The 72,089-nt window shown below is 39.6% G+C and overlaps 2 protein-coding genes across 3 annotated transcripts; one reads left to right on the plus strand and one right to left on the minus strand.

Annotated features, from left to right (window-relative positions):
- Positions 1-485: 485 nt before the first annotated feature.
- On the plus strand, positions 486-3,848 carry tspan13a (tetraspanin 13a). The gene is made up of 6 exons (XM_058413449.1): positions 486-664; positions 1,237-1,404; positions 1,584-1,664; positions 1,771-1,884; positions 2,525-2,635; positions 2,801-3,848. The coding sequence occupies exons 1-6, from the start codon at positions 602-604 to the stop codon at positions 2,873-2,875; spliced, it is 612 nt and encodes a 203-aa protein (XP_058269432.1). The 5' UTR covers positions 486-601; the 3' UTR covers positions 2,876-3,848.
- A 302-nt stretch (positions 3,849-4,150) lies between these two features.
- On the minus strand, positions 4,151-16,370 carry bag6 (BCL2 associated athanogene 6). Of its 2 annotated transcripts, none has more exons than XM_058413447.1 (25): positions 16,163-16,370; positions 15,602-15,718; positions 14,232-14,349; positions 13,180-13,409; positions 12,909-12,980; positions 12,704-12,826; positions 12,392-12,576; positions 12,132-12,261; positions 11,622-11,825; positions 11,169-11,289; positions 10,886-10,945; positions 10,261-10,751; positions 10,049-10,133; positions 9,548-9,939; positions 8,951-9,227; positions 8,443-8,612; positions 8,265-8,318; positions 8,057-8,159; positions 7,381-7,505; positions 7,154-7,288; positions 6,818-6,865; positions 6,546-6,710; positions 6,349-6,456; positions 6,102-6,248; positions 4,151-5,794 (listed from the first exon to the last, which is right to left on the minus strand). In XM_058413447.1, exons 2-25 carry the CDS (start codon positions 15,683-15,685, stop codon positions 5,699-5,701), a joined length of 3,723 nt encoding a protein of 1,240 aa, XP_058269430.1. In that variant the 5' UTR covers positions 15,686-15,718; positions 16,163-16,370; the 3' UTR covers positions 4,151-5,698. The 2 variants fall into 2 exon arrangements, with proteins under 2 accessions (XP_058269430.1, XP_058269429.1); XM_058413446.1 differs by having other exon boundaries at positions 11,070-11,289.
- Between the last annotated feature and the right edge of the window lie 55,719 nt (positions 16,371-72,089).

Genomic DNA, 72,089 nt, shown 5'->3' on the forward strand with positions numbered 1-72,089 from the left:
TAGATAGATAGATAGATAGATAGATAGATAGATAGATTTCTAATGAATTACACATTAAGACTGCAGAATCGTTTTAGTGCATTTTCTAATTAAAAACCTCATCAATTTTTTGCTGGCTTTAGTTCAATCCAACTTACAAATCATCTTAAACTTATATGGTTATCCCATTTTGTGTGATACAATCTGGCAACCCTGGTAGAAACCCTTTAAATTCAGTAATACAGTGTAGTTAGCTAGTTATTAAGCCGTGTCATTAGTAAGCTGGTTAGATAATTGACTCCACACTAAATAATAAGAAATGAATAAGAAGTAGGGATTTTTTATTTTCTAAATCTAACACATGAACACTGTAGCCTTTAGTTTTATTAATAAAGTCACTTCTATTGACAATGATTGACAGCCAGCCCCGCCCACACGCGCTACACCTTTTTGGACTAGGTTCATTTTCACAAAGTTGAGGAAGTGATTAATCACCAGGCTTAGTCTGCGCATGCGCGTCATTAGGAACGCGCAGTAACTTACCTTTCACTCTTCACCTTTCTCTTCTTACTTTGGAGAAACCGCACGAGCTCCACGGGAATAGCAGAAATAAAGCTTTAAAATGGCGTGTGGCGGATTTGTTTGCTCGAAATTCACTCTTTGCGCGTTGAACATTCTTTATGTGGTGAGTATTAAGTGCGCAAATGGCAGGCTTTTCTGGAAAAGATGTGTTGCTTGTGTATCAGGTGCGATTTTGTATTAAATCGGTCGTGTAGTAGGTGCGTGATAATGGACTTCATACGTGTCTGCGATCGATGATCTTTAGACCATCTACTGTAATGTTTTTATGATTATTGTTATTTATGATAGCCTATGCCTTCATGCCTATTTAATGTACTCATTTTAAAGATTCAAATAAGTAATAATAAAATGTTATTGCTTAATTAAGTTATTTTATGCCATACTCCAGTTCTTACAGCCATCTTTCCATTTTTGGATATTATTAAATATATTATATATATATATATATATATTATATATATATTATATATATATATTTAATAATATATTATAATATTATTAAATTATATATTAAAAAATAAAACAAATCATCTGCTTATTTGTGCTGTATTTTTTGTGCATTATAATAATAATAGTCTCACCAGATGCATTTCAATGTATTGACGTTAATCTGACATTATTATTATTAATAATAATAATAATAATAATAATAAGTGTCTTTGTTACCCTATACAGGTGGTGAGTTTGATGTTAATAGCAGGGGCAGCCTGGGGAAAATGGGTCGACCTGGTGTCCAGCTTCCGTGTGGTCGCTGCCATCATCGCAGTGGGTGTCTTTCTCTTCCTCGTAGCAATGATGGGTCTGTGTGGAGCCATGAAGCATCACCAAGTCCTCTTGTTCTTTGTATCCTTCAAAATCTGCTCATTTACTCAACCTGACTGTCTCCATCTTCTATCACACATCCTTGGTTTCTAATTTCTGCTTACTGAATATTAAAAGAAATGGTATCCATTTCTGCTAACTAAATATCGTCCGGTTTATTTGTTCAGTTTTTACGTGTGAATATTCTTAACTTTATTCAGTACATGTTCATTCTTCTCCTGCTGTTCATTGTGCAGTTCTCAGTGTCATGTGCGAGCCTGGCTATCAATAATGAACAACAGGTAAACAGACAGCTGCATTACTTCTTCTGTATATGTTTCTCCAGATGCTTTGGTGTTCGACTGGTTTAGTTCCACATCCTTGGTATTACGGTCTCTTTTTCTGCAGAAATCACTCCTGGAGATCGGCTGGAATAAGTCTGAGACGTTGCGGAGCAAACTGCAGACATCACTGGACTGTTGTAATTTTGCTGAAGTTAACTACAACACATCATGTGAAGCTGTAAGTTTAGCTTGGTGAGGATGTAGTCGCTTAGTGGTTAAGGTGTTAGACTAAGGTAAGGCAAGTCCAACCTAAACATAAGGCTGCGAGTTTGAATACTAGTCCACCAAGCTGACACCTCTGGGCTCCTGAGCAGGGCCTTTAACCCTCAGTTGTATAAATTGTGATAAAGTGTAAGTCACTCATGCCAGAAAACTTTTAAAAGAAAATGAGGAAACTGCTACCAAAACATGCATCAAGTATCCTTTTACATCCTGTAATTATTGACATTGTTGGATATTGGGGCCTAAAATGTTATTTTAAATGGAATATGTTTTAGTGGCATATACCTACACAGACACACATTGTATCAAATGATCATCAGTGACAATGTAGAGTGACGTGGATTAATCTGGCGTGAACTGCTGATTATTTCCCAAAAAGAGACGTTTAGAAGTACTACCATAGACGTACCGTAGTATAAGTACCATAGACGTTAACAGTTTTATTTCTTAACAAATGCTAAATTTGACCCGTTTACACTTCTGTTCAATGTTGTGACACAAGATAACTCCTGGCATCGCTTACATTACAGCAGACGTTCGCTCGCTAGCTTTTTCACACTACTGATTTATTATTATTTGTCTCCCTTTACCTACAGCAATGTCACAGTGCTCACAATTGTGAGTCATGTTCAGTAAAAATTCTGGCGTATGCTGATGATGTGCTGCACTTCGTGGGAGGAACGGGTTTGTTCTTTAGTTTCACAGAGGTGAGTCACGGCATTTCTCAGTTATTCTGTGTCAATGGCCTTTCCAGTACCGGGTTTTACTTTACTTCCTTACTAATGAATTGAGATATTAAGAGAGTAGGACTGTATAGCACCTGGTGGAAATCTAAATGCGTTTAATTTTATGTTTTATGTTTTCCATTTCAGATTCTGGGTGTTTGGCTAACATACAGATACAGGAATCTAAAAGACCCTCGTTTAAATCCTCGTGCTTTCCTTTAACCCTCTGTGTTGCAAAATCGCATCAAACCACTTCCGGCCTGAATAAGTTGCCGTATGTATCCTGCCAATAATGCCAGTTGATGTGTATATACCTGTAAATAAATTTAGGCAACAAGGGTTCTTCTTTTCAGTTCATACACCACGGTTAACATAATCACAGAGCACTGAATAATATCTTAAAATAGTCATATCAATATGGAATCTGGTTTCGATTATTTGGCTAGAAACATTTACAAAAGTAAGGACACATTTGGGGAAACGTGTGTTAGTACAAATTAAGCAAATAATGTTAGACACACTGTACAAAGCTGATGAGACACTAGGCGTAAGAAAGGAGGTGTTAAACTGGACCGACTTGATAAACCAGTGAAACACTAACTGATAATAAACACTAGTAATAAGGTGTAGTAATAAAAGACCCGACTTGTCTTTACGAAGCCTAAAGCATTTTATCTTTTGTGATAAATGAAAGATGAAACTGCTCATTAGCTTTACTGAATGTTCACTGGGCTGAATTAGCACAGGTATTCGACCTCAGCCCAAAGACACACCGTCAGTGGCCCACGTGGTTGCACTCTGAACAGGACGTGAGCAGGAACTGCTACGTCATTTATTTAGACATGGCTGAGAACTTACTCAACCAAGATAAAGACAGAAGATTGCTGAACCTGTCAGTGCTCTGAATGAAGTAATGTTTATTATCATCATGAAGGAGGAAATGTTTTGTTGTAGGCAGAGCTAAAGGAATGTCTGATAGGCTGTGGGGGAATAAAACTCACATGATTAATTATAGTCGTGACGCACGAATGTCGTCACCACCGCTGTTTAATATACGTGAACTTTCTGTAGCAGGTTGCTTTTAAAATGTGTGTAATAGTCATTATGGGAAGACTTCGTTGTTTACCTGTACAGTATTATACTGAATATAGTGGACATAGAAACCAAAGAATAAACCAAATTTATTCTTCAGTTACATTGTGTTTATCTGTCACTTCTGAATTATACTCATTTTGAACAATGACTCTTCTGACTAATTATTTGTTATCTCACTAATTTGTCTTATCTAACTTCAGCTCTATAATATATCAGAGACTTAAAATGATTTTTCTTCACACTTTTACCTCTTTTTATTTGTATTTTTACCAGCAGCAATGCTCAAACCATTATAGTAAAACTATACTGTATACAATTTAACATTTATTAGACATACACTCTATGGCCAAAACTATGTGGACACCTGACTATCACTCATATTTTAACACATTGTACAGGAAGTCCTTGTATGCTGTAGCCACAATTGAGGTTGAACTCGAGAAGCCTGTACAAAGCTAACCTGACCTAAACCCTACTGATCACCTTTTGGAATGATCTGACCGTGTTTCTGTGGCTGAATGATCATAAAAACCTTATAGGCATGCTCCAAAGTCTACTGAAAAGGGAACATATGGGTGTGATAGCCAGGTGCCCACTTAATTTTGGCCATATTGTGTGTGTGTGTGTGTGTCAGGCTTCAGATTGGCAAACGAATAGCAAATTTATGCTTACTTTGCAAAGCCATTTAATTTTTGTCATTTCACATAATGTCAAAATTCAATAGCTTTTTCTTTTCTGAATGACACAGCAGGCAAGCTGAAATTGTAACGAGAGAGAGAGAGAATTGGGGAGGTGTGTGTGTGTGTGTGTGTTGGGGTACAATTCCAGTGTTACAGATTCTACATTTGAACTGATCTTGTCTTCATATCAGCGAGAATATACATCTTCTGTCTGAATGTTGGTCTAAAAGATATAGAACTGTTTTTCATGGTGATGAGTTTCTGTTAAAGGCTCAATACATTTAACAAACTCTAAGACTGTTAAAGACTTGCGCTAGAAAATTATACATATATTAGAAAAACTCAGTAACACAGTAATTACAGATTCAGTAGATTTGGTATAAACAGTTTACTAAGGTAAAGCATGTGCGATGGCTGGGACATGTTTGAATCAGCCCTTTACAGACTACAGCGATCAGATGGATGCATGTTTAAGTATCTGAAACAGAGAATATTAAGAATAAAGAATGAACTCTTCGTCTGAATTTATCCTCTCAGCCTTATCGAGGACATTAAATACAAAATAAAATAAGTTAAAGATATAATGGGGTTTTAATACATCTCATTAATTAATGGACATACTGCTTCTATATAGAATTAATAAATTTAGACGTTACTAGTGACTTTAATAGTTTTTTTATTCCTTGTGCGCTCAACTTCAGGGTTACCGTTTATATGAAATGACGTTTGTAGCAATATCGCTTTTTTTAATACTTCATGAGATTAAACAAGGTATGCTTAAATACCAGTAAAAGTTATGCTCAGTATTATTAAATTATAGTTTAGAAACATACACTGATCATGATCTTGGCACAAGAAGAAGGTGAGGACTAATGTGCGGAAAATGTCGAAATATTTTTAATTAGCTTCGTGCCATTGCAGGATCTACGAAATGCACCTGTCGTGACACTGCCTTGCCTCAGGAGTCACAGCTGGCATATACACTGTGACATGGTTTACATTATCTTTGTCATTCTCCTTGTTTTTGTCCAACTTCCAGCTGTGCATGATTTTCACGAAGAGGAGCAAAACACTCATAGACCCGGTCTTGGATAATCCATGATGCAGTCTTGTCTAAATAATTTAATACTAGAGTCGTAGGCAATAAGACGGTGTAAAATCTTCGGAGAATTGTAGATCTTGTTTAAACTGAAATAATTAAAAAAGAAATATGAAAGAGCATACACATGCAGCGGAGGAAGGAGGGCCATGGTACAGACATGTATGCTGGTTATGAGTCTGGTGAGAACATCGTATGAGTGTTGGGAAATCTTCTAGAGCTGAAATTGGGGTCTTCTCTTACTCGTTGTTTGATGTCATTTTTCATCTGAGAATGTAAAGAGTAAACAGATGCTAAAAATTAATGGGTCTGTGACAAGCATGGAAATACTTGGTGGAGTCATTATGAATCAACATTTATTCCAGCGCATGAAATTTTAATAAAAGGCAAACCCATCTGATTTTAGCAAGACGTTTTTTATTTTGCTAAAAAGAAAAAAGGTCTGATTTTTGCATTTGCTAAACAATAAAAAAACACTCATGCATGGGTTTACTGTTTAAACTAAAGATGCAACAAAGCTCTACAGACAGTGCTAATCTACCATGACTAGTAGATCCACTACGATGTACTGTACCTGTTGTAGGTATGCCTCCTGAAGTTCTGGTCTCTCAAGGTCTTCCTGTAAGGCACTGGGTGATGTGACAGGTGTGACACCAACTGATCTTGCTGCTTGGCTCACTGCCTCAGAAAGTGTGAGTCTGGGGCCATCACTCTGTGCTGTCTGTTGTACACATACAAACATGCATTATTTTTAGGCACTTTAAAACATCGGCGAAGTTTTATAGTACGATTATGAAATTAGAGGGGGGGAGATGTGTAACCTTTCTGCGCTTTGCAGGCATCCCTTGCAGATATGCATCAGATAGAGGAGGTTGGGCCTTCATTTTCCGCTGGCTGTTTATATCCTGTCTGATAATGGGCACCCACTCCTGCAAGAGAATGAGAAGAAGCATTTGTTAATGCTTTTTACCACACAAACAGTATAGAGAATGCATAAAGAGCAGAATGGAGAGCTTACAGGAGGTAAGGCAGCTGCCCAAGCCTCAGCTTCTTCTCCAGGTTCCTCTCCACCTGCTGCTTCCCCTGTCTCTCCAGCTGAACCTCCAACTGCCCCGTCCTCCTGTGAGCTTACCATTGCCTCCTCTGCTGTGGTAGCTGGAGTGGGAGACAGTGTTTCATCCATCTGAAGATGGGACAGAGGTTAGAGTTCATAATTATAGAGCGTACATTGATCATATTGTACAATTCTGAAATGCCAACAAGTTCACTATTGGTATAAAATATGTGTACCTCCATCGGATGACTCTCTGACTCATGTGCCTCTCTTGCCTCTTCACCCTTGATATGAAATTTCACAAAAATCAAACAGTGCTTAATCAATGGTGCATAGTTTTTTTTTTTCCTTATGAAATTTTATATTACTACAGTCATATGGTCAAATATTGCGCTATAAATTCTAATAATGTTGTAAAACTGCAATGTATTATATTTAAACGACTTTAATTTTATTTGGTAACCTATAAAGGGTATCCCATTTACACAGAGGTCCTGATGCTTCAGGATATCAAGATTGCGATCATGTACAAATACAAATGTTTGTGTGTATTGACGTTATAAGACACTCACTTGAGTGTGGACAACATAATGCAGGATTTGATCCTCCGTGACCGGGATATGTTCCAAAATGACCTGCAGTCTCATCGTCATCATACTGGTCAACCAGCTCACTATACTAGGGTTCACCTCTGCAGACATGGTCCTCTGGAGAAATAAAGAGATGGGTGGATTTTAGTACATATCGATTTGCAAATTAAACTGAAAGGAATATAATGATCGTGACTTTGAGTACTGACGATGCGGTTATTGATGACTGCTGTAAGGGCGCCTTGCTCTCCTCTCAGGCAGTAAAGATTGAGGGCCAGACACTCGAACAGTGCACGGTTACACAGCTGCAGCAAGCGTGGTCCAAACGTGTGATCTAAAAACAGGATAAACATAACCAACACATCAGCAAATATATTTTAGATTATACATCCCATCAAAAGATCATGTTTCTTATCTGGAACATTCAAGGTTAAGGCTAAGATTTTATACGGGTGTTTATACTTTATACTCGAGTTCGAATCCAGGTCTGCCAGAGATCCTTTTTCGGCCCTCAAGCAAGTCCATAACCCTCAACTGCTCTGTTTTCTGCTTGGATTATATTCTGCCCTAAAAATCACTTTGGATAAAAGCATCTGCTGAATCAAAAAGTCTATACACACACTACACTAAATATTTTGGTTTAAGCCTAGGTTGAGCAACGTCAATGTGGATGTCGGCTCTGTGGACAAGCAGAACGAGCATTTCTCATCATCTTGTGTAGATAATTTATTCAGAGTTTTTACTTGTATCTAACAGACCTCACTACAGTCTAGACAGAGTAGAGATATGCCAATTTATCTCAGCCGACTTTAATGTGAATTGGCTTTGTTTAAAATTCCAGACATAAACTGTATAAATAATGTAGATAAGTGTTTCTGGACATGCCTGTGCATTGCAGAATGTGTGTAGCAATGTCTATAAGCTGCTGTCTAAGAAATGATCGGTTTGTCTGGGTGATGTCCACTCCATCCCGTACTGTAACGGATGACTGAGAGACACAGAGTGACAGATATAAGAATAAAAGACATACACAATATTATTATATACTATTGTCATTTTCCAAAGAACACTTCAAGTGGTTTGAATCACTTACAAAACTCTCTGTGATGTATTCATCTAGTTCCCCGATTAGATTATCAGCAGCTGCCTTTGGTTTAAAAAAGGAAAATAAAAATTAAAAAATGAGATGGAAGAAGCATACTGACAAAGATCACCATCATATATTGATTTGAAATGAATGGTGCTTAGATGAAATACACAGTGCTACATACTGCTATGTTGGCTTCAGAGGGTTCTCTTCCCTGCAGATAGTGTTCTGAGAAGAATTGGGCTAGCTGGGGCTGGATACGGCTCAGTGGCTGAGACTGACCGTGGAGCAGCAGCACCATGTCCACCATAGAGAAGTTCTGGCACACAAGGGTCAACAGGTCGCCAAAGAAACCTACATATACACACATGCAGACAGTTTAGTTTATATAAAAGAAATACTCAAGTCTTGTATTGATGTACGCTGATTCCAAATGGATAAGAGAAACTCTCAGGGAATTTGCACACCTGAATACACACCTAATTGAGATTATACCAATTATTGAATAAAATATGATATTAAAAGTCAATATTTCAGATGTCATTACACAGACATTGTGCAGGATTATTAGGAAACACCTTGGTATTAGTATTAGTAAAAACCTTGATATAACAGAATATACATGAAAAAATACTTATAATAGGCACTTGAAACAGTGTGAGAAGCAAACAGTTAGCTGGACAAACTCTCACCCATGGCTTCTCCTGTACTCGGGGTGAAAATGTTGCTGGTCTGGGAGAGTCTCTGAATGAACTGAGCAATGCTCTCAGTGTTGCTGTGTGGGGCACCTAAGGAGCCCATCATAGTGGAAAGGACCCCCTGCACTATCCCAGTGAACAGCTCTGTGTTCATGACTTCTTCAGATGCAGCACCTCCTGCAGCCTCTGACTGTGGTTCAGCAGTTGGAGGAGTAGGAGTGGGGCCTGATGGTTGAGCTGTAGGGGGCTGAACATGGCTCTGTTGTGAAGCCTGACAAAGAGGTACACATAAATTGCCATACAGAAGCATAAATGCACGTTTTAATATTTGGTCCATGATAACAGATCACATAACAGAATAGGTTTTGCAATGGAAGCTCAATAGCCAGGGTGCTGTGCTTGTGACTAAAACAGTTTGGGTCCCAATACTTAAAATAAATACATTATAAATGGTATGGTGTATGTGTCCCCTTTAGGTTAAGAGTTCCCAGTTATGGAAATCACAGTATGATGTGGTTAATCAAAAATCATCAGGGAACACCCACTCACACCTATTTTTAGGCAAATATGTTTACCGAACTGCTTTCTGACCTGTATGAAGTCAGTGACTCCTTGAATAAAGGCAGGTATTCCTGGCATTGTCACAGTAACAGAAGGATTTGCTCCTGGAGCCTGGCCAGCAGCAGCGACCCCTCCTAGGACAGAGCCTAGAAGCTGGTCCAAGTTGCCCACAAGGGGAGGCCCTTGTGCAGGTGTGGGGGAAGGTCCAGGCTGGGGAGCACTGCTTGCAGTGGTGCTTGTGGAGTGTGTGGGTCCTGAGGCACTGGTGGTAGGTACTGATGTTGGGGTAAAGGATGAGGATGAGGATGAGGAAGATGATGAGGAGGAAGAAGAGGTGGAAAATGTGAATGTGTGTGAGGATGATGATGAGGAGGAGGAGGAGGAAGAGGAGGAAGAGGAAGAGGAGGTAGTGGCCTCAGTGGCTGTTAAAAAAAAAAAAAAAAAAAAAAAAAAGAAGTAGTATTATTTCATACTGCAAATGGTGCCGGTATTCAGTTTATTCTGAAAGATGCGTGCATAGTGTAAACATACGCATCTGGCCTGAAACCCCTGTCAAGAGCTGTCCCATCATTCCACTAATCATTTGATTAATAGCAGCTGGATTCATTGGTGTAGCCTGCAAGAGAGAAAGAAATGTACATAGAAAGAATTTAACTGAGGCATACAAACTATGTACTCCTCTTTGGTGGTAACTACATGTTTGTAACTGTTTGCTATGATTCACTGAATGTTAAGGTGCTAACCTGGCCTTGATGCTGGCCCATCATAGGAGGAACAGCAGTTCGCACATTGATGGTTGTTCCTCTGGTGGTAAAGGAAGGATTTGCCATGCGGTTAGGAAAGGAAGGCATGGTGAATACAAACCTAGCTTGATGTGGGTGAGGGGGAAAGGGAGGGGGAGTAGGGCCTGTACCCGCTGGGGTAGGGCCTGAACTGGCAGGGGCAGGACCTGTACTGGCAGGAGTGGGGCCTGTACTACTAGGGGTGGGGCCTGTACCGGTAGGGGTGGGTCCTGTACTGGCAGGGGCAGGGCCTGTACTGGCAGGGGCAGGGCCTGTACCGGCAGGTGTGGAGCCTGTACCAGCAGGGGCAGAGCCTGTACTGCCAGTGTTTGGGGTATGTTGACCAGCAGCAGCAGCAGCATTTGCCATGGCCATAGCTTGTTGAGTAACTTGATTTACAATCGCTTGCATAAATTCTGGAGGTAAGCCAGGTATCTGTATAGGAGTGGAACCTAAGATAGAAATACATAGAAACATAACGATCATAAGAAAAACATTATAAGCTGTTTTATTTGAAAACAACCCTTATTATGACTGCAGGCTAAATTAAAAACACGCAGCTATGAGAAAAGTGTTCATATCCTACCAGGCTGTCCAGTACCAGCAGCATTCTGCTGTCCAGTGGGCTGGGCATTGCTTCCATTATCTGAAACACAAAATTAGATATATATTTTAAAGTTGCACATGTGTGTGTTTTTGTGGTTAATGCATGTGCAGGCATGCACAAATGTGCATATACACCTACATGCCCACTCACACGAAAGACCCACCATCAATGTTAATCTGCATCATCACCACTGGCTCCATAGTTTGATGGCTTATTCGTATGACTCTGGGCCCTGGCTGTCCAGTCTGTTGATTGGCCATACCTGGCTGTGGGGTGGGCGTTTGTCCCTGGCCTGGTTGTTCTGATTGTTCAGCAGGTTGAGGCTGACTTTCAGCTGCTGGTCTGCCATTAGTTGACATAGTCACTGTGGTCCCCAAATTAACCTATAAGAATAAATCAAATAACAAATTATGCTCACACTACATATCAAGGTTTCTCCAGGTATAAAAACACATTTTCTTTTTATATCTGAATGAACATTTTTACTACTGACTATCTCAAAGATACACATATGAGATCTGCACATGTAAGCGTAAATTAAATAAATGAATATACAGTACTATTATGCTATGGTAGTGACATAGAAGCAACTCAAAAACAGATTTCAAACTGCAGCACTTAGTGTTTAATTCATTTAACTCTCTCAGTGGCTATTAGAATTCTGGAAAGGCTTTGGCTCTTGTTTAGAAAATAATGTGCAAACACCAAGTCTTACCTGTATGGGCATGTGATGCATGCCACCTGGTGGCAGAACAGAGGAAGTGTAGTGAGACATGGGCCGGATCACATGCAGGTGACGAGGAGGCGCACTCGACAGATTACAGCGTAGATCACTCAGGGCAACCAGAGCATTCCCTAAGAGCCGAAGAGCTTCTCCCACCAGATTTAGAACATGCTGGTCCTCCTCTCTCTCCTGTGTCTGTATCGTGTCAAACCATTTCTCTCATTTAATTGATGAAATAAGCAAGACTATTATACAAGAAGTGAAAAATATTCTTTTAGCACTTATGCAGTAATACTGAAAACTAATAGTAATATGATAACTGATAATGATTTAATTATAATGATAATTGTTTTATATTTTTAGGATGACGTTTAATACTGCTGTAAGCTCAACCACCATTTTCTGCATATATAATAAAACAAATTCACTGAATAATGCAATCTAATGATCAAAAAAGTATTGTAATTGTATACTGGATGGTCACAATAGTCACTTGCATACATTATTGTTATAATCAGCAGTGGTGGCTGCCTCCAGGATGGAGTGAGCTCTTTGGATGAATGGTTGAAGCCTCTCTTCTACTCTTCTTAGCTCTCCTAACATCTCGACCAGTTCCGCAGGGCTCGGGTGGCTGATGGGAACGTGAAGACACAATTTAAACAACATAAATGAGTTGGTATTATTTCTCGCACCTCACATCTACAAAATATTGTGATAAATTATATGACAATACAATTGACAGTTTCAGCGTCTATCCTTACTTGGGGCCTGAAGGAGGAGGAGGAGGAGGTGCATTGTCAGTCTGAGTGGAGGTAGAGGATGATGGAGGTGAGCTGTGTGGAGGAGGGGACGTGTCCATGGGCTGCACGGGAGGAGATGGTGTAGAGGTGGATGAAGAAGGTGGAGGAGCAGAATTCTGAGCTGAAGAACCATCCATGGGCTCTCCCTACAATCACAGTCAAAGTCCAGATATAGAGTGAGTAAAGGAGTTAACAGTCTTTTAATATCTAGTCCATAATACAAAAAAGGAAAATATTCCTTCTCTAAATGCGATGTGAAATGTTCCTCAGTACCTCCAGTCTCTGAATCAGGGCAATGGTGTCTCGCAGCAAATTTTCAGCCAGGAGTAGCCGCAGCCTGGGTTCACTTTGCAGTGTCTGATCCATATCAACATTCACATTCACTGAGCCATTGTTCTAGCAGTGAAAGATACACATATTATGTGTAATACTTTGAAAGGAGACTTAAAGGTTTTAAATGACTAAATGACACTCGTACCCCATTACTGCTGCTGACTCGCGTATTCCGAACGCCCTCCCCGAGGCCCGCCATTATCTGCTGGATAGACATCTGAGGAAATACAGATGCAAATGAAATTAAAATTCCAATTGTAATTACATTTCAGCCGCTAAAACGTCTACAGTTAAACTGGCTATTTTTCTCAGATTATATAAAGATGGTAATTCTAGTGTGTATAACATATTGCGTATTATATACAAAGACACTGACATCTTTACGTTTGACTAATAAAAAAAGCCTATGTCCATGCCTGAATCTGCTGAGGGTCCATCACATTCACTGGGAGATTAACGGTACCAAGCATCACATAGCTATTAGCATTGCGATCATGTGTGGCTCCGTGAGGCATGGCCTGAGGAGTTGTGGTGTTTCCGGTCTGTGAGGCTCCTGAAGTCCCAGGTACTCCTCCTGAGCCTGATCCTGCCTGAGTCGTCTGGGGTGGGGCTCGCTCCACCAGGTGAATGACTTTACCATTTACATCTGCGAACAGGAAAAGGAAACATTGAACAGAAGGAACAGTGACCTGCTAGTTTCAGTGCATCCCATTAAAAAATACATCTTAAAAACAATATTATTGTTCTGCATATTATCAAAATGCTCATTAGTAAATAAACAACTAGTTAGGTGTGCTCTGGAAGATAAGAAGAGTTTAAAAAACAAGTGCATCCAATATTGCATATCAGTATGACTCATAGTTGCATCAATCACTGATAAATAACTAATATATATATATATATATATATATATATATATATATATATATATATATATATATATATATATATATATATATAAAACAAAAATGCACAATATGGCCAAAGGTTTGTGGACACTTGACCATCACACCCTTATGTTGGTCTTCAACAAACTGTTGCCACAAAACTGGAAGCATACAAACGTATAGAACGTCTTGGTATTCTGTAGCAGTAAAAATTTCTCACCATTGGATCTAAGAGTTTTGAACCTGTTACATCATGACAATGCCCCTGTGCACGGTAGTAGTGAGATTTATAATGGCATAGCTTGCCTGAACACCACTGGGATGAACTGGAATGCCAACTGCACCCCAAAGTGATAACCCAAATACTGCTATAAAAGTCATAAAGTAGTGATAATACCACTGATATCTCAAAAGTGTACTGTGAGAGAATTCTAATATAATCGTCATCATAGCCCTAGGTAGATGTCTGCCAAGTTTGGTTCATTCTTGATGTCAACCTCTGGGACACCCCTTAAGGACAAACTGTAGAAAACAACCAGTTCTAAATAGGCCTGTTGAAGCAAACATCTGAATGAACTCACTGTATTCTGCCAGAGTTTTCTCATCCTGAAGCACTCGTCCCTGGTAGATCAGCCTCTGTTTGTCAACAGGTATTCCCACTGAGGGAGATATATGCTCTTTAAACTCCTTCACAGTGATCTGGGGAGTAAAAAAAAGTGTCACTCAAGTTGTTTAACACATATAACACATGTAAATATCAGGAAATTAAAACTGAAATTCTGATCCATCAACTCATATTCATTTCGAAGCCAAGTTTTCAGTGTATAGCAAAGCCATTCGAATAATTTAGCAAGTTAATTAAACTCAATTTACATTACATTTTTTGGCACACGGTGGACGCCCTTATCCAGAGCCCTCATCTCATTTTGTACAACTGAGCAATTGAGGAGCTGCTCAGGGGGCCAGCTGTGGAAGTTTGGAGGGATTTAAACTCACAACCATCCTGATCAGGAGACCAATGCCTTAACCACTAAGATAACACATCTCCCCAATTTGCCAAGATTTATCTATCTACTCATACTTGAGTTCCCGAGGTTTCCCAGTCAAACTGACTTACTTATGATAAGACAAAAATAAATACAATACTTTTGCTGACACTGTGATTTTTACCACAGCAGCTGTATAAAAAATCACACACCTTGCTTCATGGATCCCTGGAGAAATCTCTAGTTTAGAGTACAATCTATTTTCTGTATTCAGTGTCTGTCACTATACACCGATCAGGCATAACATTATGAGCACTGTCAGGTGAAGTGAATAACACCGATTATCACCTCATCATGACACCTGTTAGTGGGTGGGATATATTAGGCAGCAAGTGAACATTTTGTCCTCAAAGTCGGTGTGTTAGAAGCAGGAAAAATGGGCAAGCGTAAGGATTTGAGCGAGTTTGACGAAGGGACAAATTGTGATGGCTAGACGACTGGATCAGAGCATCTCCAAAACTGCAGTGCTTGTGGGGTGTTCCCGGTCTGCAGTGGTCAGTATCTATCAAAAGTAGTCCAAGGAAGTAACAGTGGTGAACCGAAGACAGGGTCATATGCGGCCAAGGCTCAGTGATGCACGTGGCCAGTGTGATCCGATCCAACAGATGAGCTACTGTTACTCAAATTGCTGAAGAAGTTAATGCTGGTTCTGATAGAAAGGGGTCAGTACACACAGTGCATGATGGCTCAGGGCTGTTTTAGTAGCGTAAGGGGGACCAACACAATATTAGGCAGGTGGGCATAATGTTATGCCTGATCGGTGTATCACTTGTACCCTTGTCAAATATTGAATATCAGCATTAACGTTACCTCTCTCTGTGATGAGACGAATGACAGTAAAGCCTACTCGACTTCACACCTTTCGATAAAACACTCTTAGGGAAAAATAATAGCAGTGAACTCACCTGAGCTCTCACAGTATAGCTCCTGCTCTGAGAGTCCAGAGTTTTCACAGTGACATCTATCATATTATTTTCTTGCTCCTCCATGGTGCTCCCAGCCACAAAAAAAACAACAGGAAACTAGATATAGAAAATATATTAAATCATTAGCAACAACTATGGGCACACACTGGAGTTCACTTCCTGACGTGAAACAGCTGGGAGCGAATACAGCTGTTGAGTAATGAGTTGTGGCAGAACATTAGCCATCTTTCCAGAGGTTTCTTGAACTTTCCGCCCACTAACTTAGCTATTATTTAGCATACATGCCTAAAGTTAGCTATAACAGCTAACTGTACAGTGCTTAGCTAGTTTGCTACAAAGCTAACTAGGACAATTGCTGTGCTACTAAATTAGCTAAACTGTTACCTCCACGTGCGGCTCCCAATACAGCAGATCACTACTTATATAATAATATTAATAATAATAATAATCAGCCCTGGAAATGACCGTGACCGTTAAAAATACCAAGCAAAAGAAGCTAGCTAGCTAAGTGCTAAGCTAGGTTAACTAGCATGCTCCTACCTTAGAAAGTCTGTTATATCACTGTCGGATCGTGGTTGTTATGTTGACTCTACTTTTTATCAACCTATCTAATTAACGCTGTATGTTTTTGATAGCGTTTTTTACCATGACAGTATTGCTAACGTTAGATTTCGGATAGCTAGCTAAGTTGCGTAGCTAGCTAACAGATACTAGCCTGCATCGAAAGGACTGAACGTAGGCCACGCCCATTTCCGGTTACGGCTTTTTAACTGGCTACGTGCCCAAACCTATTCTACTGTACTGACTAGATATTCGAGATAAACATGACATCGCTGATATTCTTCACAAGGTAAAATCTAGTAATACAAAAACTAGTAGTATGTGGTATAAGGCAATATAAGATCTGAGATTTTATGCTGAAAATTACAGCTTGTCCTGACCAGCTGCTAGTTACCATCATACACTGTATTGACAAAAGTTTTGGGACACCCCTCCAAATCACTGAAGAAGAAGAACTGAAGCCTTTATTATCACCACACATACATTACAGCACAGTGGAATTCTTTTCTTCACATATCGCAGCTGAGGAAGTTGGGGTCAGAGCACAGGGGCAGCTATGATACAGCTCCCCTGGAGCAGAGAGGGTTAAGGCCCTTGTTCAAGGACCCAACAGTGGAGCTTGGTGGTGCTGGGCCTCCTGTGATCAACAACCCGACACCACTGCCCCCTGAATTCAGGTGTTGTTTTTCAGGGGTTCGGCCATGTCAAAGTGTTTTCTTTTTACAAATGATTATTATGTACACTACCGCTCAAAAGTTTGGGATCACTTGCATATTTCAGCTTGATTTCAGCTATGGAGGAAAACTCCATCAAGCCAATCCATCTTGTGGGAGATGCTCCAGGAAGCATGGGGTGAAATCTCATCAGATTATCTTGAAAAATTGACCGCCAGGCTGTAATTGCTGCAAAAGGTGGGTTTTTTTTTTTTTTGATGAAGGCAAAATTTGAAGAAAACATTCATCATTTCCATCAAAATCATTATTTCTAACTCTGACATGTCAGCATGTCCTGTTCTTTTGCTATATTTTCTATTCATTAATTTCATGTGTGTTTCCTTGGAAAACAATACAATTTTTTGAGTGATCCCAAACTTTTGAGCGGTAGTGTATATTATATGTCTTGTATTATGCGTCATGTCTGCCATGTAAGAGCCTTTGAGTGAGTTTTGTGACTTTAGAAATGACAGTACTATATTGAGTGACGATGCCACCTGATCAGAATCATCTAGAACATGTCCATTAGTTAGTTTTCATGCAGGCAGTAAAATGTATTTGTTTTATTAATTTATTCTAATATATTTCATAATATATTAAACACCAATGCATGTATTCATTTTATCTTTATTTTTTAAGTAAAAAAAAGCATTTAACCTGGAAGATGTATGTACAAGTTTACAAATGTCTAGACCCAGTTAAAATGAAGCAGTTTCTTGTAGCTGCCAGAAGTTTAGTCTTTTTCTACAGTATGAATTCTCAACAATAAACTTAAAATGTCAGTGATGTTTGTTGGCAATTACCTGTTGTGTTAAATATGTCTAAATGCTACTACATCGGATATAACTCTCAGGATAATGTGTACAGGCTCCTTTGCTAGATTTCACGGAAGCCCTAAGAGGCCATCGAATTACTATTTCGTTCTTTCTTGTTTTCTTCACGTTGTTTTCTTGTCAACTAGACTTAATTTTCTCACAACCTTGACATAACAAAAAGCTGTTTTCTCACAACGTCATTTTATTACGAGAAATTCCATCGCCTTGTAAACGGGACTGGTGTTGCATGCGTAAAGCTGTAGACCTGACAGCTTCCTTCTCAAGTGTTGGACGTTAACGTGGAAGCTGTCAATCACTGACAGCCGCAGAGCTATTTCAGCTTGAGAGAGTTCCTGATCAAGGTAAAAACTTGTTTGTTCATCCGTGATACTGCGGAATTGCGTATAGCTTTTACTGCCTCCAGAACAATAAAAGCAACATCTTGCTACATTGAGTGCAAATTAAGTTGTGACTTAATGCTGTGTCGATAAATCACAAGAAAACAACTATTTTGTTATGTAGAGAGACAAGATCATGAGAAAGCAAGAAAGAAAAATATATTAATGCATGACTTCTTGGGGCTTCCATAAGATTTAACATAAATTAGAATTAACACGAGGTTAAAGAACCTAGCAAGGTACAGAAACCCCAACTGCATCTAATATTACCTTTCTTACTACCTCAGATAACTCTTTACACAGAACACTTTTATGCACTAAAACTCCACATAAAAACATATAGGCATTTTATTCATAACAATTTTCCTTTATCGTTTCAAATGCTGCATTTTTTAAAAACAATATTTTGTCTATTTATTTTGTAATTGTACATCTAATGCCAGCGTTTTTCATTTGTTACTCTGCACAGCAATTAAATTTCTATTTTTTTATTTTGTTCTATTTCATGTGACTTCATTGTATTGTATTCTATTTTAATTTTTTGAATTCCCTATACTATTTGATTATATATATTTTTTATAAAATGGACAGTCGTAAAAAAGCATTTCACTGCATGTTGTTCCGTGTATGATTGTGTATGTGACCAAAAAAACCTTGAATTTAAAATGTATATAGCCTATTGATGATAATGGGCATGGTGTTCACTTCAGGACATCATCCGATGTGGAATGTACTGGGATTAAATTAGATTTTCCATCCAAAGGATATGTATAATGTTAGAGTGTTCGAGGCAGCACCCATATGTTTCATAACACGTGTCCTGTAATGTCTTGATGTTCTTGGAACCAGCAAATCTGAGGTTGATCTCCACCCGTTTTTCTGAAACACAAAGCTCTTTAATTCAGCGTCATTTCACAGCAGCTCTGATGACGCTTCTCCACCTGGCCTGATAATGAATGTGACAGGATTAACCCGAAGCCGAATCTCTGGTTGTGGTGATCCCAAATACTTGGTGATGTAATTGCACCTTGAAAATGTGCCAGTAATCCCAGGATTAGCATCATTAACATGCTCAGAGTGCAGTAAACCTCATTTGCATATCACACACTGCTGTTTCAGAAGTCACATTTCTGGCTGGGTTGGTCAGAAGATCTTGAAGCAGTAAAAGGTTTTACTTTGTGGTTAGATAAAATCATCATGTGTCTTCATTATACATTTCTTGTGTACTATTTATTGCACAGTGCTTTACTTCTGATTTTTGGCTGCAAGACAAATTCCAGATATATCAATCCGTCCATCCATCCATCCATCCATCCATTGTCTATACCTGCTTTATTCCTAATTAGGGTCGAGGGGGTCTGCTGGAGCCTATCCCAGTGCACATAGGGCGAAAGGCAGGGGTACACCCTGGGCAGGTTGCCAGTCCATTGCAGGATATATCAATCCATGTATTATTATTTGTTATCATTTCCATAGTAAAACCCTACACATGATCACCCATGGTGGAAAATTCACCTACACAGATAAAAAATATATATGTGCCATCAATGACATGGTAAAACTTTCTAAGAAGATATGTTTATTTATTCAATCCTTTCAGATTGTGTGTGTGTGTGTGTGTGGGTGGGTGTGTTTACTATTACTATTGTTGTGATGCACCTTCTGGAGGTTTTTAATGGAAAACTACATGAGTTAGTAAAATTGAACGCACAGGATACTTCTTTTGAACTCCTACTGGTGAAGTCACATGTACGTAATTTCCTTCTATGATAGCTGTACTCACATTCGATGCACATAAACCAAAGATTGCTTTAGCTGAATGCATGATGTGATGATGTGACATGACACATCTTGGCCCAAATCTGTAAAAAAAAAAAAAAAAAAAATCACCGGTAATATAGAAAAATTCCAAGCTGCTCCAAATATTTTGGATTTTGCGTTCATTTCTACGATCGCAGAATCACAAAATCCTGGAGGGACCTTTTTGGAAGGAGTCTCAAGTCTCAACTCTTTGTTAGAGTCAGAGATTAAACTCTAAGCATAAAGTGATGGATAGATTTTTCTTTTTGTTTGTTTATTGGTAACATGACAAGCTGCATAATTTTTGAGAGAGAGAGAGAGCGAAAAAGAGAGAGAGAGAGAGCAAGAGAGAAAGAGAAAAAGAGAGAGAGAGGGAGAGAGACAGAGAGAGGCGAAAGGCTGCTGTGAAAGCTCCTTTAATATAATATAATAATATAATATAATATAATATAATATATGAATGATAACAGACACAAAGTCAAATTTTGTGGACATTCCACAACATTAAATACAACAAAAATGTGAAGGTACAAGAGGAATAAAACACTTTAGGGCCTTCTGTTACTTCTGCCATGTTGTTTGTTATATAATTTATTTTTATTTGCTCTATAAATAATTAGAACGGAGTAAAGAATTTGATCAGTTTTATCTACAACCTCTGTGGAACATGCTGAATATATAACTGTGTGTGTGGGTCTTTGAGTGTGTGTTCTTTCTGTCTCTTAGTTAAGACACAGGGTTTGGGAGCTGATGAGGACTCTGTGGGACGTGTGTGTGACTCAGTTGGAGCTGCAGGATATCCTGAGCAGTGTGTGTGACTGACTGAAGAGCAGCCCATCAGGAGAGAGGCAGCATAAGCCTTTCTCACTCTGTTCTGCCAGTTCTCCAGCCAGCAGGTAGACGGATAACAAGACTCTACAAGCCAGGCGTTTTCCCCTCCCCGTATGCCTGCACGGTCAATGCCGTGGGATTAGTTCTGTGCTCTCGTGATAGAAAACGTGCCATACTGTACTTCCGTCTGAAAGATTTAATGAATCGCATTTAACATGTTCCTTGTAAACACCAATGGTACAGATGAGCATTTTGTGTGTGTGTGTGTGTGTGTGTGTGTATGATGGTTTTTAATCAGCCAGGTCTTTCCGAACTTCTTGTGGATTAGAGTTTTAATCTTGACAATATTTTGCCACTCATGCGAAGGGGCTTCATTGGTTGATTTTTTTTATCTTTCCCTGACCGCATTTAGTCACTTAGAACTTAGACTTAAGACTCATTTCAGTGTAAATCACAGCACAGAATTATTACATGACCAGAATTCATTACATACACTACAAAAGTCAATATATTGATTATAGATTATAGCTAGTTTGTGGTTATTTTTTATTCCGTATGAAGAGAACCAATGTTTTCTATTCTTTTCCCTCACTATATTAACAATTCAGTTAGGCTCCATAATCATAACAAGTTTGATACTAGTTACTGGTGTTTGATAATGTAATGAAATTAAAACATAATAAAGAAAAGTAAAATAAAGTAGTAAACGACAGGAAAAAACAAAAACATAAAAGAAAATTCACCAAGGAAATAAATGCAGACATGCATACAATATCAGACACCCAGGCTTATGTGACATAAAGACAGCAGGCTATAAATTTGTTTTTAATTGTTATTGACAAATTATGTAATAAATGAATTACATAATTTGTTTTTGTTTGTTTGTTTTTGTTATTTTTTTGTTTTTAATTTTGGAAAGAAATGCAACCACAATCATCTAGTATCAAAGTTGCTTTTTTAAATAAAATTTAAAAAAACAAAAAAACCCTGCTGACATTATGATATAAAACATTTTCCACATCGTGTCCAGGTCTAGTCCACTTTGACACGGATGAAACCAGACTTCTATGAGGTTGCTGAAAACACTCTGATATTTATGAATTTCTGTCCATTTTACTGCATCAGTTATTAACACATAAAATATCTTTGCCTATGATAATCTGTGCTGTTTAATATGTTGCAGCAGTTGGTTCTTGAACTCATCATGGATCGTATTCCGTACAGACGGGGCCAAGACACCGGTGTAGGACACATGACTCTTCCTTGTCTTCCCACATGATGGCAGTATGATGCAAGCTCAACTCAACCCTGTTCGTCGTTCTTTGTTCTCTTGCCAATATAAGGACTGTGCTGCTTTCCCTGTAATTCCTTAGAACGGAGAAGAAATGTATCCTCAGGTCAAAATAAATAGCCTTTCACAGTTAATTTAATTGACTTTTTTTGCACATTATCAGGGTAATTCTGCCTCTGCCTATCACAAACAAAAACAGCACGTGTTGCCAAGCAGAGACGCGGACGTCCGTCGAATCTCTCAGATGAACTTGTGGCTTATGGATTGAGAGTTGACAGAGTTGCATCACTGGAGATGTGAATATATGAAGTGGGAAGTCGGAAATGTGGGTCGTGTTGACGCTGACGGTTTGGAAGTGCATCCATTACTTTTGACTTGGATCGGTGTGGTGTAAATTGGGGTCATAGGCAAGCTTTGTTTTGTATATTGAGCAGGCTAGTTTAATCATCAACTCTTCTTGACTGTGCATCCACACACACACACACACACACACACTCACAGAGGGGTGTCCAGGGGCAGCGTGGCGGCAGTGTGAGCCATGTCCCGGCTGGCCTGGGGCAGTTACCACATGCTGACGTGTTTAATTGTGTGCGTTCCCAGGCTGCCGTGACAAGTGTGTGTTCACACTGTGCCGGTAGAGAAGGGCAGCCGGGGCCAACGCGCCCCACTACATCTCCTCACACAACCGGGTGGCCAAAAAGATCCTGCTGGTCACCATGCTAAAGGCAGGCAGGCAGGCCATGCGAGCTGCCTTACTCACTTTGTATAAAAAAAAAGTTTGGAGAAATACATTTCATCACAAATACACTCATTTGAAGAAAGCCAGGATGTGACACACCAGCAACAGAGTTCTGAGATCATATGATGCTGTGAGGATCTGGCATATGTTTAGCTAGAAGCTAAAAAAATACACTCACTGTTATTTACAGTAAGAACTCTGTTAGGAGTCAACTAAGAAAGACTGACACCTAGCATGAATGTTAGCTAATGACTAACAATCTAGCTAGGACAAAAGTTGTTCTACTGGATGTACAGTGGAGAAACAAGGCAAAATTGTTGAGAGCCTCAATGATCTCCCAGATGTGTTGGAAACAAGACCAAAAATGTATTTTAAACACACTTAACATTGAAGTTCCTGAGAACGTTTTGGGAATGTTTTGGGAAACGTGAACATTTCAGTGTTCACAGTGGGAAATACCACAAGGATGGGTTGTTCATACAAGAAAACAATACATTTTTAACAAGAAGGGTGCAAAATGTTTGAAACATTTCTTCAATTCATGCTTGTGTTATGCCTTTAAAGGTTCTAAGTAGAACCCTAAAAATAAGTCTAGGCTTTCATAAAAATATCTAATGTTTAAAGTTAGAATTCAACCATCCAAGGAAATGCTGATGAGCCTGTTCTAAAAAGACTTTCATTATATCTCAAGATTTCAGAACACTGAAGGAATGTTATCTGCATCCCTAATGATGTACTATACACTCTGCACTTACCCTATGTACTCTTCCATCTAGTGTATGAATTTTAAAGCGGTAGAATCGTGTCAAATGGAACACTAATGGTTTTAATAACCGGAGGTTTCCCAGAATATGCCGAATAACCTCAAACTTCAGTAATGTGACACCACTAGCTTTAGCACAATATGTTGAATCTGAATGTTAAAATATGAATCAAAAAATAAATTGGGAGATATCTTGTCCACTGAGGTGTCCTTGACCATGTTTAAAAAATTATCCTCATCTAGTATCAATGTCTGGTAGCCCCTTTTCCGATATGTAAGGAAAACTGTGGGCATTCAGTGCATAAAGTGTCCCACATTCCAACAAAAGTGCATCATCTGGATACTTGAAGTCACTTCTTCTTGTTTGAATTTATGATGTGAACACATTACACACACTATTTATACTACAGAATATTCTGCCATAGTAAGTTTCATAGTAAATGTGACTTGGGATGCACCTGTTACATTTCAACCTAACCTTCTTAAATCCTGCCAAATGCATTCAGGAATTTTACTAAAACAACGTTAATGCAAAGTTCTAAAACCATGGAATTTTACTTTCAAATGGTAGTTTGGATAGGTTTCCAACAGGTCCTACTAATAACCTTTTCTGAGAGGGAAAATCTCTTGGAGAGTCCTTCAAGTTTTAGTGTAATAGACTTCAACATAGGGGTTTGGGGAACATTTCAGTCTAACCTTCTTAGAACCTGGCAGATGCATTTACAATTATAACAACTGTATAAGACTATATTAAGCCTGTATTCTAAAATCATCTAAAGCCTCCCTGTTAAAGACTGTATTATATTCAATGTTTTTAAAACATTGCAAAAATGTTGTTTTGGTAGCATTTCCTCCTATCCTTTATAGAACCTGCCGAATGCATTGTTCTAGAAACTTCAGATGAAATTTAGTCTTGTATAGGAATATAGTCACGAGTTCTTTGTGTAGTTAATGGTTTTAGTGATCTAACAGGTTTTACTTGGAATGATTTCTAAATAGGAATCGTCTCCTTAAAGTCTCTATGTTGATCCCTGCAACAGAGAGTTTGAAAGTAGACACCTTTTCGAAAATTGTGAAACAACCATCTAAAAAACTCTTAAAACTGTGTTACGTCCAGGAGACATTTCAACCTGGCTGACTTAGAACCTGTCAAACACATTACTAAATATTCCCAGCTGGGATATTTGTGTTTTCTTTAATCTATAGGCTGTCCTGTGATCAGCCGCTGAAGTAGACGAGTAGAGTTCCAAGTCTTGGCAGTAAGAGTCCGAGGTTCCATACCGAGACCTTAAATTCTTATATTTTTTTATATATTTCTTACTATTTTATGAAATAACTTATTTTTCCATTTGCTGTACTTTAGACGTGAGCCCGCAGAGGCTCACTTCTGGAGCTGGTTTGATTAGTGTCTCTGTAATTGAGAGGTAAAGTTGTGCAGCACACTACTCCCTCTCCTCTCTTCTCCTCCTCTGTTCTCGTCTGCTCGCTGCTCCCCTGTCTGGGATGGTAAATAAGGTTGGTGTGTGAGAATCTCATTACCAGGACACAAAGCGGCATTTCCTCTGAGGATTGAGGGAAGTGGAGGGTGTGTGTGTGTGTGTGTGTGTGTGTAAGCAGCCTCAATCACGGGCACGTTGATGGGGAGGGAGAGCGAGGCAGCTGGGCTCCTGCTCAGGCCTTCAATTTCCTCCACAGTCCAGCCACTCGAGTGTGTAATTACTATGGGGTGTCGTGAAGGTGCGATTCCTTCTCCTGGTAACACTCACCCCCTTCTTAGCCGCACCACCCACACCCACTTCAGCTCTCAGACACCCCCTCAACACCCCCACAACCCCGGTAAATACCCCCACCCCAGCCACACTCCAGGTGAGGGAATTACATCCAAAACTGCCTGGTGCTGAGACACAAGACAGCAAATACACTCCCTTCTGCCATGGTGGTGCCCCTCAGCATAATAACCCCTCTCTCATGCTTTAGACTGTCTTTCTGTTTGCCGTGGTCAGCCGTCTGTGATGAGATTAAAGAGACTGAACGGCACATAGTGAACTTCTCTTAAGATCACCTCCTACATTCGGAAGGAAGTATTATTCCTAGATGTGTAGCGTGTATTATTCAGTAACCTTTTACAAAAAGTAGCTTTTTTTGGGCATACTTTGCAAAACATGGAATAAAATGGTTATTAAGGTATGTTGTACTAGTGCTAAGGTCACTAGGTCATCCATCTAGTAAACAGTAGGGTTTATTGTAAGATTATTAGGAATGATGACATGTATAGTTATAATACCAATATAACATGTTAAGGCTCCTCTAAGGAATAGAGATGTTAACAACAATAACAACAACGATGGGAATAAACAAATAAAGTTGAGACATAGTAGTGAAAGTTTTCTCATATTGTCATTAAATGTTTGTAGTAAACTTTTGTTCTTTCTTCCACATCAGATATTAACCCAATATCAACACGTGTTTCGACTAATTACTGTAATTATCAGTCTGGTCACTCACCCAGAAGAGTGTGCTTTCCCTTTTCAAGGTTTCTTCATCATGCTGTCTCTCGGGGAGAATTTTTCTTGCCGCTTGATGGTCAGGGATCTAATCCTAGACCCAGATTTGATAGAAATCTCACAGTGTCTTGCAAGAGTGTTGTGTAGATAAAATAGAACTGAAATGTCATAACAGGTGACATAAAGAGCACATTGTTTGCCAGAAGACATGATGATGAAGTTATAATAGTACCAGAGTGAGTTTCTATGTGATGTGAATTCACTAAGAATAATGAAACATGTTGAGGTTCACTTTGATTCATCTGGAAAGAGTTGTTTTCTTTTTCATAAAGGTACCTGAAGTTTTAGCAGGTAAACTTTTTAATGCTCGGCAATCTGCTATGCAGTTTTCCAACATGGATTTTTTTTCTCAATTATTGCCACCTTCATGCTTAACTTCAATCCTATTAGTTTTGTTTTGCTTTCTTATGGCATCATGGACCACTTTCTTAACTAGAGATATAATAGTACACAAACAGACTGAGTTGTTCATCTTTTCAACCCTTCAGCCTGTGATATCTGTTCTTCCATCTGCTCTTAATTTTCATATTCTATACAAATAAGCTATCTATAAGTCTGAACATATGGGTCACTCAATGTGTCCTTAGGTCTTTGATGAGACATTTTTATTAATAAACACTAACTTAACCTTTCTCCTATTCCTTTTCAGTACCCTATTCAGTACTGGTCTCCATAAAATGCAGGGGTTTTCCTGTTGGTGCTGAAGTGAGTGTCATATTGCATCTCCTTCAGCACAGCTCCTTTTCTTTCCACACTGTACCGAGTACTAGTATTCAGGCAATACTGCTGTGTGTAGAGAGAGAGAGAGAGAGAGAGAGAGAGAACAGTGTTTGAAACTCTTTGTGCATTGCGGCTGGCTCCGGCGCTTTGAAGCTGCTCGATGACCGCACACGGACCTCTTGCAGCGGGTGTCTGCATGCGACGCACGCCTGTCATTTGTATACAGCTGTTTCTTTCATCTCTTCTTCTCCTCATCTTATCCACTCCACCTCTTCCCCCATGCCGCCTTTCTCTCTCTCTCCTTTGCAGCTGTTTACCGGATGTTGCAGGTTGTGCTGGTCATTGGCATGTAGGACAGACCACATCTAGGCCATGCTCCTTGCACTGATCATGCTGAGATGTTTAAGAGAAAGACGGTTATAGCTAAGGGGGATTTCTCACCATGTGCCCCACCAACTTTTGGCCCAGCACTCACTGAAAAATAAGCTGCAGGTGCTCCATGCCTGGTGTTAATTGCTGCTAATTGGTGCAGCCGTGCGCAGATTGTGAATAACATTGCCATGTTTTATTGTAGCAGGCTGGAATGTTGCAGCGGTCTGAAGTAAACACTGACTGCGTTTCTCATAGTCCGGATCACTGTGATGATTGCGTGAACAACAGTGCTGCAACCTGACACAAAGGGACACACCTCTGTCCTTTCCATGCACTGTTACACCAATCTCTACTCTATCCTACAGTAGCACCATGACTCCTTTACTCCTGAGTAAATGTTTTACTTCATTCCACTGAAATCATGTTATGGTGTCCTGAAATATCTCAAGTGCATTAGCAATGTAGATATATGAATATATTAGTAGCTTCATTGATTTTCTTTTTATGTACATTATGGACACAATATCATATCCCATCTGTGTCTTTTGTAAATATTGGTTAAGATTGTGATTTTTAATTGCCATCACTAGGAGAGGTTTATGGTAGCCTGTGGTTGGAGATGTACCAGTACCGACATCCTGGTTCCAGAAAAAAAACCACTAGAACCCAATTAATCCTTTTATATGAGACAAACAGTATCGTAATATGCAAAGAAAACAGGTCCTCCTTAGCAGTAGGCAGTGGCGGGCCGTGCATTTCACGCCTAGGCCTTCACTGGCCTTCACCAAATCGATTTCTTCTCCTCTGTCAGCCATTGAGTTAAAATATATACATATTTTATTTATTTTGTGCAGTTTGCTGCCTCTGACTACTCAAATTATCCAATCAAAGGACGGGAAATTGCTGACGTAATCGTATGCCTGCTAGATGGCCCCAGTGATGCCAACTTGAAATCTGATTGGTTAATGTAACAATTTCATTGCCACTTATTTTAAGCTCCGGGCGCCTGCACTATTGATTCTGAAGGTCTTAAGGCAAATTTCTTTCACCCTGGCAACACATGATGTCAGCCACTGGCTGAAATATGATTGGATAAATACTCATCATAAATATACACTACTGGAAGCAGCGCAACCGAGAGAAAAGCTATGAAATGTAGAGAATAGACTCTTGGGAATAATTTAATACACATTCATGGAAAAATATATTAAATATATTAAAATGCAAGTCAGTGATTCAGATCACTGCTGTTTAGGCCAGCAGAGAAGGTCTTGCTGGCCCTGATGGCCCACCACTGGCAGTAGGTATATATAAAAAAATAATTAAATGTGAGACAACTGCAAAATGATTTGCTTTGAGTAACCACTTGATCCTGGTCAGTGTTGTGGTAGATCTGGAGCTTGTCCTGTGGATGGGATTCCATCCCACCATGCACACACAAACGTACTGGGTTAAAATAAAACATTTTATACATTCTGACATATTAAAATAAAACCATATAGCTTCATAAACTGAAAGATGGAAGTAAAATGTAAGGGTATGAAAGAAACTGTATTTTAAATCAATTTAAATGTCTGTACAAGAAAGCTATAGCATGATGCATGTTATCCAAGTGATATATAAAATAAAATATTTATATTATTTGGTTTTGACCATTTTTTTAATGCCATTTTAGTGCGATGGATTTATGTTTAAAAAATATTTTAAACTACATTTCAAATAAAAATGATAAAATGCTATAGTGAACATCCACATGCCTTGTAAAAGCTATGAAATGAACGTATTTTATTTTGTTCTGTTTCCATTTCTGCTTAAACAAAGTTTTATATCTCAATATGCCTTGAATTATAGATACTACTCCCATTCTAATAGAATCTCATAGCATTTTTAATACTACTTTCATTTTTCCAATTTACTTTTATACTTCTCCATTCTCAACAACTGAATGAACAGAATCGCCGCCTCTCTGTATCATCTTATTGTCTCTCCTATTATCCGTCCTGGTCAATTTAGAAGTGAAACGTAGTGAATAGTGGCACCTGTTTGCTACAGATACTGATTTTTTTTAAAGAGGAAAGAACTAATAATCAAATAAACAATTCAAGCCTGGTGCCATTTTTGGACTGTGTAGAACAGTGTAGTAAAAGTCAGTACTGTAATATACAAGAATTAGATTTGATCACATGATGTTCTGTATGAGACACTGTTTAGCTTTTAGTGATGTGATGTGTGTGTTTGGACAGTATTGTATGTGTACCAGTCTTGATCTGTTTGGCATCCAGAATGAAAACTTTAAAGCCAGGTATGCTTTTGTAAAAGGACAAGTCCTCAAAATTCTAGGTACAGTCTTTAATTTTATAGGGTTCACCTTTTTAAAATGTGTTATCACAGACCATTCATTAATTCATTAGGAATATATGGATTGCGGTGTGTTAATATTATCATACTTTATTGAAAAAGAATTGAAGGAGCCAGAAGCTGTCCTGTAAATCACTGAATCCCAGTTCAAGCTGTCATCATGCACATGAAACTGAAATATTGGCAGATTCTGGCTTATCTTGTTCCTGTGATTCACCATTACCAATTTGCATTACGTTCTATCAAATTTTCATGTCCTTCCCAGTGTATTCCCAGTTGTACTGTTCACGCTAATGAGTCTATTAGAATGTGGCATTCAAAAAAGATCGACTTTACGGACTGTGTAAAATATGAAAAAGCTAAAGAACCGGACAATTCCCAAGGTCTACCTTAACAGTGACTGGACAATAGGAAGGGAGTTTGGGAAGGTGTCACTACCGCAGATCTCCATCTCCTCTTCTTCCACTCCCACACCTAGCATGGGTCACTGGCCTCTGTTATTTATTCTCTTTCACTCACTTTTTTCCTTTTCCTCCCTCCCTCTTTTCCCTCCTCTCCACCTCTCTCTGTATTTACGCTGAACATTGAGATGTGAGTGTTTGTATTGTGTGTCCAGTGTTATTGTTCCCAGACTCTAAGCTGCCGGAGTGTTGAAAGCCCTAGGCCTGTGTGTGTGTGAGTGTGTGTGTGTGTCTATGTGTAGAGGTAAATCTGTTTGATTATAGCGTGTGTCAGCTTCTCCACGCTCTGTGACTAGATGTGACAAAGCTCTCTCATGCGGAGACCCTCTTCCCTCCCCTCGCTCCTGCCCTGTGGTTTAGCCCATTTTGACCAAGCCGATATTGCAGTGATTTTAGTCTGCATACACTCTGTTTTTGCCGACCCTGTTTGGCACAGTGATCATTAGGATGCCATGCAAAGTAACATCCAGTTCCTCTGACAGGGGCAGGCCAAGCTAGCAATTATTTATGAAGTCCAAAGTATCAGGAATCATGCTGCTATTTCAGTACAGGTTGTCAGGGTACTGTAGCACCGGGGTGACAAAAAGCTAGAATGCTGACCACCTTTTAGGTTAGTGGATGAACCGCAAATCTGTGACTGCTGTCACAGGAAGTGACTTTCTGCCCGAGTTTGGAGCACCATTATAACCGTGGACAGTTTGCAATTTCGACATGATCACCTGGACATATCTGAAATGAATGAGAGCTGTAATCATGTCTATACCTAGACCAGGTGACCAAGACCCAACTGAAAAGGGTTAGCCTTACACTTGCAAGAACTCTTTACTATAATGGATACAACCCTATTATGTCCAAGAACATCGAGTTGCATATATAGCCTTGGATGTAATTTTTACGGTCCACCCATTTCCTTAGATGTAATGAACTTGAGATGTTGATAGAACCAAATTCACAGTGAAGGAAATGAAATATTTAACAATGGCAATTTTCCTCACTCAGATTTGCTAAATTGTAGAGGAGTGGAAATTGGTAGGGCAATTTGGCACGAAGGGAAAGGTCTACAGAACTGTCCAATCATACAAGCTGAAATTTAGTCTTAAGCTGCCCTCTTTTTCTCTGGAGTGGAGATAGAGGGGCATTGAAACAGCATCGAGTGGGTGAGAGTGGGACATTCGGAAAATAGGCAGTTGAATGTCTTACTGTCACATGACCAGATCCCGAGGTCCCACTCGATTATTTTCCTCACCAAGACCTTATTACAATCTTGTTTCAGTTATATTACAGAGTGGTCTGGAGTCTGCTGATGATGGGTTAGTGATGATGCATTGCTGTCTGGTCACCATCAGGTCATTCAGAGGAAGTAATGCAACCCTGTGGTTCACTTTAACAAGCGCTTTATAACAAGTCACTTTTAGTTTGCCGCTTGTGAATGTGTTGTCACCTGAATCATGCGTGTCTATGAGAAGTTGTAGAAGCTGCATTATACAGTAGGAATTAAGGGTTTGAATAGGGAACTGAAGGAATGTTTGGCCACACTTGCCACAGGATCGTCCGAGGCCTCGGATGTTCAGATTTGTCGCTTTGCATCATCATTTGTATAGAATTAAGAAAATCTCAATTGAAATGTTGCTGGAATTTAGCACAGTGTCACACATACAGAAAAAAATGAATGGTTGGCAGTAACTTCCCAGCATGAACGTAGCGTAAGGGTGTGTTTATGCGCATGTGATGTGTTTATCGGTGCTGAGGCTGCTGAAGTCAGCAGGATGGAGTGGTATAATTCTGCTCACAGAGTTTGTGCACTGTCTTGCCAGGCACTGAAACCGTACATGGCAAAGGGTAGGCTCTACGCTAAGAGGATTACTAACTTGAAAAAGGTAGCCGTCATTTAATTGAAGGCTTACCAGCTGCTGAAAAAAGGCAAGCAGTCAAAGTGAAGGTATAGCCCAGCCCAGAAGATCCTGAAGAGACCACATTTGCCAAAGTCTGTGTGTTTCTTCTGCACTCATCTCATACGCCTCTTACTCTCTCTCTCCCTCAGAGACGAATGTCATGCTTTATCACCGAGCGCCAGCCTCTTAAAGACGTTTACACGTTTCTGAATTTTAATCCCTTCTGCTGGTAAAAAGGTGCCTTCAGCTGGTATTATTCAAATGCTGTGATCTCGGCTGCTTCCATTGAACACGCGGCATACGAGACCTGGAGTTTAGAGGAGTAACCATCTTTCAGTACAACATTTTCATTCTGATTATTCCCATGTTGTATTGTAGCACACTCCCAAGCAGGGGAAAAAAGGTGTTTTAGTCTCTCGAGCAGGTGCTATATTGTTTGTTCTTGCTCCTGTGGGCAATTTGGGGTGTTATGTGATTCCCACAATGTTCTCTCTTTCTCAAAGAACTGTCACTATGAAAAGTGGGTGAGGAAGTAAAATATAATAACTGTACAACGAATTTGCCGGATAGGTTCCTCCTACACTGCACGGGAGCACTGAGCAAAAAGACCCATGTACAAAGACAAATGCTCTGGCAGAATCAGCCAAGCCCATTGTGTCCCTGTGTAGATATTAGCCACGTATCACACTGAACGACTCCCAGAGCAGGCTGCTAGTGCCGGGACACAATGGTTGCACTGCAGGTAACTGATGACCTAATCTGCCCCTCTGAACCAGAGCTCAGGCTCCTGAATCAGACATGGCTGATACACAACGAGACAGGACAGCCAAACAGCCTCCATTATCTGCCAAGCAGAGAACAGGGAAGCATTCCCGTAGCCCCTGTTTGTGCGACTATAAGTTTAAAACCTATATCATGTGGCCACTATATTCTATATATCGCTGCATGTGGAGCCCATCCTGATGTCATGGTAAATGCATTAAAACAAAACTACTGTGTTTTGGATTTGGTTTGATTGGATAGAGTATCTTCGAATTTTGTCACTGATCATAGTGAAGGTCAGTTTAAGGCTGGATGCAAAATAATGCCACCTCTTTTTGGTTGTATCATGTGGTCATCATAATCACTTGATGATTAATCTGCATTTTAATTAGAGTTATATTTATACACTGAGTTAATTAATCCATACATCTTTAGTAACAGCTTTATCCTGGTCAGGGGTCACAGTGAATTTGGAGTCTATCCTAGGAACACTGGGAGTGAGGTGGGAGTACACACTGAATGGGAAGAACAGCTGCAAGCAAGCAGATGTGCGTCTTGTTTTCGACCTGCCTAAGTTCTCGCATACCACCCCACTCCTGCTGCGCTCCCTCCATCGGCTTCTGGTAGCTGCATGCATCAGATTTAAAACACTGACACTTGCCTACAAAGCCAAGAATGGACTAGCACCATCTTATTACTCCTCACACTGCACCACGCTATCTCAGATCTACTAGCACTGCTCGACTGGCCCCACCATCTCTCAGGGTGAAAGGTAGGTATACATCAGGACTCTTCAGTTCTGGCACAGAGGTGATGGAATGAACTTCCCCTATATGTCCGAACATCTGGTCACTGGCCTTCTTCAAACGACAGATGAAGACCTATCTCTTCCTAACCCTAGGGTTTTATGAAAGGTTAAAAGATCAAGTTTTGGGAGTTTTCTTGGTTCACCCTTATTTGTATCTCAGTTGTGTGTGCATGTGCGTGTGTGTGTGTGTGTGTGTGTAAATTAAATAGTTGTTCTGTGCCTGTTTGGACCTTATGAAGTCTTATGTATGTGCATTTATTCACTGACATGCTACTTTTGGTTGGAAACATTAAAAGTATTAGTGATGATTGATAGTAGCTGAAATGATAGTTTGGTTTTTTAACTAAAAAAGTTTGATTTTTTAAACTTTAAAGTTAAATTCCCTTGCATTTGGAAGCACAATCAAATGTGCTATATAAGCATGACTTATAATATGCCTAGTTACATTTATTTTTTGGATGTAATTTGTTACCACACTTTTTCCTGAGCAGATTTCACTTCAGTATTATTTTTTATCCTAAACTAGTAGGCTGTCTAGCTCCCAAACTAGTTCCTGTAGGTGTAAAATTCAAAGCTTTTCGAGAATATGAGAAGAATTTCCATCAGCTTGTTAAATGTTTTTTAGTGCGACTAATAACAGAATATCCAGTACAATAAAGTAAAGCTTAAATATATATATATATATATATATATATATATATATATATATATATATATCAAAAAGAAAACACTACTAAACGTATAACTAAGTGTATAGCCTGGGGTTATGATGATACAAGACTACCTTAATTCCAGGTTTAGATTAAAGTCTGATTTTCTTTGTTCTATATAAGCAAATGAGCACTCTGAGATGAGCTAAAGCATGAACGATCTGTCAGTACCAATACCCAACATGTTTACTGCATAATATAACCCTCTGTAGAATATTATATCATTCTATCACTGATCATAGTTGTATTCCAAAGACGTATGTTGTAATTAAGTTTCTCATTGATTTTTACAGGCAGGAATCACATATGTTATTGTGTGTGTGTGTGTGTGTGTGTATGTGTGTGTGGTAATATGTATGGTGGGGAGCAAATGTCCCTAGAAGATTAGGAATATCTCACAGATTCAGGAGCCGTTTTTTGAAAAAAGTAAACAACTACAGCTTTTATTTAAAAAAAGAAGAAAAGAAACTAAAAGAGCCAAAAGGATTCTTATTGGTTAGTGAGGTTAAGGTGAGGGTTAGGTTTAATTAATGATTATCTCAGTGGAAGATCATCAAAGATAATATGACAAATGTGTGTGTTTGTGTGTGTGTACACGTTTTTTTCTTTTTGTTTTTCCATGTATCTCTCATGCTCTTGTATGAATCTGGATGGGTGACGGCAGCGGTTCATTTTCCCCTCTAATGCTCGGATTACTGGCTTTTGCCTTCATTTGATTAGACACACCATGGCCTTGATTGTGAAAAGGCCGATTTGTTTTGTGGCCCTCAAAGGTAATCATCAGCATCATTGTGTCCCTCCTTCTGTAATTTGTGAGGTATTCCTGCCATACATGAAAAAGACTCTGCCTTCAATTGCCTCGCTTCTCCCTCCCCTCACTACTCCCTGTCTCAGAATTAAATCCTATTAAATTAGCCTTCGCTCTCCCATGCAGTTGTTTTTGTTTTGCGTATGTAAAGAAGCTGGCTGCGTGAGCGAAAAGTGGATTATGTCTTTTTCTGCACTCCCTCGCTCGTTCGTTGCCAGTCAGCAGTGTGCGTGTGTGCTGACAAATAGCAAATGACAAATGGTTCATGGCAAACCTCCTCACATTAGGCTGAATTGTAAACTCTAAATTGCTAGCTGGCTATGGTGTTAAGCTAAGGCTGGCCCAGGCCTAATGAAAATTACAGTGTTGATGCTATAGCTCTGTCAAATCAAGCTAAACAGGCTAGGCCAAAAAAATGCAGTGGGGATCTCCACACATTTAAGCTCAATTGCTGATCCTAGCGCTTGGCAGAATGCCGCTTCGTTAGCATGCACATTTATCCTGCTTCCAATGGGATGGAAAGGGAAAGATGTACAGGATATCATCTCCAGGCCTGTGAATCATTGTCATCATTTATAATTATAATCGCATCAGCTTTTACTTTTCCATCACTTCACCATGAGTTGCAATCACGGAGGTGATGCGCTCTGACCTGTCTGCACACACACACACACACACACACAGATAGATGGATGGATAGATACAGTAGATAGAGAGACATGATAATACGAAAATAAGAAATAATACAGAAAATAATACAGAGGATCCATGTGACAAAGGCTCTCAGGGAGCCTAGACCCTCTCCCAAGGGACTGGGGGACAACCTGGACAGGGTACAAGGCCATCACATTTGCACACACACTATGGAGAATTTAGAGATGCCAGTCAATCTTTAACACATATGTTTGGACTGAGAAGGAAACTCCTCCTAATACATGAGGAGAACATACAAACTCCAGGCAGGCAGGAGGGGAGAAGAACCCCCCCTCAAACCCCAGACACACTAACCATTAAGCCACCATGCTCCCCAATCTGCTAAATATGTATAAAATTTTGCCGGTGATCAGTTAAAAAGTGTGTATTACAAATGTTCAGCTTCTCCTTGCTCACCTCATGTAGCAAATCATGTTATAAGGAGGAAGAATCCCAATAACGAATTATTTAATAATAAAAGTGGCTCAGTTATACTCTAGCATTTTTCTTAAGTAAAGTTGGTACAATATGTATAAAACGGCTTTGAAGAATGAAAATGCTAACTGTTGATCACATTTAATACATTACGCTGCTAAGGTACAAGCCATGTGGTAGCGTCAGTGCTCAGCTGTTCCCAGCAGCATGGTAAAGTTTCTTTCCTCAAAACAGAGTCTCCCATTTCTGTTGTATAATTTTTCCATGATTCATTTTTCCAATCTAAAGTCATTTGTTCAGAACTGCACATGTGTATAATTGAGTGCTTATATAAAATTTTCACAAAGTAGCTCGTTCCAGTTTTCTTGTTACGGCTAATGAATGAAAAGTGTCACATTACCCAAAATGATTTCTGCTACAATCTGAATTAGGCCAAATAAGACAATGGGTTTTTGAAGCTCTTTTGGGGGTCTTTGTTATACCACCCCCTGTATTTACAGTGGCTAATTTGAGTACCGCGTGTTTGCCAATAAGGAATCCTCCTCTGTTAGGCACCCAATTTTCTGCCCTGGTTGCACAGTTAGCGCTCTTATTAGGATGGGTCTCTCTGCGATCGCTTTCCAATCTCCTGGTTGGCAGGGTGCCGCGTCAGGCTAATTTAAGGGAATTATTTTGATTGTTTCCATAACGCTGATCAGATTATCACCCAGCGGGACCCACTTGCCCCGGCCCACTAGCTTTAGTCTTACATCTATTCTTTCTTTCTGCTTTCTTTTTTTTCTGCCTCGCTCAGAGCAGACAGATCATTTTTAGGTGCAAAGGATTAGTAACACATCTCATCCAGAAGGTGTTTGTGGTAACCCTTTCTACAAAACCCATAGACATAAAGCATTATATCTGTGCTTATTGTGCGCTCTAAATAATTCCTAGATAACCTATAATTATGTGATGTAAACTAACGTCACTATTCATTATAAAGCTTCATAGTGCTCTAAACAAACCTTATAACTTATGAATAATTTATTAGCAACTTGTGACTAATTAGTAAAGCACCTGTAAAGGTTACTAACTGCAGTAATATTGTAAACACTCGAAATTGTCACTGTGGGCTGCTTCCAATCACACATGCACCACTGAGCTTTTCTGTTCCTCCAGGGTTAAGTAGATGCTGCATGTGGGATGTGGTAGCTTAGTGGTTCTGGTATTGGACTACTGATTGGGAGGTTGTGAGTTTGAGTCCCAGGTCTACCAAGCTGACAGTTCTAGGCCCCTGAGAATAGCCCTTAACCCTCAGTTGTGTAAAATGAGATAAAGGGCATCTGGTAAATGAGTCTTTTAGAACATCTATCTTATTTTTTGTAATGGTTTTTATAAATGTTAATTAACATTACAGTTGCTTTAAAATTATTCACAAGCTATCATTACACCACATGGCATTATGCTGAAGAGTGACACTCGCACTGGGACACAACATGATTATAAGTTATAAATTATTCAAAGCAACTTATTAAAGCTTTATGAGACATTATTAAAGTTTATAAACATGCTTAAAGGGAGTCATTTTACATTTATCAACAATCATATACATTATATAGAGTAAAGATAGAATGATGGTTGAATAATAATAATAATAATGCCCCAAAGTTACTGTAATATTTATTAACTATTACAAAAAAACAGTTAAATTGGCATATTTGAGGTCTTCTAAAAAATGACAAGGACACACAAGTAACTTACTTGTTATCTATTTAACAAGCACCCCCCCCCCTTTTCGTAATGTGCCTTAATTATTTTGACGTTCATTTCCGAACCTCACTAATGACTGTAATATCAGTAAGTCTGTACGTGATTTTGTAATTCATTTGAAATAAAGTGTTCCCTATCACATTACAAAAATAAAGTTAATAATGTCGCACAACTTATAATGAGGAATAATTTAACACATCATTCGCTTACTTGAAGCACTCAGTGATGTCTGAAATGTTTTTGTAATTGTTCATAAGTATTACAGTTGCAGATTGAGGAAAAATATGATCTCAGCGACTTTGAAAAACAGAGAGCCGCTTTAGAACGACTTTGTGCATAAGACCACATCTGGTTCTGTTCCTCAGAACGGGACTCTGAAGCTACAGTGAGTTCCAGCTGGATTCGATTTGGAAAAACATCACCTGACTTGATATGTTGTGCGATCTGAGATGCTTTTCTGCTCACCATGGTTATTAAGAGTGTTGATTTGAGTTCCTGTCAGCTTAAACCATGCAGTTTCCTCTGATTTTGTCTTATCATCAAGTTGTTTCTGTAAGCAGAAGTTTCTTTCTTTTTGTGCACCGACTATGCATGCACATGAATGAGCGGGTGTGAAGGTGCTCCTGATAAAGCGGCCAGTTTGCTTCATGAAGCATTATTGGAGTTTATAATTACTCATAGGTATTCATTACCAATTTACAGAGGCTTATGAGCACAGATGTGATGTATAAATATTGGCATCAGAGAAAGTGTTGTGTGTTTGGTGCTTTCTATATTTCTAATTATATATATATTTCCTCTCTGCCTTCCTTTTCTCTCAGACCAGGATGCAGAGCAGTCAGCACTAAGTCGGGAGAGGAGAGAGAGTCAGTCGTATCGATTGGGTGTCGATCAGCAGCCTGTCTGCTCTCTATAACTGTCATAACAGCTGCTCTGTGTGTTTGTTCAGGGAGTCTTGTGTCCCTGCCAGACCTACAGCACAGTCCAAGAAGACCATTTCAGAGGTCATTTGCACAACCTAAAGAGATGCCGATTAACTAGCTGATGTAGACACACCTTCGATTCAACACAAATTAGCTTGATATTTGAATAGCTGGAATATTTTTATATATATCTTTTACCTGTGAGGAGTCTATTCACGTGGGATACCTGAACATATCTAAAATATTTTCCATACAATTACTTGCATTTCAGCGGACATTCTTGATAGGATTCTAGACATCAGTAACTACCAGGTATCCGAGTCTAGTATGTCTACTTAGGTTTTTTCCACCAGATACAGATTTCCATCAATCAATCAATCCATCCATCCATCCATCCATCCATTTTCAGGGTCGTGGGGATCCTGGAGTCTATTCCAGGAGACTCAGGTCACAAGACAGGGGACACCCTAGATGCACTGCTAATCCGTCTCAGAACACAATTACACACACACTACAGACAATTTAGAGAAGCCAGTCAGCCTACAGTGCATGTCTTTGGACTGGGGAGGAAACCAGAGTACCCAGAGGAAACCCCCAAAGCATGCATATTCCAGGGGCAAGCAGGAATCAAATCCCTAACCCCGGAAGTGCGAGGCAAATACACTAATCACTAACCCACTGTGCCCCTGTTACAGCTTTCATTACAAAGAAATAATAATAATAATAAAAAAAAGAAACTGTGGGCTTTTGCTTAGTTTCTTTTTTCCATATTATAGTTGAAGGCAACAGAGTTGATAGTTTTCATGGATAGTCTACGCATGGGTCGATTAAACAGAAAATGCAAAATGACGTCATCTTCTCGCTCTCCTCATTCTCAAAATTGCCCTGCCCGAGGCATACTGGCGGCTCTCTACGAGTTTGACTGATCTGACGGTTTGATCAATGGTAGCTTTTCTCTCTTCTATGGCCCCGGCTTGTTCCTCCAGAATGGCCTAACTCATTACAGTAATGAACTTTATAATTACTTTGCCTCGCTGAGAGGAACGAGTCTCATTTAATAAGATGCGATTGCCCTTTATTTCATTTACTTAGCCTCGATGCTTAACTTGTGGCCATTTTCCATCTCAATAAACTCCTTATCCTTCTAGCAGTCAATATCTCTGCATTATCACTCAGAGCAGGTAGACTGAGGCCTCATCCTGCACCTGAAGTTGAACACATGCATTTTAGGAGGTAAATCATGCTCGTCTTTTGTTTCAACTTTTTTAACTGAACTTTGCTAGGTTGGGTCAGTGAAAATCTAGCTAGTCGCTTCATCTGAATATATTGAAACTCTTTGTTAATTACAACATTTTTTAATACAGATTATGTAAGTGACTGTATAAAACCATGTAATTTCCAGACAACAATGCCCACGCTTTCAGGCTTTAATAATAAACAGAGTAAAAAAAAACATTAACATGCATGGAAGGAGTCTCCAATTTCACTAAGAGGTGATGCAGTTCATTTACGTTTTTGACTACAGGAAATTGTAGTCCTTGGAGGTTGGGGTCAGAGCGCAGGGTCAGCCATGATACAGCGCCCCTGGAGCAGAGAAGGTTAGGGCTTATATAACTTGTCCAGGAGGAATAAAACTCTGTTGTTTGACAAGAATCAACTTCACACTGTTAATGTAAAAAATAAATCTGCTTCGCTTTCAGCTGCATCTCACCAGCCTGATGTTGATTAGTTTCCTGTAACAGCGTGTGTTAGGGTGTTTTATTAAAAAATAATGATATAAACTTCATCTCATTTTACTTGCATAATGGTTATAATGGTATTTTAGACTATAACTGTGTTAAGCATCAAACCCCACTACCTCTGTTTAATACGCTAACACACTGGTTATGTATAAAGTAACTAAAAATGAGTTGATTACTCTGTTTTGAGTTCATATGAGCCGTCATTATGTTTTATATGAATGATTCATGACCCGGTAAATTTAACCAGCATTTAAATTACATGTGAAAACTTCCCCTTTTCCTCTGCGTATACGTATTGTTTTGTGCTTGATTTTGCATTTCATTAGTGCCAATAGACAAATTTAAAACCATAGATGACTCCATTTGATTACATCCACTGCTTATATAGAGATATCCCAATTGCTCCAAAACAATCATTGCATATACAGAATAATACATTTACAGCTAGAAACAGGAATGTATTATTATTTTTTTTTTTGTAATTGCCACTCCATAAACAGGAAAGTGGCTGTAGCGAGGAGTTGGGGGCGAGAGAGAATTTCATTTTCTCCCTATTTAGAGTTGCCAGGCGGCATTAAATAAGGATCCAGTTGCACTGCATTGTATTCAGCCTCCTTAATTAACACTTACCACTGTAGCTATAAGGCAAGCTCATTCTTGCCTCTGAATAATAGAACCATTACAGTTGTGAATTTATGGACAATGATTCCTCTTTTTTAGTAAAAAAAAAAAAAAAATAATAATAATATTTTTTTTTTTTACGCTCTTAACTTGCAGCCATGAGTCCAATAGAGAGAAAGCAGGATGAAGACTTGGCACTAAGAGAAGAGCTGTGCAGCTTTAGATCAGTTCACAATGTGGTTCACAATGAGATATGGCTTATTATCTGGAGCAAGGACAGTCTCTAAGTATCCCTAGCTAGTAGTCAAGTCAAACTTGACTACACTTGAGCACAAAAACCAGCCTAGAGTACAATAGGAAATATAGCATCCAAGGACAATGGCAACAAAAACAATGTTAGCGAATATATCAAAAGCTAAAAAATAAAAATAAATATTAAAATAGACCAGAGCCTAAGTGAAAACGCACTTAAATCTCCCTTACACTTACAACTAAGTTTGTAAGAGCTGTATAAAATAAATGAAATCAAACTGGCTGTTTTTCTTAGTAGTTGTGCTTCGCTGTAAAACATACTGGTGTTGGACATGACCTGAATCTTCAGAAAGAAAGCTGAGCTGAGCTGAACTGAACCTCTTCTCTGTGCACGAGCAAACTCTATAATCAAGTCTAACAGCTGAAACAAACAAGAAAAATATATAGAAAAGGATTTTTTTTTTATTCCTCACTTTTGGATCATTTTTTGAACTGCTATAAGGATTATAGAAAAGTTTTTAAATACCCGTAATAGCTTTCATTTTAGGATTACTTTGCACTCGAATTTTATTTCTAGTCTCTCGGCATGGTCCGCAGCTCTGACACAAAATAGCCACTGAGCAATCCTCCATCCATGCAGTGCTGAGATTTGGCCCATGGGTGTCTCTCTTTTTCTTTCCAAACGTCGGCTTTGACTGAGTTCTAGGGCCGCATCACATTTGTGTACCTCATTCTCAGTCACGCTGTTCATCAGCAAACAGTGCGCTCTTGAAGACCACCGGACCCCAAAGCATGTCCCTGTAGTCATTTTACACATACATCTTTTAAATGACAGGATTTGGAGCTACATCTAAACAGCCAAAAAATGTTAATAACAGTCTCCTATGTGATTCTGCCCACTAATGCAAATTCATTTTCTTCCAAATTGCACGGTTGCTCTGGTGGAAAGCAGGGTCGGAGCGGATCCTGCTGATGATGATTGCTGCCTAGCTACACTTAGCTGTGGATGCAGCCGCCCTTCTGGCCAGAAGGTGCTGTGGTATTATGACCATCCTTAATGTTAACTCTAGAGAGCTAAAGAGAAGGACAGTGGGTTAATCCTGTGCACTTTGAAGGGGTTGAAAGAGAGCAAGCTGCCTTGCCGTGTGGAACAGTTGAAGTAGTAGTGAAGTCGACTGGCATACACTTACATGAGGAAAAGTTTTTGCAATCAAATGAAACGATATTCAGATTTGCGCCAGCGTCTCATCTTATATTCCTGTAGGAATTCTGTTAACACACTATATGTTTCTTTTCCAGTGTAGTCATTTCTTCCTCTGGTCTTAATTTTCTATCTGCATACAAGCGTAAAAGTTTTGATATCGAGCAACATTACAGTTATGTCCTGATTCCAATTTTTATGCATTTTACCTTGAGTACAAATAATTGTAAAGAAAAGATATAATAATATTATTTGGAATAATATGACTAGATTTATTTTGGATGATGTGACTTTTAAAACGAGATATGTAGATATTTATAATGTTAAGGGTCTAATTTCAGGTATACAATGACTTTTTCAGGCTTATACAGGTGCAAAAGACCTACCCCTGAGCGATAAACCTAAGTGACGAGGTAACCGATAAAAGTTAAAGCGTCTTTTGTTGAGGATGTGGTTACGTCCGTCCCTAAAAGAAAACAAAATGATCATAAATTATGACAATAACAATTGATTATAGATTACTCAGATTCCCTCTCTCCCCCCTCCTCTCTCTCTCTCTCTCTCTCTCTCTCTCACTCACTGTGTGTTTTTCTCTCAGCGAGCATGAAATGAATCTGAATTTGAGCCAGCAGGCTCCTCTCCTCTCTCCTCGGTGCTGCTCTTTCCAGCCCCTCTTTCATTCAGACAGGACTGTCAGCTTCAGTCCCGTAGCTTGCGGACCACATGAGCCCTGGAAGGGCACCGGACGGCCTTTAGACCCCAGCAGCAGGGCAGTAGTTTGCCAGTGGGTACACTGTGGGGGCTCGGTGTGCAAGGTCAGCCAGGCTTATCTTGGAGGAGTGGATTTATGCAGGAGGCAGACATAGAGGGCTGCCTCAGAGTGCTTCTGAAGAGTGGCTTTAGCCAGAAGCTCCTTGCCTGTCCTATTAAATCTCTACTCCGTTCTATTTCTCTCAGTCGGTTTGCCTTTCTCTTTATACCTCTCTCTCGCTCTCTCTTTTTTTTTTTAGCAGGTCGGGGGTATCGTATTTCACTTGGCACGACTGTTAGATGCAGTATGCCTTGAGCTCACTCAGTTGTGGATTATGAGAAATATTAGAAACCTCAATCTTCAGTTTACAACTATTTCCATGCTCAAAGAGCACATCGATGACAGCTTTTTGAAGAAATTGCTCTGTCCTCTCATTTGTTCCAGCAAGTCATGCTGTAAATAATAATGTAAATGATAATACATGAGACTGGAGTGAAAGAAATACAGACAAGACAAGCTGATACTTTATTCTTCCCAATTTACATTATATATTATATATATTTTATATATATTACAGATTGTAGGTTAAGTTGCTGGTCTGGTCATTGAGAGGAGTCTAGGAGTTGTTTTTGTCCTGTGAAAGTTCTTCATTTAGACATTTATGTCAAAATGAGCCTCACCGAAATTATAAACCTACAAAAGTTCTGGACATGGTTGTAAATATACAGTTTTATTTGACTTATTGAAGGACACTAGATGGAGGTTACAGCTGCTGACACTCGAGCAGGCTCAGGATCAGGTGTAGTGCTTGAGATGTGAGTATATTTGCTTTGTGAATTTGTGCATCAAGTTCATCTTGTGCTTTAAAACTACATTTGTTCAGACATCTTTTAGTAATTTCACAAATTATTCATATCCGTTTTGATGAAATCTAAAGACACACACTATCCTAACACACACACACACACACACAGAGCTAATTCTTTTTGTCGCTTAATGACTAACACCTGTTATTGTCTTAATTAGAGTCTTAATTAAAGTCCATTATTCATTATACATAATGACTGCTATAGATTCAATTATATAGGAAGTATATCATATTTTGATTTATATTAGTGATTAGATTGTGGCAATTATATTACTAGTTGAGGAATGTCATTTGGCTAAATTGGATTAGATTTTCGTAACTGATGTAACAGAAAATTATTTATATTGCACTCAAAATTTTGGGGGGTTTAAAATCAGTCAGCATTTACTATGTAAAATCCGGCATGTTGTTATCATTGGCATGTTTTTCTCAGTGTCTGATCGTCAAAGTCAAGGTCGGAGAGTGTTAAGAAATTTTAATAGGTAGATTTGGTACTGTAGCATTTAAAAAGACGTCACTGATCGCTTTAACCTGTAAAATGAGGACCATCAAGGCAAAAGGAATTATTTATTTACTCAACCTGAACCGAACTGACTCCTTCAACTTAGTGAGTGACTTTCAGGAAAAAGAGGCAGAGCTGAGCAGGATGAAGGTGGAGCAAATTCAGGGTCAGAAAAATATAAACAGGAGCCTGAACAACACACGTTATATTGCGATATTTCAAACTACAGTTTTTGTCCTCCATCTTTATATTATATAATCAATATAGCTCACTTTTAAACATTAACAAATGGCTCCTTTAATATAAGCCGTAACTATAACTACATCTAGATCTCTTTCTCTTTTTTTCTGGTGGCATCTATCGACGCTAGCCTCGTGTCACGCTGACTCTTTCTGGCTTCACCACGCCACACCACATTGCTCTGGCACGGAAATTGAAATAATGATAATGTGTCCCTCTGACTGCATCAAAGTATTGCCACTTCAAAAAAAAGCCGGGAGGCATGAAATGCAAATGACAATGTGGAGCAGATGGATCGAGTGCCATCGCCTTGCCCCCACTGAATCTTAAAGGAGGCGCTCGGTGTGTCTGTGTGTGTGTGTGTGTGCATGCATGTGTGCAGGGTGTCAAGGGGCGTTTGCAGGTCGTCCTCGTCTCCTCGGTGCTCAATTGGATCATATCTGATGTGGTATCCTAAATTGTGTCTGGCAGTGAAAATGTACCTAGGCACGACTCTTGCTTTGCACATTCTGTTTTTGCACATTGAGGTCATTAACCCCCTAATGGAGCCAGCAGCAATTAGCGGCTAATCAGACTTCTGTTTTGACTGCCTGCTTTACAGTTTAGATCCAGCCAAGACAACACTTTCCCTGCTGGATTACCTCCAGATCGTGTGTGTAGTGGTGTATGTGTGTGTGTGTGTATGTGTGTGTGTGAGGGGCAACTTCTGTTTGTTTCTCTGGTTATGTGTTTGTCATCATAAATGTTGCTTAGTTTCATCTAACTGCTGAGGTCATGGTCCTCAAAGAGCTTACAAAGCATGTGTGATATCTAAGAGACGGGTATAAAAGATTTTCCAAAATATTAGATGTACCATGGGACACCATAAAGACCATCATCAACAAATAGAGAAAATGAAGCACCACAGTGATTTCACCCAGGAACCGAATGTCTCTCCAAAATTTATAAAAGAATAAGATAAAAAAAAAGACCTCCAGCAACATTAAAGAGCTACAGGAAAATCTGACAAGTACTGATTACTCTCTACATGTTACAACAATCTCTCACATTCTTCACACGGCCAGGTTACGGGAAGCTGGAAGCTCTTTTTCCACAGATAGCTGTGGCACAAATTGCTGCAACAGTTAATGCTGGCTATAATAGAAAGGTGTCAGAACAAGCAGGGCATCACAGTTTGTTGTGTAAGCGGCTGCATAAGTGCAGACCGGTCATACTGACCCCTGTTCACCACTGAAAGTGCCTACAATGGGCACGTGGGCATCAGAACTGGACCATGGAGCAATGGAAGACTGACCTGGTTTGATGAATCAGGTTTGTGGATGGCTGGGTGCGAGTGCAACACTTACCCAGGATGCATGCTTTCTTACAACTTTAACCATGCATTCAAACACTCATTGTTGGAGTCAGAATGTTCTCTGGCTTCTGAATGGTGTCATTTAATATATAACATACACTATATAACTAAAACTTTGTGGATATCTGACCATCACACCCATATGTGTTTGTTGAAAATCCTATCCCAGATGTAGTCCTGCTTTGCTGTAATAATAACCTCCACTCATTCAGCCACAAGAGCATAAGCATGGTCAGGCAGAATGTCAGGTGAGGAGGCCTGGGACACAGTCTGCATTTCAGTTCATTCCCACCTTGGGAAACCATGTCTTCATGGAGCTCAGTTTTCACACTGGGACATTGTAATGCTTGAACAGGTTTGAACCTCTCAGTTCCAGTGAAGGGAAATCTTACTAAAGCATACAAGGATATCCTTTACAACAGTTTAGGAGTAAATATGGGTGTGATGGCCAGGTGTTTATTTTTGCGCACATAGTGTAATTAGAATATGGGAATATTACAGGTATTTAAATAAAAGCAAAATTGTTTAGACTAATTTAGACTTTTTTTAAATTACAGTTTTATACCCACTGTTTTTATCATATTTATTTATTCATTCATTCATTCATTCATTCATTCATTCATTCATTCATTCATTCATTCATTCATTCATTTATTTATTTATTTATTTATTTATTTATTTATTTATTTATTTATTTATTTATTCATTTATGTCACATTGTTTTCTGCTATTCAGAAGGTTCCTTTAATTTTTACGTGAAATGGAAGTCATTTTTTTTCTTTCATGATGTGTCATTTTTAAGTAAAAGAAAGGATGTTTCGTTACAAAATTACGTATAACTGGATAAACCAGCAAGCCGTCAGAGCCTGTATCCAATTTCAGCATATATGACACGATTTTATTTCATGATTTATTTTCATGGTGCTCAGAGTCAAACAAACAAATGAACAAACAAAAAAACAAGCAAACAAACAAACAAACAAACAAACAAACAGAAAAACAGAAGACATTTATAAATAGTAATGAATCTATCTGCTGTGTGTGTGTGTGTGTGTGTTATGATGGAAGTTTTTGAAGGAAGATTAAAAAGATAGGCAGGCAGGAAGGAAGATAGACAGACAGACAGACAGACAGACAGACAGGCAGACAGACAGACAGACAGACAGATAGACAGACAGACAGACAGACAGACAGATAGATAGATAGACAGACAGATAGATAGATAGATAGATAGATAGATAGATAGATAGATAGATAGATAGATAGATAGATAGATAGATAGATACTTTATTCATCCCAATGGGAAATTTTAGTCTTTTAAATAATTGTTGAATTGTGCAGAATCTGATCAGGACAGTACACAAATTCAGTGCGAGTGTGTAAGTGTTGTCTTTTGGAGTGCATGTGTTGTGTGTGTTTAATTATTGCTGCGGGAAAGGCACGGGGTGGCGAGGTTGGAAGTGAGAGTAGTTAACCAGCACAAGGCTCTGAACCGGCCTGTCAGAGGAGGGCTATAATGCATTAAACGGGAGGCAGAGGGAAACAAATTATCCTGGTGTCTTTGTGTTGTTCTTGTCTCTCTCACACTCTTGGTGTTATATATTTTCACACCTCACTGAATCCACCCTACACACACACACACACACACTCCCCCACTCCAGCTCTCTCATGTGCCTTGCCATGCACACTCTCTCTCTCTGTCGCTCTTTCTCTCACCCTTTCTCTCTCTCTCTCTCTCTCTCTCTCTCTCTCTCTCTCTCTCTCTCTCTATGTCTTTTGCTCACCCTCTGTTGTTCTCGTTCTCTTTCTTTTTGCAGCCTATCTCTCTTTTTCACTCTTTCGCTTTCTTTTGCTGCACTCGCACGTACTCTCTCTCTCTATTTCATTCTCATCTCTCTCTCTCTCTCTCTCTCTCTCTCTCTCTCTCTCTCTCTTTCAGGTCATGTTGCAGCAGCTCCAGTAAAAATAATAGGGCGGAAGGCGTGAGGTTGTTATTTGCATAGAAATAGCATGACGCCCCAGGCAGCTTGGGAGAAGGACACAGAGATCATTTGTCTAAAATTTTAATGAAAACTTTTGCTGAGACAGAGATTTTTCCCCCCCTCACTTCCACCCCCTCCCCGTTTCCCTCCCCTTCCGCCTTCCCGCCTTGCCTCCCTTCAATCCCCGCTGTACAGTGTTCACTCCACCCCGTCTTCTCTTTCCCCATGGTGAATTAACGCAGCTCGATTTAAAATTAGATGACACATCGCAAATCGTTGCATGCTAGGACGCAATAACATGTAAATTTCAATTTGCAGACTGTAATAGAAGTGTGTGTTGTATCTCTGCTGTATTGGGGGTGGGGTGGGGGGGGGGAGGTTGAGAGAGGGTGGGGTGTTATATCCTGTGCTGGTCACAAACATCCCAGTCCTGAGCTTTTATTTGGGTGGCTCTCTGTGCACAGAATGCATTATAGATAGAGCAGAGTCATTTTTCATTTTGTTAAACACACACCTACAATAGCCACATATTCTCCCAGTGATGGCTGGGGATTAGTAGCGGAGTCTAGGAGTCATATTGGCATGCTTGCCGTAACTTCTTTGGTAAACGTTGGACTTGGGCCAGGATACAGCAATGGTCAGTTAATCATTTTAGTTTCAATTTGTAGTTTCAATTTGCATATTTCTATTTCTATGAAAAAAATATGGTACACAGTAACTTTAAGGATTTAGATAACACCTGTCACTGGAGCTGCATCCTGTCTGTAGGGGTTGGATGTAGTAGCTTAGTGGTCACGGTATTGGACTACTGATCGGATGGTTGTGAATTCGAATCCCAAAGCTGCTACTGTTGAGCAAAGACCTTAACCTTTAGTGACACAAAATGTAAGTCGCTCTTTATAAGGGCGTCTACCATATGTATGTTGTTTTACTTAGTTCATAGAGCTTTAAATATTGGGCTGCAAATGAGCAAAAGAACAACTGATCAGTGTAGGAACAATATGGCTGTAATTCAGCAATTCTAGAGATGAATCCTTGCTTGCATCCAAAATCCCTTTCTCTGACAGAACCTATTGCATTCGATTCAATTGGTGAACTAGAGAGTTCATACTGACCAGAATATGTGTGTAGTGTGAATGCAAGCCAGACATACCACATCCACCATACTGGCACTGTCATGTGACCTACGACATCGTAATAACCACAATTATTTATTTATTTTCAAATTTTATGGGATTGTGCAGTTTCCATTGGTTCCATACTGATGGATCTCCCTGGATCTGTTGATGTCTCACCTACTGTTTCATGAATACTGACAATTCAGACATAATATTTCTTTGGCATACTGTTTTCACCTGCTGCATAGTAGGGAAGATATTTAGATGCTCCATGGCTCCTGGGGCAAATCCATGACTTCTGCTAGGAGTTGTTGTGGCCAGTCGTGTGTTTATGTAAATGATTTACCTACCGTCAGAGAAAGGAAAGGTTTTTCAGACTTTCATAGACTTTTTTTTTGTTTTGTTTTGTTTTGTATCATTTTTTTTCCCTGGTCCATTAGAAAAATGATGCATTTTTTAAAGAAGAAATTAAAATATAGTAATGAATAAATTATGACAAAAACAAAAAGATTAAACAGAGAAACGTGTTCATTTGAAGCAAAGTTCAGATCATCTGTTCAGATCATAGATCATGGCATCATGTAAAAAAAAGTAGTAATGTGAAGCAAATGCAACCATTATAAACTGATGTTTTATTAATACACATAAACAAATCACTGAGGTTTAAGCAATAAAAGGTAATTCTTTTATCCATTTTTTAGATAAATTTCCTCTCCAGTCTGTATCCAGCCCCAGAAAAACTGAATGTTCGTTAGAGCAAGAAACCATAATTAGTTCCCCGAGAAACCTTTGGAAGGATAACGAGAAAGATTTGGAAGGATTTGATAAATTCCACAAGGAACTGAAGAATATTTTTTGCCTTATATATATATATATATATATATATATATATAATATATAAGTATATATATGTATATATATATATATATCCAGTGACTACATGCAAGACAGTAAAAAGTATATATATATATATATACTTTTTACTGTCTTGCATGTAGTCACTGGATAATCAGCTGCAGGGTTTGGAAATTTAAAGGTGCATAATAGATGAAGTAACACTGCAGAACCCATGAGAGAACATTTAGATTGTTTATACCTTTGGGGAACAAAAGAGTGCTGGTCGAGTGTGTTGGAAAAAGTCTTTCCGCACCGCCCTGGTGCTAGCGCCCCTGGTGTGTGTGTCTCCTCTCTGTGCTGTCCTTGGCAAGGTGTGTGTGACAGCAGAGGCTCGGCTGGCTGTCTGAGTGCCTGTGTGGCTGATATGCTTGGACAGGCATGGGGCAGCATGCCAGGCCTGTGCCAGTGGCCCCCTCTGACCTGCTGACACACAAACTGATGCCATCCACCTCACCAGCACCCCAATACACACACACACACAGCATGCAGGGTCTGTCCTGTACACAGTGTACAGAGATGAGTATGACTTTTGGCTCAGTCTGTGTTTTTGGCTCAAGGATGTGGAACCTCTCATGGACCAGTGAGTAATACGGAATAGCATTGGGAATTAGAAAACTGGGATTTGTGGGAATTTATGGGAGGTTTAAAGTATTAAAATATGTGCATTTGCCACAGTGTTGCTTCATCGTTTCATCCTACTATCCAGGCAAAGCTGCCAGGGTTGTGGCTTGTATGTAAAATTGGGCTAGTTTTGGAACAAGGTTGTAAGTGGAAAAGGGAATTCCATGAGTAGTTTAAAGATAAACTACATAAACTATATCTTAAACTGTATAAGAATATTACAAATATTCTGGCATGAATAAGAACTGGAATTAAAATCTAATCATCTTCGGAAAACATTGGTTAGGGAAAAAAGGGAACATGGAAGTGCAGACACTGTATCTATGTGCAATGTGCAGAACCTTTTCTATATAATAGGAACTGAACTATACAGATATTGCATTACTATACGGTAGCAGCAGCTTGGTGGACCTGGAATTTGAACTCACAACCTTCCTTTCAGAAGGTCAACACCTTAATCGCTAAGCTACCGGCTCCCCATGAACCATTTACATTTTTTTTATTTACGTCCTTATCCAGAGCGAGGGTGGGTTACTTCGAATAAAGGTTTAAAGGCCTTGCTCAGGGGATTTGAACTCACAACCTTTCAATGCCTTAACCACTAAGCTACCACATGCTAGCTAAGTCACCATCTTGTTTCTGAAGAATAGCAAAGCTAGTGAGCATCCACTCTATGCAGTTCTTCAGATATATCATTGAAATGCTGTATATTAAATGCTCTACATATGCTAGAGAGAAGTGGTATTGATAGTTGGCAAATCCAGGTGATGATAAAAAGGTGCATTGCAGATGCTGCAATTCAGAAATGTCTGCACACCATTGTGACCTTGACTGTTACACAGATACAGAGAATCACAAATGCGTCTCACTTTTGGGCTAGTTTCAGATCATTGTATGTGCTTTCACCTGGAATTTTGGGTAAATGTTATGATACTATAAATTTCCAGCAATTACTGATACTTATATTTCTGTTAAGCTAATGCATAATAAACAAACAGTTTTTGTCATTCTAATTTGTTGTTCTTAAGAAAACAGGAAATCGTTTATATTTTAATATGCTTTATAATTCATCAGACTAACTAGCAGCTGTTTGCTAGCTAGCGGACAAAATCCTCTTGCTCTTCCGAACAAACTGCTAAAACTACATCCGCAGGTTAACGTTTGTGGTTCAGTAGCATTTTAAAAACCTCCGAGACAATATAACTAATTGACCTTTTGATGATTTAGTGCATATTAGTGTGGCTTCTGAGGGATGCCTAGTGTTAGTGTCAGCTATTATCCACCAGACTGCTAACATTACCTTTATCAAGTGAAGTGGCACTAATGATCTCATAAAAATGTGTTTCTGCATTTCTGTATTTGTACTGAGAGTGAAAATAAATTATAAATGTTATTCAGGGAGTCCATGTCAAATATAAATGCTAATGTCAGTCCGAGCAGACTTATTTTGCCATTACCTAGCCAGGAAGCTAAACAAAACCATTACAGAGACCAAGAACATTATCAAGACGACATTTCCACATACCCGTTTATGCCTTGCAGAACATTATGAGTGTTCCTTGTGTTACTTGCTCTCTTTTAGAGGTCAGTATGTTATTGCAGTGTGGGAATACTAGGGACTGTATCCCCCCTCTCACACCCTGTCATGGTGTTCCAGTTCTGCCTTTGACCACCTCTTTTTGTGTGTTCCTGTAATCTCCTGGCACACACACAAACACACACACACACACACACAGACACACACACACACAAACACACACACACACACATTCTTGTCCTACTGAGGTGGTGAGGGCTGCTGGGTGCTCCAAGACACTGGCACAGTGGTAGGCAGCACCCAGGCAATGGTGAATTGAGAGTCTCTAATACCCCCCATGGTGCCTGCTGTGAGGCGGCTTCCCTTGTCAAGAGGCTGCATTCGCTTAATTAAGAGTAAGGGGTTTATCTCGATCTGGGGACATTTAACACTCCACCGAGAGAAAGAGTGAAAGAAAAAAAATAGAGTGAAAGAAAGAGAAGAAAGTGCCTTAACCCAAACCTCTCCCGTGGAGGATTATTAATGTGTCGCCTGTGTGTGTGTGCACGTGTGCTTGTGTTTGAGTACTTGTGATGGAGTGTGTCTCTTTTCTCACTGGCTTTCTGCTGTCAAGGTGACCGTGTTGGCTGCCACAGGCCCCGGGCAGCACTGACAGCTTTAGGAGCGTGACCGAGATTTGTGGCCAAGCACATAACCAACGGAGGTAATAAAAGAATAAATGATGGTTAAAGAGGTTAAAACAAAGGGTGAAGCCGCCACCTCTGCCGCTCTTTGCTAACAAAAATCCCCACCTGGCTTCCAGCCTACCCCTCCCTGAACCCACTCCACCTTCAACCTGCACCCCATGGCATGATGGGAAGCTGGGTTAATGAGGCCTGCAGGTCAGGGGTCAGACTAGGAGTGGAAATGAGTTCTCTGGCCCCAGAGCCATCTTTCATGGACCTCTCTGTGCTCCTCCAACACACACACTGTTGTTTACATGTGAACTCAGCTCCCCCACATAAACATAGATACACATTCAGCTAGACGCACTCATTTAGATGTTGTGTCACTTTGTCTTATGGACAGAGCTGTTTGCTCTGGGAAAGTGTGTTCGGTGAGAGTCGCTGCTCCCGTGTGGGAGAACCAAGAGCCGTGACGGTGTGAGAGTGCGGGAGGGGCTCAGTGCCGGTGGTCCTGATAGATCAGCAAGAAATGGTGGTTATAGGAGACCATATGAGACATGGTCTTTGTTGTACTGGATATAGTGTCAATTACTACTATTTCTCTTTCAGCATTTATGGATACAAAGATATCAGTGATTACACCATTGTTCATTAGTATAAATAAGAAATAGCTTGCTACATTGTGGTGCAGCAGGTAGCGTTGCTGCCTCATAGCTTCAAGATCCCTAGTTTGATCCTGAGCTTGGTTTAGTATCTGTGTGCGGAGTTTTATATCTCCGGTTTTCTCCCACTTCTCCGAAACGTGCCGATAATTGGACTGTATACGCTAGGTGTGACAGAGTTATTGGAAACCCATCTGAGGTGTATTCCCACCCCACACCTAGTGTTCCCAGGATGCACTCTGGATCCACATGACCACAATCAACATTATATCACTGCCGAAGAAAAAACACTGTGTTCCCAAGATACTGTTGTTGTACATAAGATCTAATTATCTAGCCTAAGTAAGCTTTTAAGATAGACTGCATCATCCTGGTAATTTAATAAAGGTACAAAATAAACAACTCTTTGGGTTTATGAGTTCCATACAGAAATTAGCATTTCAGGTATCCTGTAAGCTGCCTTGCACTGTGCACTTCTTTTTTCTTTTCATTCCTCAGACCAACTTCTCTTGTCTTCAACTTCAACTTGTCTGTTGAGAAATAAGTCTCTTGTCTCAGGTAGAGGCAGAGCTAATCACTGGGTCAGAAAAATAAACTTCAGTTAAAGAGTCACTGCATAGGAATATTGCACAGCACAGTATTTCTAAAGTATGTTCAAATTTGTATAGCTATTATATGTGTAAATAAATACAAACTGCACCTTTAAAGCTCTATGTGAGGAGTATGCAATACTGTGTGTTAATGTTAGCACCCTATCTTCAGCACCCTATTATTATTATCATAACTTTTTTCAGCAAAAATTTCATGTTAATCACAGACCACTTATTAGACAGAAATATAACGAAGGCTGCTTTTTGTATTAAAAAATAGAAGAAGGAAGTGTGACAGTCAAAGTTTCTAGAAGAACTTTGGCTTATTCGACAAGATGCCCAGTAAAAGTTCAACTAAAAAATGACTTGATTTTATTATATTTGAAGCAGAAGAATATTTCACACTACTGCATGCATAACAATGCCAATGATACTTAGACATATTTCAATAATACTTCATGTTAAAAGATTCATTTCAGTTTCCCTCATTGATTTCTTGAGTAAAATTGTGTATATGTATTGTGTATTCTCTCTAGTAAATAGTGTATTCTCTTTACTTCTCACACACGTTTGCTCTGTATGGCTTTTCAGTGGCAGTAAAGAGACTCTTCCTAAACTGACCAGTCGATGCTCAGGAAGGATGGGGTGTCAGGCAAAAGAGCACCCCAGTATTAATACACACTGGAGGTTACTTTGCTACCTCGGCATGACCCGCGGCTGACGGAGTGCTCTTTAATACCCAATCGACACTATTGACGTCTCTCAGGACACAGGGCCTGAAGAGCCCCAGAGCCACCCCGCTGTGTACGCTTTATTGATCCTGAGCCCTGAGCGCCGGGCCCTGCTGACATGCACAGCATTGCTGCCACATAATGGACTGATTACGAGGCAGATTACAACACAATGACGAGATAGCACAGCCTGGAGGGCTTTTTACTTCCTCACTGTCTCACCAGGCAGAGGGGGGTGAAGAAGACCTCAAGTTCTCTTCAAATGGTCAAGAGATAGAAGAGGAGGCCAAAGAACCATGTTGTCAAAAAAACAGAAAATGATTCAGTGTTAGATATAGCTTAGAGAAAACAAAGCTGATTATTTTTTAACCAATTCAGACCTATATTTTAAATTGATTAACTAGACCACTGGGCAAGTGGAAGCTCCATTGAAGCCTAGTCTAGTCTCATTTTTTGGAAACCTTTGTATAGAGAATTGAAAAATTCTCTATACAAAGCAATCCATTGCAAATTAGTTAACTGCATTAACACTAAATGAAATGAACCGAATATAACCCTAGTCATCTTTCTCTCTTGAAAGTTTCTAATATGGCACACCATGTTTGTGACATTGACAAAAAGTCAGAAGGCCAACATCCTGTATATGAACTGTGGTGTTTTCTTCTCACATTACAGATTATTCTATAAGTCAGGGCTGGCGAATTTATTTTCTCATGATGTTTACCTGCAAGGTAACCGCCTGCTGTGCAAGTTGGAGAGCTTTCCACTACGCTTTGTTTTGCTTGGCATGTTTCAGATTCTCAGATTCATTCAAGGTAAATATACATTTTTAGGTGTCATAAATATGGTTCCACTCTTAACCAGGTGATGTCTTAGTCGATGCGTGTGGTAGAGTTCAGTGTGAGAGGAGCGTATGAAGTGTCTTTAAACATACACATCAAATGAAAGTCTTTCTTGGTGAAAGGCAATAGGGAGTAGTTCTTTCTCTGTTTATTGAACCTACTTGTTTGCCAGGCAACTGAGAATAAAAAAACTGATATCCTGGACATGAAATCTGCCTGTCCCGAGAGTCAAGGCTACTGATTCTTCCACCTTTAAATGGCCTTGAAACTTTTGTAAGTTGCAGATATATATTGCGACCCAATCAGAGCCAAGCAGTAGAGCAGGCACTGTGTCTTACTGCAGGACAAAGTAAACTATTATCCTATAAGTTTAGCAGAAAAATAAGACTGTAGAGCAATATATTCATATTCAGTACTTAACTTACTGTCTCAGATCTTTCCGGAATCTTTGTGGTGTTCCAGGTGACTTCACTGGCATAAGCAACCAAAACAGCTGCATTGTCGGTGTGGAGTTGTGTGAGTTACGACTTGACTGGAATCCATGTTGATCTCTCTTGTGTAGCACTTATTCTGCCCTCAACATATTAAATGTACTTAGTGCTGCGTACATAGTGGAAGTAATCGGACAGTACAAGTTTTCATTCTCCGAGGTCTGTCTGTAGGGACTTACAGCACTTTCTTACGGAGTATTTGTTCAATTTCAAGCCCCAACACACCTGACTGCTTTTAACACCTAATGAACCACAAGTCTGATGATTTCCTGATTTGCTGCCCCTGTATCTGCGACGCTAGCTGCGTCTCAAATCTGAAAAGTATGTTGTATATGTGGCACCTTGGGAAAACCATTCATGACATTTTCTACTATATATAGTTATGACTTTCCTGAACTTTTCCTGAATATTTCTCTCTTGGATGTGTAAACCACAAGCAATATAAAGGAATAAAAAAAAAAATGTTTTGGTTTTATAAATGAGGGCTTTCAAGCTGCTAGCTGCTTTATGGGATATAGTAGTGCACCATGTTTAGTTTATTATACAGATATAATACATTATTATTATTTTTCTTGATGTGAACGCTTTTGTGGAACTCAGAAATAGTCTAGATTAGCACATATTGTAAGCATGCACCTAGTTCAGCCTGTGTGGGTTGTTAGGCATTAGTCATTTGTGAATAAATTATCCATGTTTCATATTCGGTTTCCTGTCAGTAAAGAAGCACAGGTTATTTAAAACTTTACTGGAATTATTGGTACCGCTTTATGTGGATAGTCCACAGTAGACCATCTATAGACTGTCAACAACCTGCCATTAACCATGTGAACCTTTTTTTAATTCATATCTGGATAATTTATGGTTGATTGTTTTTGGTACATAGTCTATACCTACTCTCTAGACTTACAGTTTATGTGAATAGTTCAGTTGATAGAGTGATTCATGAGGGTATATAGATGGTTTGTAGAGTGTTACCAACTTTTCTAACACATACATATCCATCGATATCTCCATTTGATCCCCATCAATCAGCCTGGCTCAGTTCGGGGTTCAGTGACAGTGTGAAGTCACTGGGCTGAAGTTGTGGGCATGCTGAAGTGTACAGTGGCCGGGTGATTGATGGACCGTGCTGATGCTGTGGTGCACCCCACTGCCACTGGCATATGGAGCCTGCATGTCCAAGCAGCTGTGCTCCCATAGTGCCATAGAGAGGGCACAGGGGCCATGTGGGAGGAGGAGGGGGAAAGGGGACCAACACCCATATACCACTGCTGCAGAAATTACCATCCCCCAGGTCTTGTGTTTAGGAGAACTATTAAGATCCATGTCTCGGTACCACAGGCCAGACTCCAATACTGTGATATGATTAGAACAAAACTCTGAAGGTGAAGAGTTTTGAGTTTGAGTTGATTGAGCCTGCTGGGCTGTCTCGCCTGCCTAATTGGCTAAAGGCTAACAGTTGGCTAAAGCAAACAATGGAAGTATATCACAGCTGAGATCACATTAAGTGTCATTATGGGGTAGCATTGACAAAAAGTTACGGAAATGTTTGAGGCTAAATGAGCTTTGTTCTTCCTCACAATCTGTAAGCAGGAATGTTTTTACTGTAGCTATATGACTGTAGGCAGTTGTTTAGGACCAAGAGCCACCAAATATGAACACATTATTATGATTAACCAAATAATATAATCTAAATGGATAAAAATTCAGATACAGGAGGCCTACTGATTGTTTGTAAGCTTGGCAGCAAGGTTCACAGGCCATCTGGGCATCACCTTTAAGTAGACGCAAGAAGTCATATGTGAAGCCTTTGGAACAAAGACCATGTCAATTATGAATGAAACATGAATGTGTGGCACTGCAGGATGTACACTGTATTGGCAAAAGTTTTGGGACACCCCTCATTTTGGACAATTTCTTCCTGTTCCAACATGCCTGCACACCAGTACACAAAGCAAGCTCCATAAAGAGTTTGGTGTGAAGGAACTTTACAGAGTCCTGACCTCAACCTGATAGAACACCTTTGGGATGAATTAAAGCAGAGACTATGAGCCAGGCCTTCTCGTCCAACATCAGTGCCTGACCTCAATAATTCCCATAATCACACTCCTAAATCTTGTTGAATACCTTCCCAGAAAGCTGTTATAGCTGTAAAGGGCAAGCCAACTCTATCATACATTCATGTGCATGTCAAAGCAGACATCCCAAAACGTTTGGCAACATAGTGTATTTACAACATCCTTAGTATCAGCCTGGTCAGGGTCATTATGCCATAAATTGGACATCTAGTTTGTTTATAGTTTGGAAAAAAAAATAGAACCAACGGTTATTAGAAATGACTAAATGTTGAAGGCAAGAATAAGAACTGTAAGCAAAATTACTAACAGCAATCCCGAGCAAATCTCTAATTGAGACCAATTATGAACTTGTGTGATGTAGAACTGATAGATCCAGAATTCTCAGAGAGTACAGCCATTTCTACGACGGGCTTTCTGTTTTTTCTAGGCATATAGTGGTAGGGTTTGTATTTAATTTTCAAAAAGCCTTCTAGTGTAGGTCATCTTGTTTGCTATTAATATATTCATATTTTTGTTGATAAAGGATGTGGTTGTTGGTGTGGTTCAGGCTTTTGCAGAAGGCCCATCTGCAACCTGAGAGCTATGTCTGAAGAGGTGGCCCTCTCTGTAAGCTTACACATTCCAAGACTGCCAACTTTTTTTTAAAGGGAATTAGCAAGATTGCTTGAAACAGTTCAGGAACTCAACATGAACTTGCAATTGCAAATTCCCAACTATTCACAGAAAAGCCAACTCTAATGAAAAGTTACCAGTGGCCTGCTCAGATGCCACATGACCCTGGCTGGTCAAGATGCATCTCTGTAGCTCATAGCAGCCTAGTTTCTATTCAACACCCCCACTGCTCTGGCATTTACACCACACTATTAAAATACTTGTCAGCTCATTCAAGGATAGCAAACCTTAGCAAACAAAAAGCTCCCGAATCTGGCTCGCTCACACAAAAAAACAAGTGCATGTTGGGAGCAGCCACGCTCCTGGAATCTGTATGCATTCCAGTAAATAAAAACTGATGAATTTAAAGCTCTTTTTAACTGAGGTGCAGTGTGGACCAAGGACATGGCTGTGAAAGGATATCCGCCGTACCATAATGCACTGAAAACAGAACGACCTTGAACAATGGTCAATCCCACACCTTGCCCTCATATTGTTTTATGATGAGGAGGAAAAATATCTTTGGTCAAGGTTTTCCAAAAGAGAACACACAGATTCACTTAATGCAAAGAACGATGCAGTGTAGACACAAGTTCACATCCAACCACACACACACACACACACACACACACTGACACACACACACACACACACAGCTACAGCGTAATGATGGATGTCCTCAGTGTTTGAAGACGTGCTACTTGAGTTTTTTAAGTGTTCGAAGGATGTATTCTCTCTTATTTATGTATCTATGTATTTATTTATTTATTTTCTATATTTCCAGCCAAATTTCATCTATATGATCCATATCTTCCATCAGACGAACGCTGTAGCAGCAACTTCCTAAATTGGCTGACTTTATGTTTTTAATTTAGTGTATGCTGTTAAAAGGACTGGGGTGCAAAGAAAGCGAAAGACAAAAAAAAGTGATTTGTGGTGGTTAGTTCAAGCGCAGCTCCACGAGGTTAAAAGTTAAAGTAATTCATTACGGCAGATAGCGGCGTGATATTCTTCATCCTGACGCTCGGCACGGGCCGCACAATCTCAGCTATCAGCCAGGAATCCCGATGAGGAGATAATGGCAGAATTGATGGTCATATTTTACAGTGGGTCATGGCGGAGCAGAGTGTAGAACATTGTAATTACAAGTTTGGTAGAAGGGAGAGGCGTTGGAGAAGGGTGGAGGGGAAGATGAGGGCTCTTTGTCTGGCCTGAGATGTGCAGCCAGGCTTAATTGAATGGTAACCTCTGAAAGTGTTGTGCTAACACAGCTGAGACAGAGAGAGAGAGAGAGAGAGAGAGAAGAAAGTGCTGAGTGTGGCATACTCACTCATCACTCCTGTCTCCTGCTGCCTCTGTGTGTTTGATATAGCATGGGCTCCAACCTCTCTCTCTCTCTCTCTCTCTCTCACCTCCGCATACGCACTTCTTTTAACAAATTATTTTCTTCTTAGTGTTAACATCATTAAAAGGGTCATTAACATGCTATCTTGACATTTTCAAGTAGTTAAATGAAATCATTGAATTCTGCACCTGACTATTTAAAGAGGCAGCTCCCTGAAAATAAATGTGCACTCCTTTGTCTGTAGTTTTAACCACTTATTCCAAATGTAAGCGTTATTTCATAATTATGATGAATTTCCCTGTGGTTTGATATAGAGCATTGGTTAAGCAATTGAATTTTCAATGATAATATGCCTTACTGCCATACGCTTTGTTCACTTCAACTATAGCAGCGACAAAGTGACTGGAGATGATTGAAAGTGAGCTTCCGGTGACTTGAGCAACAAGATGTGGGCGTGTCCAGTGCCACGACTGAGTTGGACTTTATGCAAATATGGAGGTACTTGGTGAACCAATGGCTCTGAAGACAGTAGAGAGCATGAAATCCTTCATCTCGTTTGATATGATGCTTATATACACTGATGGATTTTAAATACAAACACCTCATCTCCCTCCAGAATGTTTAATTTTAGGAGCAAAAAAAAAAACCTGGTGTCAACGCTGGTTGCACCACCCACTGAGAAAGGTTGTTACTATGGCAACCAGTAGTAGGCACTCCTACTATCGATTTCATAATACAGCAACTAGTGACAGTGAAAAAATCGCTGTTAGCGTTAGTCATGGTATGTGACCGTGATTCAGTAATGAATCCATGTAATTTTATGTAATAAAACAAACAAAAACCTAACCACTCTAGTCCACCAGTTGGATAGTGGAGAAGTACAGTAATAACCACAGCAAAAATAATGGAACTCGACACTGGGGAAATGTATTAAGAGAGACAGAACTGATTGGAATTGCTGCTGTTCTCTAGATTTATTAATAAATTCCCGTTCTGTATTTTAGGTATCAGGGTTATTCAGTAAACCTTTAAGGGTTCCTCCACAGGGACAAATCAAATATTAGACTACATGATGGAACCATTCTATAATAGGCGTAGAGTAATGATGTTTTAAGAGTTTCTTGTGAATGCACATTTCTGTAATGGGGATCAGTGCGTCAGATTAGTGAGTCAATCAATGAGTCAGTCCCTGAGTGAATCAGTGAATCAGTCACTGGGTAAAAATCCCTTTTTTACGCTGTCCTTGTGGGGTTTATATATATATATATATATATATATATATATATATATATATTTCAGGGAAATACATTCAGGGTATATTCCTGCCTGAAAGTGAATAAGAGAGTGCTAGGATCAAATGCATTCAAGGTTTAATCTCACAGCCGCGAATGCACACTCAGGGCTGAGAGATCATGTACACCACATAGTGTGCCTAAAATATAATGACACCGACGATGACAGTATGGCAGTATGTAATTTGGGACATGGCTTAAACTTTTTGTGACTCTGAGGATATAATTATCTGCTCGCGGTTCTTCAGTATTACAGAAACGTTGCGAGAATAAAATCAATATGACTGTCACGGTTATCGAATACCAGATAAAAGAGCAAACCCTCTTAGTTGAACTACTGTAATCTCACAGAACTACTATGCTAGCTCACACCTGACTGCATTCAAGATGGCTCTGTGCATATATGAGACCTAAAAGCACAAACTAACCAAGCCAAATAGCTCAAATGAACATATAGAACATGTCTCATTAGATTAGTTGCGTTGTTGTTACTATGCTACTCTGTGGATTTTGTTATCTAATCTGTGTAGTTTGTTCCCCAGTCTGTCAAACACATTAGACATGAATTAGATAATGTTTGTTTCCTAGCTAAAACAGACCAGTTAAATTTACACACTGACGGAAGCCCAAGATGTACAAAAGTACAAAGACAGTGAAAGTTAGATCAGTTCTTTAGCTAAACCAGCTGGCTAACAATATGACTTTCCCCAACAAGGATAAGTTAGCTGACTAGCATCCTATCAAATTAGAGAACAAATAAATGCTAAAGCAGTCCTTTTTATAGCATAATATCCTTTTCTAGTAGTAATAGTGTCTCTTAGAATCATTTTTTTCCTCTCCCTCTTGGTTTCTCCTGCCAGTCACCATATTGTGGGACTTCTTTCATGCATAAACTTTGTATATGATGATGTTTGACATATCTGAGCTGGCATAGATTGTATATGTACAAATTTCACACCAAATCCAGGTCCAACATATATCTAACAGCTGCTCCGTACCCGTGTAGGTCTCAAGCAGGTGGTTTGAACACTGCAGGCCTCCCTCTCTGCTGCCAGCTCAATATGACCCATAATTACCAATTCATTTGAAACCATATCAATGGTTTAAGGGTAAGGCACTTAATGTTCTTTTTTCTTATAACTTTATCTGTAAAATCCCACTAAACTTCTCCTGCACAATTTATTTGAGATCAGAATAATCTAATAATAATTGGCTGCTAACTTAGATGTCAAAGAGACCCTGGTTTTTAGTAGGGACACAGGCCTGGCATAAAAACCTACAGAACTCAATAGTCTGCAATGCCAATAAGTCATGCCCTGTACCTTCTGTGTCCTAACCTTCTCTTATATTGTCTGTTTTTTCTTAAATTTTCTTCAGTCTTTTCATTTCTCCACTCGGTCCTATTTGTCCCCCTTCATCCAAGTTGAATGGATTGCTCTGTCATCATAGCCCCTTCTTTTGGAGTCTTTCTTTCTCTCTTTCATTTTCTTTTCTCCTGTCTCTTTTTTTTGTCCTGTAATCTTTTTCTTTTTCCTTTTCTCCTGGACAGTTTCTTTCCCAATGTTCAGAGGCTAATAGTGGCTAGGAGAGCCTGCAGTTATAGGTGCAGGGACAATTTTGTCCTGTATAGGACGTGCTTTGTGTGTGTGTGTGTGTGTGTGTGTGTGTGTGTGCATGTGCATGCCGTCCCAGCAAATGTCAAACCCTTCTCCTCCGAATGATGAGGCAATTTCATTTCATCTCCTGATTCTTGTATTTCTTTAATGAAAATCACAATTACCTCAATACCCAGAATAGCCTTTAGAGCTGCTGAAGGAAATGATTTTTCTTTCTTTCCTCTCTCTCTCTCTTTTTTGTCTGTGTTTGGGCAGAGCTGGAGCTACAGGTCTCTTTGGTGTTGACTGTGTCCCTGTGTTGTCCAGTGGAGATCTGTCCTGCATGTGGTCTTTGTGTGTGTTCTTAGTTCTCAGTGTCTGCATATTTATGCATACACAGTGTTCTTCCCCCTCACTGTGGGTCTGTATGTGTGTGTGAACAGATAAGTTCCATCTCCTGGGACAGGTTTTGATGTCTGTCTGTAGTGACAGTGGTCCATAATGCTGGTGATTGGCAGCCGGGTGGAATGGCTCCCTGACATGTTTCGGTTGACGTGTGTATCTGTCCAATAGTCACCTGTCCAGAGAATGATTAAAGCTGTCCAACTGGTACATTGAAGACACCAGGAGTAGTTGGACAGTTATACCACATAGAGGAGAGTGGTGAATGCCAGAAATGTAAATGTCCTCACAGGAGAGCCTAAAGATAAGTCTCTTTTCTTCTACCTGGTTATATAACATATAGCACTATGTTACACATAATAACATATTTCCCAAAATTGAGTGGGAAAACTAAGCAACTTTGTACTCTCTTTGTAACATGATGTGAGTTTATTTATCTCCGCTTATTATATGTTATCTCTAAGGTCTCTTTAACAGAAAATATAATTCACAAGTCACTTGTTCAAAGCAATAACCCCCCAAAAAATCATATTTATTACTGTAGACTGTAGAGAAGCCTCATACCAAGTCTGATAAATCTCTAGTGTTGCTGAAACACATGGTGATGAGACAGCTTGAAGAGTGCTTTAGACCCATACACAGCTGTGATGATGTGTCAGCCCCTGATGACCTTCCTCTTTCTCATCTCAGTGACCAGTGCTCCTCTACCCTCCATCCTCCTCCATCCTCGTTCACTATAACATCCCCTCTCCACCTCTTCATGACCTCTGACTCTCCAGCATACATGCAGGTGTGTGGTCTACTGAAAAGCACAGGCTATTACAGAAGCAAGAGACCATGCCTCTTCTGTTCCCAAAATGAAGCTCTTTCTGAAGGGAGCAAAGGTCACTCAGTCATCTTCCTCTCGGTCTGTTTCTCTCTGAGCACTCACTCATTTCTCCACATGCACATGCACTTCACTACACCACACTGCACTCCATATTCACTATTAATGGTGCTCTTTTGTTAGCGTAGCATGGTGCTGAATGGTGAGCTGTTGGGTTTTCGAGGTTAAGCATGTAAATATGTCTGTGCTTTGTAAAGCCGCTGCATTCCCCCTCTTCCTCTTCTCTGACAACCATGACAATAGGCAGGCAGGGTGTGTGTGTGTGTGTGTTTTGAGACAGGATGTCAGCTTGTGCTTTAATAGCTTTTTAAACGGAGACAGCTAGGTGTCAAACATGGCGCTGTTTAATTAATTTTGTTTGTCCTGCCAGGTTTTTGATAGTCATGAGCCGCCCTGTTGGCAGAATAGACAGGAAGGGGTGGAGCTTAAGTGACCTGGGAGTGTCATGTCTGCCCCAGGTACAACCTTGGTGTGGTATATGGCAGCAATTACTACTACTACTAATGCTATTATTATTATTATTATTATTATTATTATTATTATTCCTACTACTACTACTACTGTTGATAATAATAATAATAATAATAATAATAATAATAACAGAGAAAGTTTCTTTATAACAGAGAAAGATAAAAATGTGTAATACAAAGCAGAAAATGATCTAAATAAATAAAATAACTAATAATTTGTTTGTTTTCAAAAAGAAATAAAATTTAAAATATAACTATATAAGAAAACATATACAGAGAAGAAAAATGATAAAACATAAAAAAGTAAATTAACTCTCAAAGAAAGAAAGAAAGAAAGAAAGAAAGAAAGAAAGAAAGAAAGAAAGAAAGAAAGAAAAATGTATGAATTACCACACAAACAAACAAAGAAGGCAGACAAACAAACAAACACACAAACAAGCAGGCAAACAAACCAACAAACAAATAAATAAATAAATGCTGATAACATGTGATCAAGTACAGAATTTCTATGACTTTTCTTTCACTTACTGATAGCCAGTTGCAGTAAGTGCAGCTAATAAAGCTCGGGTGTGTTGTGTTCTGCCATTATCTGGCTTGGTGTTTTTGTGTTTATGTGTATAACACGCATGAATTTGATGTCATGGCTAGGCCTCCATGCATATTAAAGCTGGTGTGTTTGTGCTGTGCTGATGCAGATGTGTATCCACATGTGTGCACTGGGGTGTGCCTACGCTGCATGTTTGCACTGAGATGATGCAGAGACTCCTGTAGTGTGAGTATGCATACAGTTTAACACCCTGTCTCTGCAGAATACAAGTTTTCAGCACTCAGGGAGGGCTCTGATTATTCATAGAAAACACAGAAAATGGGGCTTGCGAAAATAGGGGTGGAGGCTGGTGTAAGTAAATAAATAAATAAATAATAAACAATCACAGCACTCCTCACTGCACACACAGCAAGGAGCCAATCGCTGTGTTGGCCAAACGACTTGGAAATTGTGTGTAATGAGTAGGAAAAGATTAGACGTGGCTCTTGCTAGGCTGTAAATTGACATTAGTAAAAGAAAACTCTTTACCAGGCGGGCGAAGCGTCCTAATTTAGGCAGTAAAATATATGAATGGGGGGAAGGGGAAATGAGACTGAAAAAGACAACAACAAAAAGCTTACAGCTTTGCTGTGTGCGCATAGTGTTTCATATTCTGTGCTTTAAATCCACCCCAACGCTCACCACCCACCATTTTATCTCCAAGCTATTCAACGTAATTGAGGATTCAATTATTGCACTTGGGTGGATGCGCATGTTGAAGGTGTTTATGTGGTTGCTATCTATCTATCTATCTATCTATCTATCTATCTATCTATCTATCTATCTATCTATCTATCTATCTATCTATCTATCTATCTATCTATCTATCTATCTATCTATCTATCTATCTATCTATCTATCTGGCACCTGTACTCTGTTTAGCTCAAACATCAGAATCGGGAAGAAATGCGATCTTGGTGACTTTGACCATGGCATGGTGTTGTTTAATCCAGACACACTAGTCTGAGAATTTCAGGAACTGCTGAGATCTCCTGATATTTCTCTATGCCATGTTGTGAAATCCAGAAATATCTAGCGAGCGTCATTTCTGTGTGTGGACACGCCTTGTTGATGAGAGAGGTCAGAACAGAATGGTCAGATAGTTTTAAGCTGAAAGGAAGGCTACAGTAACTTAACTACTCTATCATCGTGGTGAGCTAAAAGCATCTCAGAACACGTTGAACCTTGAGGAGGATGGGCTGCAACGTGCAGAAGATCACACTGGTTTCACTTCTGAATGTCAAGAACAGGAATCTGATGCTACAGTGTGCACCAAAACTGGATAAGTGAAAACAGTTCAGGTGACGTATTTACAGTCTTCAACTTCCTGTTTTGGTGAGCCTGTACCTTAGTGTAGGTTCCATGAGGTCTGTGTATTTTCCTGTATCTTTAATATGCCTTGGCACAGATTCAACAATCCTCAAAGACTCTACAGGAACAGTAAACATCATTCTGTAAAAAAAAAAAAAAAAAAAGTCCACTCCCATCAGGACAGATATATATGTCATCACAGGATAAGCTTGATCAGTCAGAAAATTTGGTATTGTCCATCTAAGGGGACAAACAGACCTAAACTGTTACAATAAAAATGCTCAGTCTTCCCTTGCCTTTAATGTGTCACCTGTTTAATGCTAATTAAACATTAAATGAATGACATAAGAGAATACTGGGACATTTTTGGCAAAATAGGATACTTCTCTAATCATCTGCCCGTATCTGTTAGTACGATCATGAATGTAAAAGATAAGATTTCTCAGTTTGACTTCTGTAATAGTTAGTAATCTGTTTTTGTAACACAGCTCCAATGTGCTGTCTTCTTTATGTGAACAGTGTGTTTCTATACTAATTAAACTATTAGCAGTGAAAGCAGTGATGTGGTGAGGCCAGTGCAGGTGATCCAAGTTCCTCAGTAAAAGACTGCAGGGCTGGCTTCCTCAGGCTAATCTGTGTGTGTGTGTGTCTGTGTGTGTGTAAGAGAGAGAGAGAGAGAGAGACTGGCTAGTGTTGGCCTGAAAACGCATGCCTAGCATCTGTTGTCTCCTGGACACACTGTATATTCATCACCTTCTAGCCGCTGCCGATTGGTCCTGGCTCCACCTCGAGTGCACATGCACGTAGGGGCTGTCAAGTGTACTGTTGTGGTCACTAGCCATGCTGCTGATTTTGTCTGATGGGACTCCAGGAGTGTTGCAGCCTCTCTGTGAGCCCTGGCGTAACACATTTAACTGTCACATCCTCTCTGATTCTGTCCCTGATCACTCACCATGCTCTTCTGTTTTGTTCCTCGGTGCTTGCCTCTGTCTGAAAACGGTCAGTGTTACCTGTTCTCACTTCCTGTTACAAGTTACACAATCTCAATTTTCAAGTCTTTCAATCTCAATTTTATTTACTTACTTATTAATTTATTTGGATTTCCTTGTTTTGTTTTTATCCTCTTATACAACGATCCCTGCCATAGTGTTTGATTATAATTCTTGGGTTTCTTGCCATAAGATTTTTTGAGTATGTAATAACACTATTATAACATTATGTAATACACTACATTTCTCTTTCGTTGTTTGTTTATAATACAATTATTATAGAAGGCCAACTTGTGTGTTGTTTAAGGCATGCAAAACCAGCTACGGTCATCTTTTGAAACTGCTACTCGTGTTTACGTCACAGGTCAGTGAAACACTGGGAGGAAAGTGCTTTCTGTCATCTTCTGCATGCAGGAGCTCAGAGAGATGCCCCTGATTGGACCATGATCTGCTTAACAGGGGAGAGATGAGAGTATGACATCACTCCCAACCATCCCACCCAGATCCCAGCCCAAAGATCTATGGCTATTTTGTCGAAATTAAAAGAAAAGGAAAAGATTAAAATTGAAGTGCATGCTGTAATAACGGTGCGTGGGTGAAATTTATCGGCATGAAATATGTCGTTAGATTTTTAAAAATATGTTTGAATCGTTTACTCAAGTGACGTAGAAACACATACTCCCTATATATAGCATACATACTGTACAGTATAAATACATAATCCAAAAATCTACAACAGATAACAGAGTACTTCTAATTCATCACCATCCCTCAGTGCTGCAGAGCAGTTAAAGAGATAAACGTTCCGAGATCCCTGTGTCCCCACACTGACGACTGCAATTCCTGGAGCAAGGCAGTCGGAATAATAACAGTTTTCGTAATGGCGATAATAGCAGATGATTACGAGAGATAGAGGGAGAAAAACGGAGAGGGGGATAGAGAATGTATGGATTTCAGTTGTGTTGGGCAACACAAAGGATTGCATAATTTACCTCCTTCTCTTTCTCCTGCTCCATCTCTCTCTCTCTCTCTCTCTCTCTCTCTTTCATTCTCTCTTTCTGGCTAATTTAAAATTTGTCAAACCAGGGCGTCTTCTGGATCGCTGGCCTTTGATATTTTGCGCACTCCATTTGCTCCAAACAAGCCGCAGGCCCTGGTTCCTGCTGACTGCTGCAGAAGAGCGCCGGCTCCATTTATCTTTGCCCGGCCGCTGAATGCTTACTCATTACAGGGGCCCTCCCCAGGTTAACCCTCGCATCTCCAGGCACCTCGCCACCAGCATCCTCATACACACTTACTAACACACTTAGTATCATAGCAAGATATGCACCCTATGGTGAAATATAATCCCTGAATAGATAGAATGTATTTTATGTAGGTGGAGAAGGGAGCAACTAACTGTGTCATGCTTTATATACTGTATGTATATAAATAGTTCCACTGTATATTTGCTGAATGCTGATGGGTTCTGCGTGCAGTAGGCGAATTTTACAGTATGGTCCCGTATTTTGGTTTCTTTACGTCCTATTTCGAAATTAAAGACAGTCTGAAATCAAGACAATGTCATCAAGGACATGTGCAGATCTCATCATCAATCACTTTTTGGTTTTCGTATAATCATCCATCAAAATGCAATGACTTTCTCTACCTCTAAACATCTTCTGATTTTTATTACATCACTATGAATACACATACAAAATAAATATTAACCAATAATAGCATGTCATGTCAATAATGTCACATGGCCAGCTGTCACTCAATAAAAGCAAACATAAATATGACGAGCCAGAAGAAAAATGCGGTACGATGTGATGAATGTTGTCTTCAGTTTCGTTTTTCATCATTGACATCCCCATGGTTCACATTAATGGGCTGTGGGACGACAAAATCTTTGGTGCAAAGTTTCAGTCAGCTTCTTACGCTTTTTTAATTTTTGTGTTGCGTTTTGTGTGTGTGTGTGTGTACGCCGTGAACCATCTCATCTTCTCCCAGCGTAACCCTTTGGAGGCCGTTCCCTGGGGAAACGTGTCAATCTGGGCGCCTGCAGATCAATCAGCAGCTGATTATGCTCTTCATTCTACTGCAATTGATTTTATTCGCAGCTGAAAATAGGCATCTGGTGTCAGGGGTGTGTGCGACGGCCTGGGTGCAGCTTGACGGATTGCTTTTGACAGAGATCAATCTCCCAGCTGATGGGCCGGGGGTCCGGGGAGCAGGCAGCCAGCTCCACATTACCCAGAAAGAGACTCATCAGCGGCACATGCTGAGAGATGCCACACACACACACACACACACACACAGACATCCACTGTCACATAGTTACTGATACTATAGACACACTGACATACATGTGCACACATCTGCAATCTTACAGTCTATAGGATCTGCCTCCTGCAGACAAGCGTTTATTCAATCAAACACACACTTTTTGTTAAACAAATAATTATGTAATTCTTTGTTGCTATATATACATATTATTTTAAGAGATTTATACCTTTACCTATTTAAGTAATTAATTTTTACTCATTTTCATGTAATTAAAAATCCATAATAGTACTTATCTTTTTATTTACACCCTCCAATCAATGACCATGAGTCAATTATTTTCTTTCTTTCCCTGACTACCAATTTAATTTATTGTATTTCTGTGCAAGTTTGTTTACAGCATGAACTCAGTTCCATTGTCTTTCTATTTTTCCAGCCATCACTTTGAACCTGATATTGGATCTGAATACTGGTCCAAAATCCTCTTTATGCTTTAAAGTTATTTTAAAATGAAAAATAATAGAATATCCTGAGCTCAGCATGTTTGTCATACACCTTCACAGTCGAGGGTCTGATTCCCACTGTCACCTTTTGTGCACAGAATTTGCATGTTCTCCGTGAACTTTGTGGATTTCCTCTGGTTTCCTCCCCCAGTCCAAAGACATGAATGCTATACTGATTGGCAACTCTAAATTGTCTGTAGTGTGTGAATGGGTGTGTTAGCGTGTGTGACTGTGCCCTGCAAGGGGTTGGAACCTTGTCCAGAGTGCCTCCAAATGGGATAGGCTCCAGGTTCCCCAGGACCCTGTGTAGGATAAATGGTACAGAGAATGGATGGATTGATAGATGGATGGATGGATGGATGGATGGATGGACGGACAGATGGATGAATGGATGGATAGATGGATACTTGGATGGATGGCTGTCTGGATGGCAGGCTGGCTGGCTGCCTGGCTGGAGGGATGGATGGAGGGATGGATGGCTGGCTGGCTGGCTGGATGGGTGGCAGGCTGGCTGGCTGGCTGGATGGAGGGATGGATGGATGGAGGGATGGCTGGATGGAGGGATGGATGGCTGGCTGGATGGATGGATGGATGAAGGGATGGATGGATGGCTGGAGGGAGGGATGGAACCTGTGCTAATGAATCATTTGTAGAATTTTTAAATAAATCAGGATTATGTGTCTCTTATGAATGAAGTAAGCGTGAGCACTAACCCCACAAACAAAACAAACTTTTCATACACTTTAAGTTGTACTGTTACAGAAGGTTGAAGATTTGCATATTGTGACAAAAATACGTTCTTACATCATATTTCCATTAGAACAAGTTCTTATTTTTGATACTGTGGACACTTTAACTTTCAACCAAGTATCATTTTAGTTTCCACTTGAAAAAGGGCAGATCTTTAAAACAGTTTCAACAATTTCAAATCAGTTTAATTAAAAGAAATTTGTTTAGTGCTTTTAACAATACTATAATAATTATACCAAATGTAACAGCAACAGGGAAAACTCCCTGAGACGGCATAAAGACCACACATGACTCATCTTCTGGCTATCACTGGATAGTGAGATTATTATGAAAATGTGTTGAAAGGGAGGTTCAGTGTGAAGATCTTGTGATTAAGTGTCCTGGGATGAGCACAGAACCGACTTTATGATTCCATCTCCACTTAAGTATGATTTTTATGTACTATAAAAAAAATGAAAACAGAGTCCAGATATCAGTACAAAAACTTTCACTGGTGTTCTAGCAGTGACTCTGG

Source organism: Hemibagrus wyckioides, linkage group LG17, assembly GCF_019097595.1.
Source record: "Hemibagrus wyckioides isolate EC202008001 linkage group LG17, SWU_Hwy_1.0, whole genome shotgun sequence".
Taxonomy (NCBI): domain Eukaryota; kingdom Metazoa; phylum Chordata; class Actinopteri; order Siluriformes; family Bagridae; genus Hemibagrus; species Hemibagrus wyckioides.

Excerpts from the sequence above, each read along its gene's own strand:
- bag6 (XM_058413446.1), bottom strand. The coding sequence starts at position 15,685 with ATGGAGGAGCAAGAAAATAATATGATAGATGTCACTGTGAAAACTCTG. Across the intron at positions 14,350-15,601 it reads GCTATACTGTGAGAGCTCAG|ATCACTGTGAAGGAGTTTAA; the intron begins GTGAGTTCACTG and ends TTTACTCCCCAG. Across the intron at positions 6,249-6,348 it reads TGCCTGCAAAGCGCAGAAAG|ACAGCACAGAGTGATGGCCC; the intron begins GTTACACATCTC and ends TGTGTACAACAG.
- tspan13a (XM_058413449.1), top strand. The coding sequence starts at position 602 with ATGGCGTGTGGCGGATTTGTTTGCTCGAAATTCACTCTTTGCGCGTTG. Across the intron at positions 665-1,236 it reads CGTTGAACATTCTTTATGTG|GTGGTGAGTTTGATGTTAAT; the intron begins GTGAGTATTAAG and ends TACCCTATACAG. Across the intron at positions 1,665-1,770 it reads CTATCAATAATGAACAACAG|AAATCACTCCTGGAGATCGG; the intron begins GTAAACAGACAG and ends CTTTTTCTGCAG.